This window comes from Carassius gibelio, chromosome A21 (genome assembly GCF_023724105.1).
Source record: "Carassius gibelio isolate Cgi1373 ecotype wild population from Czech Republic chromosome A21, carGib1.2-hapl.c, whole genome shotgun sequence".
Classification (NCBI taxonomy): Eukaryota; Metazoa; Chordata; class Actinopteri; order Cypriniformes; family Cyprinidae; genus Carassius; species Carassius gibelio.
In genome coordinates this window covers 1,881,759-1,942,706 of record NC_068391.1, presented here as the reverse complement: position 1 = coordinate 1,942,706, position 60,948 = coordinate 1,881,759, and the positions used below count along the sequence as shown (strand labels likewise).

The 60,948-nt window shown below is 37.9% G+C and overlaps 6 long non-coding RNA genes across 11 annotated transcripts in view; 1 reads left to right on the top strand and 5 right to left on the bottom strand.

Annotated features, from left to right (window-relative positions):
- Nucleotides 1–6,068: 6,068 nt before the first annotated feature.
- Nucleotides 6,069–6,963, bottom strand: LOC127941947 (uncharacterized). The gene is made up of 2 exons (XR_008149227.1): nt 6,749–6,963; nt 6,069–6,601 (listed from the first exon to the last, which is right to left on the bottom strand). It is a non-coding gene; the product is annotated as an uncharacterized LOC127941947 (long non-coding RNA).
- A 12,272-nt stretch (nt 6,964–19,235) lies between these two features.
- LOC127941946 (uncharacterized) lies at nt 19,236–26,716 on the bottom strand. Of its 2 annotated transcripts, none has more exons than XR_008149226.1 (2): nt 26,311–26,716; nt 19,236–19,840 (listed from the first exon to the last, which is right to left on the bottom strand). It is a non-coding gene; the product is annotated as an uncharacterized LOC127941946 (long non-coding RNA). The 2 variants fall into 2 exon arrangements; XR_008149225.1 differs by lacking the exon at nt 26,311–26,716 and adding an exon at nt 19,988–20,393.
- Nucleotides 26,717–31,955: 5,239 nt separating this feature from the next.
- On the bottom strand, nt 31,956–33,035 carry LOC127941954 (uncharacterized). Its single transcript, XR_008149234.1, has 2 exons — nt 32,630–33,035; nt 31,956–32,482 (listed from the first exon to the last, which is right to left on the bottom strand). It is a non-coding gene; the product is annotated as an uncharacterized LOC127941954 (long non-coding RNA).
- A 5,213-nt stretch (nt 33,036–38,248) lies between these two features.
- LOC127941955 (uncharacterized) lies at nt 38,249–39,328 on the bottom strand. The gene is made up of 2 exons (XR_008149235.1): nt 38,923–39,328; nt 38,249–38,775 (listed from the first exon to the last, which is right to left on the bottom strand). It is a non-coding gene; the product is annotated as an uncharacterized LOC127941955 (long non-coding RNA).
- Nucleotides 39,329–59,075: 19,747 nt separating this feature from the next.
- Nucleotides 59,076–60,948, bottom strand: part of LOC127941941 (uncharacterized) — an 8,554-nt gene continuing 6,681 nt past the window's right edge. For 2 of the 5 annotated variants that reach the window (XR_008149215.1, XR_008149213.1), the window contains one exon: nt 59,076–60,676. This is a non-coding gene — a long non-coding RNA (uncharacterized LOC127941941). Of the gene's footprint in view, nt 60,677–60,884; nt 60,943–60,948 lie in introns of all 5 variants that reach the window. The other 3 variants (XR_008149214.1, XR_008149212.1, XR_008149216.1) reach the window with 3 other exon arrangements.
- Nucleotides 59,934–60,948, top strand: part of LOC127941953 (uncharacterized) — an 18,056-nt gene continuing 17,041 nt past the window's right edge. Inside the window, exon 1 of the long non-coding RNA XR_008149233.1 lies at nt 59,934–60,080. This is a non-coding gene — a long non-coding RNA (uncharacterized LOC127941953). The remainder of the gene's footprint in view (nt 60,081–60,948) is intronic.

Here is a 60,948-nt window from a genome sequence, read left to right as displayed (position 1 = left end):
ATATAGAAGCACGCTGCTGTTTTGTTCCTGCTGGATTTGCTTTCGTTTCTTTTCTGTATATTTTTGCTGTGTGTTTTCATCATTTTGTCCTGGGTGATTTAGCGCGGCCCGATTTTGGAGTTGTTGGTTAAAACCTGCTCCTACTGTGACTGTATTTTAAAGATCTTTTCCTCGTACGTTGGGAAATAACGAGTTCAAGGGCCGCGCTCATTCAGATATTTATTTCTTCATTTTCCCTTTGTGGTGTTTCTCATTTTGGACTGGTTCAGAATGCTGAGATTTTCTCTTGGACATTGTTGTCTTTAAATTTATTTTCCTTTTCCTTTTGTGTTATTATCTAGCTGTTTAAGCTAGAATTTATTTCTTTTCTTTATGTTGGAAGGTTTCTTTTGCTCCCCTGCATTTAATAAGTTTTTATTGATTAATTTCTATTGATTTGATTTATTTTGTTTTGTATTACAATTACAGGAGCTGTGTGTCCGACGGCAGTGAGGCTTTCCTTCACCGTGTGCTGTGTTATGCTGTGTGAGCACCACTGATAAAATCACGGGTATTGGAGTGAGTGTGTGTGTGTGTGTGCACTTAGTGTGATTCTCCTCTTTTGCTCCCTCTCTTAGCCCATTTGATGCCAATAGGCTACAGCTCCGAAGTAAATGTGAATCCTTATTGTGGATTGTGATTTCCAGCTTAGTAATTGGCTGGGTGACTATTATTCCTGCATTTTAAACTTTTGTACTAATAAACAAACTCGATTTTGCTACCCACGTCTCTTGCTCATTTTATTCAGTGGAATGAACCTGGGTTCCTTATAACATTTTAAGTGAACTGTGATTCCCTGGTATAGTCCCAGGGTGGCGTAGTCTATTGTATATCTCTTGAGTGTTGAATATTGCTGCAAAAAGACCACTTTGCCACATGAGGAACAACGACGTCGCTACCAGACTTCGACCGACAATGCTACAGCTCCGATACCGAAGAAACCCCGAGCCAACGACACTCTGCGGACTCGAGTCACTTCGGACATGCTGATGGCGCATATTTCACCCGCCTATCGACTATTCTCCAAACACCGAGATGCCTTTCCCAGTTCTCCAGATGGACTTTCTCTGAGGATCACACATTTTTCAGAACAAAGCAATTATTTTATGGCAATGCTGTAATGTAATTGTTATTTTAACCTCTGGACATCTTCAATTTCTTTGTACATTTTTAACATCTATTTCTATTTACTCTGTTTGCTGTTTTCCGCTCTTTGTCATTTTCTGTTTCTTTATGTGGATTTGGGAAGAAATATTGTATGTCTTAATTGTAAAGTCTTAACAACTTTGTTGAATAAAACAAATGAAACCTTATTTAAATAGAGAGTCTGTGAGTATGATTTTTGCTTTAATTGGGTCGGTGGCATAAACCTGCAAATTTTAACAAACGTACAAAATGTGTACGTTTCTAATATAGTTCAGGTTTTTGTTTTTCTGTCTTTCCATAAAAACTTTTTTTGAAGGCAGAGGGAGACAGCCACCACTCCAACCTTTCATGAGGAAAGGAAAGCACCGACCCGGCTGCACATCTTTGGCGTCTTCTCCTCGGGATGAGTCTTTGTCCCAGTTCAGGCCTATAACACCAAACCCCCGACTGGAAGAAGAAAGCCCTCCTATTTACAACTCTGACAATTTTCAAAAGTATGTGAAGTTGACAACATAGACTCTGAGCAATTATTCCAGTAAACTTGCACAATGTTCTTGAATGAATGATGTCAGTCTGTTATTGTAGCGATGCATTGATTTTACATTTTCACTGCCATAAACACGACGCTGATCAAAACGAACTATGGTTGATTCATTTCATTCAGACAGCCTCTTTGGCGGTCCTTGGCCAATGAAGACTGCGAAACATCTAGACTCTCTTCCATCAGTCTGAAGAAGAGACAACATCCAATCAGTTTGTTACAGGTGTCCGGAAATAATGGTATGAAAAAGAAAAGCCAATCGGAGTTCTTGAAGGCAATGCAACACTTGTTGCCGGACAGAAAGTAAATATATATGTTTGAGGACTGAAGACTAACATCCTGGGTTTGCTGGTGACAATCCTCTTCTCTTGACATTCATGAAAAAGTATTTTCATAACATAATTAATTAAATTATATGAAATTGTTTGACTTTCAGGGCCGTAGCTGGGGTTATATGGAATTACATTTGCTTCAATAAAAATGAACGAAACTTTTTCAGGAACTATCAAACATATGCCATTACAAAAGAAGAAAAACACAATGAAAATAATAAAAAAATGAACTTAGTCGCGCAAATTTAAAAGGCTCTTCAAATGTGCTTTAATCTTTGTTAAAGGAACACTCCGACTTTTTGGGACTTTAGCTTATTCACAGTATCCCCCAGAGTTAGATAAGTCCTTACATTCCTTTTTTATTGGTTTATTCTGACTCAGAGGAAGTGTCAGTCAAGTTAAAAAAGTAAACAGCTTAAGTAATTTGTGGATTAATGCTTATTGGAGACGCGAACCGTTTGAAACGATTCAGTTCGATTTGGAGAACTGGTTCAACCGGTTCACTAAGAAGAAGCGGTTAAATTGAACGATTTGTTCACGAATCGGACATCACTACCGGGAAGTACAGACGTCACTCAGTGGCGCGCATATTGAAAAGTGCTCGCAGTGATTCGTATTACTAAATATGTAAATAATATTTGACCTTCCATCGTCTCAGTCTGTAAAGATGAGCTTTTGTCCTTGAAGTAAGCTTGAAGTAAGCTAGTAAGCAAATATGATTTACATATTTAGTAATACAAAGCAGGACGTGTTGCATACAAACAGTGGCGGACTGGGACAGTAAATCAGGCCGGAATTTGACTACACCCCAAGCCACCTCTGTTGTTGTAGTCACCACCACCCGATTCATGTGTCCACCAGACGGCTAAATTTTTGGCTCTTTCAGTTGTTTGAATTGGGTTATAATTAAAAAATAAATCAAAACCCTTAGACTGGGGACGGGCAAAATAATCAAATGAAGTATCAAGAAGTATCAAGGCATTCACTGTCTCTATTATCTTTCCCTTAATCCCCCTCTCTCTCACTCTGCACATTGAGTTTATCTGCAATATGAAATAAGCACTTTCAATAATTTATATTAAGCAGCCATCAATTGTATGTCCCAATGAACACAGTCCTACTACTGATGACCTTATAAATCATAAAAGCACATATTTTTCAGCCAGCATGTTTAGTTTTGCTTATAGCTTAAACTTTACCTGAAGGCTCCAGCTCTGACTCAAAAGCTGAACTGTCCACCCCCTGTTGTTCAACAGCAGGAGCACTTGCAGCACTAGTGCCAGTGTTGCTTCCTTCGTCACCTTCAAAATTAATAATCATTGTACACTAGGCTAAGCATCAATCATGCCGATTTGAACGCAGCCATCGTTTCGTTTGTATATATATATATATATTTATCAGGGGTGAAATGGTTCACAAAATTCACGGTTCGGTTCGATACGATACACTGATGTCACGGTTCGGTACGTTTTAGATGCAGCTAAAAGAAAAAATTGGCAGATAAATTTCCTTGATTTTTTACAAATATTTTTTTTTTTAAAACTACAGTAACAAAGTATGTTTTTTTTTTACATTGAACAATGATGGCGCTATTCTTTATCCATCTTCTATGGTGTTTTCTTAGCAGCATACTGTATAAAACAAAAACAGCTCCTTATAAGAAAAAATGAAAATGTTATATTGTTGTATTAGTTATGAACAAATACAAAGATGGAACTCTTTTTATATGGAACTCTATAAATCTTTATATATAGTGTGTTTTTACTCAATTGGTTCTCTATGTGGGCTTTTGTTTTTTGGTACAAAACAGGAATTACGGTCTGGCTGTAGTTACTCACTACAGAGTATGGTCCCATATCCACGCCTATAAATGTACCAATCGCCGCGGTGATGTCTTTTGCCCTGTTTGAATCGGTTGGAAATGTCTGTCTAAATGCTGCGGGGATAGTTTGTGGCGTGTATGTTTCTCCTTTTATTCGTCTTGTTCCAGATACTGACACACTGGGGTGATGTAAATGAGTTGACATGTTTGAAGTAGCCTATTCCCGCTGGTGTACCCTATTGTCATGTAACCGATGTGACATACCATTGTTTTTTTATCCACCACTCTCTTGCCATCACCATCATAGCTTACAGGGAATCCAAGGTGCACCCAAACACCAGACCTGTTGGTTATTGAAGGATCTTCTATTTCTGGTCTGTTAAACGCATTAACCATTTTGCAACGAGCCTTCACTGCGTACTGAATGAGCGAGCGCCTGACTGAGTAGCCTAACATAAACATATAAGTTGGTGTTTATTTTTCTTCGGGGGTGTCAGTGGCGTTGCCTGTAACGTCGTATGGGATATTGGGCTACCTTGCTGAACGCATAACATTATATTTCACTCACTTCTTTATTTTCCAAATGTAATTAATTAGTCCAACGAACCATTCGGTACATAATGCGTACTGTGTACCGAACCGAAAGCCTCGTACCGAACGGTTCGATACGAATACGTGTATCGTTACACCCCTATTATATCTATATCTATATTCTAGATATTTATATATATATAGCGGTGTCATGAGGTATTGACTCCCAGCAGCCAGCTATCACCAAAGCCATGCACTCTCTTCAGCAACCTGGCAAACTGCAGAGGTGGCCCACACAAAAGAGTCTGGAGAGGGCCTGATGTTAGAGACCCAGGGAGGAAAAGGTCTGATGTTGAAAAGCCAGGCAGGAGAGGGCCTGATGTTGGAGGCCTGAACTTTGAAGGCAAAGGCCTGGTTGATGCACATGTATCTATACCTCCAAGGATCATTCCATTGTAACAGGCACCAGGATGGCCAAAACTTTCTCTTCCTCTAGGACAGGAGGAACTGAATTGATACCACATCAGTCTTGTTTGCTTCCCTCTTACGTGCTGGATCCCTCCGTTTTGTCACACTTGCAAAGTCCCTCCACTTATTACTGACTTCTGCTGGGCTTTGTTCATATCCATAGACAGCATCATTTATTTTTTGAGTGATTTCTGCACAGATTTGATTTTTGTCAGCATTTGTAATGCTGTTTTGCAGCTTTGAAAATAGCTGGACTTTATTATTTTCCGCCTCCTCCAAAAAATCAGCAATTTCATGCTTTGAAAATTGGGGTTTTTGTGTCATTTTCATTAACACATGGCAGAATGGCAAGGTGACTTAAATAGGAAAAATTTAGCAAAATAATCATCAGGTGTTTTAAGACCCATCTTTTTTCAGTTGTGGTTGAGTAGCCTATCAATATCAAATAAGAAATAGTATTTATATGAAATTGTGAAATTATTGACATTGGGATCAGAAAAGAGCACATTTTAACTCCATGTGTGTATATAATTGCAGAACAAATGAATGATTCGTTATTACTTGACTCCTGTGATGTCATTTCAAAAGCATAATTGGAGTCGAAGAAAAGAGAAAATAAAACCAAATTACTGTATGTGCTCATAGCTCCAGTCAACCATTAGATCGAAGAAGAACGACGGCTAAAACCAACATAGTTTGAACTATGGATCTGCGACACAGGTAACGTAGGTTTTGGGAAACAGCTGTGACTAGCTAGTTCGTTTCCATAACGATGCATCGTACGATGGTGGTTAATCAGCGAGTTACGTCGTAGTACGGGAAATGCACCCCTGAGCGTCATTTACGCCGGCCTCAGCAGTCGGTTGATATCGCCGGGGGCCCCCCCTCAGCCGTGGGCCCCTATAATCGTTGCCCTGTTGACTTGACATAGATTTTCACAATTTAATGATTTGAAAATATGCCTGAATAAACATCTTCATCTAGCATGCCACTTCTGTGACATTTATATATATATATATATATATATATATATATATATATATATATATATATATATATATATATTCATTTAAAAATGTCACTGGTGTTACATTGTTTCATCTTCATATAAATAATTAGAAACCATATAGAAAAGCATTTAGATTGCCCAAATTTAATCCACAATCATAATGACAGACTCACTACTTAATCAGTTTTCATTTGTTTTATTCAAGATGTTACACTTATACAATGAGGTCAATGAGGTCTGCCTAAATCCACAGAAACAGAAAAATACATAATGAGCGGGAAAATACCACACAATAGTGAATGTTGAACTAATTATGTTGAAAATGTATGAAGAAATCGAAGATTAGATGCCTCAGAGAAAGTCCATCTGGAGAACTGGGAAAGGCATCTCGGTGTTTGGAGAATAGTCGATAGGCGGGTGAAATATGCGCCATCAGCATGTCCGAAGTGACTCGAGTCCGCAGAGTGTCGTTGGCTCGGGGTTTCTTCGGTATCGGAGCTGTAGCATTGTCGGTCGAAGTCTGGTAGCGACGTCGTTGTTCCTCAGATGAATCTGGGTATGATGCGCTCCCACAGGAACTGCCAAACACGCTGCAACATCGGCTGCCAGAAGTTTGCATTCTGCGCTGTCGTAGTCGGCGAGTCTGAGCTCCTCCTGCAGCTGTACATAACGATGGTCACGGATGTAGTTTCTTCAGGCATCGGAGCAAACGGCTGAAACACCACAGAAGATGAGATGAATGATCGTCCAAGGCAAAATGTGTGAGCTCCACAAGCTTTAAATTCAATTTATAGGCTATGACAGGTTACACATTCCCATGAAATTGTCTTTCATTTGCGCTCATGGCTAGCCAAACACACCTAATGTAGGATAAACAGTGCGGTATTAAAGTGTTCGCGCAGCGCTGACCGGTCACAGGCGCGGCTCAATGGACCGAGCTCCGCGACCGACTCGACAGCGCAGAGAGGACGTGTTCACCAGCGCCACCGAGCTGATCTCCCCAGCGCAGCGCTGATCAGTAACAGCGCAGCGCGAACACTACTCTTCATAGCATATAAATTGAATGGAGAGCTTGTGGAGCTCACACATTTTGCCTTGGACGATCATTCATCTCATCTTCTGTGGTGTTTCAGCCGTTTGCTCCGATGCCTGAAGAAACTACATCCGTGAACATCGTTATGTGCAACTGCATATCGCTGTCGAAGCCTGATTTGGGGAGGAGCTCAGACTCGCCGACTACGACAGCGCAGAATGCAAACTTCTGGCAGCCGATGTTGCAACGTGTTTGGCAGTTCCTGTGGGAGCGCATCATACCCAGATTCATCTGAGGAACAACGACGTCGCTACCAGACTTCGACCGACAATGCTACAGCTCCGATACCGAAGAAACCCCGAGCCAACGACACTCTGCGGACTCGAGTCACTTCGGACATGGCGCATATTTCACCCGCCTATCGACTATTCTCCAAACACCGAGATGCCTTTCCCAGTTCTCCAGATGGACTTTCTCTGAGGATCACACATTTTTCAGAACAAAGCAATTATTTTATGGCAATGCTGTAATGTAATTGTTATTTTAACCTCTGGACATCTTCAATTTCTTTGTACATTTTTAACATCTATTTCTATTTACTCTGTTTGCTGTTTTCCGCTCTTTGTCATTTTCTGTTTCTTTGTGTGGATTTGGGAAGAAATATTGTATGTCTTAATTGTAAAGTCTTAACAACTTTGTTGAATAAAACAAATGAAACCTTATTTAAATAGAGAGTCTGTGAGTATGATTTTTGCTTTAATTGGGTCGGTGGCATAAACCTGCAAATTTTAACAAACGTACAAAATGTGTACGTTTCTAATATAGTTCAGGTTTTTGTTTTTCTGTCTTTCCATAAAAACTTTTTTCGAAGGCAGAGGGAGACAGCCACCACTCCAACCTTTCATGAGGAAAGGAAAGCACCGACCCGGCTGCACATCTTTGGCGTCTTCTCCTCGGGATGAGTCTTTGTCCCAGTTCAGGCCTATAACACCAAACCCCCGACTGGAAGAAGAAAGCCCTCCTATTTACAACTCTGACAATTTTCAAAAGTATGTGAAGTTGACAACATAGACTCTGAGCAATTATTCCAGTAAACTTGCACAATGTTCTTGAATGAATGATGTCAGTCTGTTATTGTAGCGATGCATTGATTTTACATTTTCACTGCCATAAACACGACGCTGATCAAAACGAACTATGGTTGATTCATTTCATTCAGACAGCCTCTTTGGCGGTCCTTGGCCAATGAAGACTGCGAAACATCTAGACTCTCTTCCATCAGTCTGAAGAAGAGACAACATCCAATCAGTTTGTTACAGGTGTCCGGAAATAATGGTATGAAAAAGAAAAGCCAATCGGAGTTCTTGAAGGCAATGCAACACTTGTTGCCGGACAGAAAGTAAATATATATGTTTGAGGACTGAAGACTAACATCCTGGGTTTGCTGGTGACAATCCTCTTCTCTTGACATTCATGAAAAAGTATTTTCATAACATAATTAATTAAATTATATGAAATTTGACTTTCAGGGCCGTAGCTGGGGTTATATGGAATTACATTTGCTTCAATAAAAATGAACGAAACTTTTTCAGAAACTATCAAACATATGCCATTACAAAAGAAGAAAAACACAATGAAAATAATAAAAAAATGAACTCAGTCGCGCAAATTTAAAAGGCTCTTCAAATGTGCTTTATTCTTTGTTAAAGGAACACTCCGACTTTTTGGGACTTTAGCTTATTCACAGTATCCCCCAGAGTTAGATAAGTCCTTACATTCCTTTTTTATTGGTTTATTCTGACTCAGAGGAAGTGTCAGTCAAGTTAAAAAAGTAAACAGCTTAAGTAATTTGTGGATTAATGCTTATTGGAGACGCGAACCGTTTGAAACGATTCAGTTCGATTTGGAGAACTGGTTCAACCGGTTCACTAAGAAGAAGCGGTTAAATTGAACGATTTGTTCACGAATCGGACATCACTACCGGGAAGTACAGACGTCACTCAGTGGCGCGCATATTGAAAAGTGCTCGCAGTGATTCGTATTACTAAATATGTAAATAATATTTGACCTTCCATCGTCTCAGTCTGTAAAGATGAGCTCTTGTCCTTGAAGTAAGCTTGAAGTAAGCTAGTAAGCAAATATGATTTACATATTTATGCCGCGTTTCCACCGAAATTACCCGGAACATTTTTACCAGGAACTTTTTTTCCCAGGAACTTTTTTCCCCCCAGACCTGTTGCTTTCTGCGTTTCCACCGTGGTGTAAAGTACCGGGTAGATTAGGCAAATAGACTGGTGACGTAGGTCTGCGCGCGTTTCTCAATACAAAGTACTGCTGATTTGTTTGTTTTTTTAAAGTACGCTGATTTTGGACGTGCATCCTCGGTAGTTAGTTCAGACTTTGTGCATTCGACTCGGGAGTGTGATGTCCGCGACGACGCAAGTCCGGTAAATCTATAAACAGCAGCGTACTTGATAACTTCAGTCAGCTCGTCTTGGCTGTAAATAAAACGAAATGGGATATAAAATACCACTGCCTCCTTTGGTTTTCATTTAAGCATAATAACAGCTGCAGAAATGTACTTAGTTCAGGGATATGTGTATATGCAGCCATTACAATGAAACGAAATATTATATAAATTTGCCTTTTTTATTTTCATTTTAACATATAGATAAATTGAATACAGACCAAAGAAAACCTGTTAGATTTACCCCGCAGCTGAATTATATGTTATGTTTAACCACTAAAGACACATCAGAGCCAGCGGCACATATCAGAAGGTCTAGCCGATTTGAGGCTGCATCTCGGCGGATACATGAGGACTGAGCTCTCGCTGATCGAGTGGAGCTCACCGTCGCAGAGATCGGCGAAACACATTTTTTAAATAGGCACGGTCTTTATAAATAAACCATAGATTTGCGTTTTAAACAACTACATTCTCGCCTGAAATACTTTTAAAATTACATTTCATGACACAATAACAGTAATATTTGAAAATGATCCAAATAAATGGTGGTTGAACTCAACCAATGCTGCGTGAACTCAGATGGCTTTGGCTACTGTTATTTTCCCCTCAGTATATTTACAATAAAACGTAATAGGATATAAAATACCACTGCCTCCTTTCGTTTTCATTTAAACATAATAACAGCTGCAGAAATGTACTTAGTTCAGGGATATGTGTAACGTTATATACATCCATTACAATGAAACGAAATATTATATAGACTTGCCTTTTTTATTTTCATTTTAACATATAGATAAATTGAATACAGACCAAAGAAAACCTGTTAGATTTACCCCGCAGCTGAATTATATGTTATGTTGAACCACTAAAGACACATCAGAGCCAGCGGCACATATCAGAAGGTCTATCCCAGGTGAGGCTGCCTCTGGGCGGATAGATGATCACTGAGCTCTCCCTGATCGTGTGGAGCTCACCGTCTCAGAGATCGGCGAAACACATTTTTAAATAGGCGCTGTCTTTATAAATAAACAACAGATTTGAGTTTTAAACAACTACATTCTCGCCTGAAATACTTTTAAAATTAAATTTCATGACACAATAACAGTAATATTTTGAAAATGTTGATCCGAATAAATGGTGGTTGAACTCAACCAATGCTGCGTCAACTCAACCAATCAGGATGTTTAGCGCCAAAGTCCCGCCCCCGAAAGTTCCTGAACTTTAAAAAAGTACCACCTCGCCAGCAGGGACTTTCTGAGGGGCATTTTTTTACCCGGAACTTTTATTTAGTTCCTGGTTCCTGCGGTGGAAACACACCAAGTACCGGACCAAGTCCCTAGTTCCTGGGTAAAGTTCCTGCGGTGGAAACGCGGCTTTAGTAATACAAAGCAGGACGTGTTGCATACAAACAGTGGCGGACTGGGACAGTAAATCAGGCCGGAATTTGACTACACCCCAAGCCACCTCTGTTGTTGTAGTCACCACCACCCGATTCATGTGTCCACCAGACGGATAAATTTTTGGCTCTTTCAGTTGTTTGAATTGGGTTATAATTAAAAAATAAATCAAAACCCTTAGACTGTGGACGGGCAAAATAATCAAATGAAGTATCAAGAAGTATCAAGGCATTCACTGTCTCTATCATCTTTCCCTTAATCCCCCTCTCTCTCACTCTGCACATTGAGTTTCTCTGCAATATGAAATAAGCACTTTCAATAATTTATATTAAGCAGCCATCAATTGTATGTCCCAATGAACACAGTCCTACTACTGATGACCTTATAAATCATAAAAGCACATATTTTTCAGCCAGCACATATTTTTCAGCCAGCATGTTTAGTTTTGCTTATAGCTTAAACTTTACCTGAAGGCTCCAGCTCTGACTCAAAAGCTGAACTGTCCACCCCCTGTTGTTCAACAGCAGGAGCACTTGCAGTACTAGTGCTACTGTTGCTTCCTTCGTCACCTTCAAAATTAATAATCATTGTACACTAGGCTAAGCATCAATCATGCCGATTTGAACGCAGCCATCGTTTCGTTTGTATATATATATATTTATCAGGGGTGAAATGGTTCACAAAATTCACGGTTCGGTTCGATACGATACACTGATGTCACGGTTCGGTACGTTTTAGATACAGCTAAAAGAAAAAATTGGCAGATAAATTTCCTTGATTTTTTACAAATATTTTATTTTTTAAAACTACAGTAACAAAGTATGTTTTTTTTACATTGAACAATGATGGCGCTATTCTTTACCCATCTTCTATGGTGTTTTCTTAGCAGCATACTGTATAAAACAAAAACAGCTCCTTATAAGAAAAAATGAAAATGTTATATTGTTGTATTAGTTATGAACAAATACAAAGATGGAACTCTTTTTAGATGGAACTCTATAAATGTTTATATAGAGTGTGTTTTTACTCAATTGGTTCTCTATGTGGGCTTTTGTTTTTTGGTACAAAACAGGAATTACGGTCTGGCTGTAGTTACTCACTACAGAGTATGGTCCCATATCCACGCCTATAAATGTACCAATCGCCGCGGTGATGTCTTTTGCCCTGTTTGAATCGGTTGGAAATGTCTGTCTAAATGCTGCGGGGATAGTTTGTGGCGTATGTTTCTCCTTTTATTCGTCTTGTTCCAGATACTGAAACACTGGGGTGATGTAAATGAGTTGACATGTTTGAAGTAGCCTATTCCCGCTGGTGTACTCTATTGTCATGTAACAGAGGCGACATACCGTTGTTTTTTTATCCACCACTCTCTTGCCATCACCATCATAGCTTACAGGGAATCCAAGGTGCACCCAAACACCAGACCTGTTGGTTATTGAAGGATCTTCTATTTCTGGTCTGTTAAACGCATTAACCATTTTGCAACGAGCCTTCAGCGCGTACTGAATGAGCGAGCGCCTGACTGAGTAGCCTAACATAAACATATAAGTTGGTGTTTATTTTTCTTCGGGGGTGTCAGTGGCGTTGCCTGTAACGTCGTATGGGATATTGGGCTACCTTGCTGAACGCATAACATTATATTTCACTCACTTCTTTATTTTCCAAATGTAATTAATTAGTCCAACGAACCATTCGGTACATAATGCGTACTGTGTACCGAACCGAAAGCCTCGTACCGAACGGTTCGATACGAATACGCGTATCGTTACACCCCTATTATATCTATATCTATATTCTAGATATTTATATATATATATAGCGGTGTCATGAGGTATTGACTCCCAGCAGCCAGCTATCACCAAAGCCATGCACTCTCTTCAGCAACCTGGCAAACTGCAGAGGTGGCCCACACAAAAGAGTCTGGAGAGGGCCTGATGTTAGAGACCCAGGGAGGAAAAGGTCTGATGTTGAAAAGCCAGGCAGGAGAGGGCCTGATGTTGGAGGCCTGAACTTTGAAGGCAAAGGCCTGGTTGATGCACATGTATCTATACCTCCAAGGATCATTCCATTGTAACAGGCACCAGGATGGCCAAAACTTTCTCTTCCTCTAGGACAGGAGGAACTGAATTGATACCACATCAGTCTTGTTTGCTTCCCTCTTACGTGCTGGATCCCTCCGTTTCGTCACACTTGCAAAGTCCCTCCACTTATTACTGACTTCTGCTGGGCTTTGTTCATATCCATAGACAGCATCATTTATTTTTTGAGTGATTTCTGCACAGATTTGATTTTTTGTCAGCATTTGTAATGCTGTTTTGCAGCTTTGAAAATAGCTGGACTTTATTATTTTCCGCCTCCTCCAAAAAATCAGCAATTTCATGCTTTGAAAATTGGGGTTTTTGTGTCATTTTCATTAACACATGGCAGAATGGCAAGGTGACTTAAATAGGAAAAATTTAGCAAAATAAGCATCAGGTGTTTTAAGACCCATCTTTTTTCAGTTGTGGTTAAGTAGCCTATCAATATCAAATAAGAAATAGTATTTATGTGAAATTGTGAAATTATTGACATTGGGATCAGAAAAGAGCACATTTTAACTCCGTGTGTATATAATTGCAGAACAAATGAATGATTCGTTATTACTTGACTCCTATGATGTCATTTCAAAAGCATAATTGGAGTCGAAGAAAAGAGAAAATAAAACCAAATTACTGTATGTGCTCATAGCTCCAGTCAACCATTAGATCGAAGTTCTTAATAATAATAATTAGTTACCATTACAGCCCTAATATATACATATATATACAAACGAATCGATGGCTGCGTTCACATCGGCATGATTGATGCTTAGCCTAGTGTACAATGCTTATTTATTTTGAAGGTGACGAAGGAAGCAACAGTAGCACTAGTGCTGCAAGTGCTCCTGCTGTTGAACAACAGGGGGTGGACAGTTCAGCTTTTGAGTCAGAGCTGGAGCCTTCAGGTAAAGTTTAAGCTATAAGCAAAACTAAACATGCTGGCTGAAAAATATGTGCTGGCTGAAAAATATGTGCTTTTATGATTTATAAGGTCATCAGTAGTAGGACTGTGTTCATTGGGACATACAATTGATGGCTGCTTTATTAATATAAATTATTGAAAGTGCTTATTTCATATTGCAGAGAAACTCAATGTGCAGAGTGAGAGAGAGGGGGATTAAGGGAAAGATGATAGAGACAGTGAATGCCTTGATACTTCTTGATACTTCATTTGATTATTTTGCCCGTCCACAGTCTAAGGGTTTTGATTTATTTTTTAATTATAACCCAATTCAAACAACTGAAAGAGCCAAAAATTTAGCAGTCTGGTGGACACATGGATCGGGTGGTGGTGACTACAACAACAGAGGTGGCTTGGGGTGGAGTCAAATTCCGGCCTGATTTACTGTCCCAGTCCGCCACTGTTTGTATGCAACACGTCCTGCTTTGTATTACTAAATATGTAAATCATATTTGCTTACTAGCTTACTTCAAGCTTACTTCAAGGACAAGAGCTCATCTTTGCAGACTGAGACGATGGAAGGTCAAATATTATTTACATATTTAGTAATACGAATCACTGCGAGCACTTTTCAATATGCGCGCCACTGAGTGACGTCTGTACTTCCCGGTAGTGATGTCCGATTCGTGAACAAATCGTTCAATTTAACCACTTCTTCTTAGTGAACCGGTTGAACCAGTTCTCCAAATCGAACTGAATCGTTTCAAACGGTTTGCGTCTCCAATAAGCATTAATCCACAAATTACTTAAGCTGCACTGTAAAAAAAATTCCTGTAGAAATTACAGTAACTTACTGGCAGCAGTTTGCCAGTAACTTACTGTAAATTAAACTTACAGTAATAATACTATTCATATTTACAGTACCATTTAACTTGCTGTAAATGTATTTGCAGTAATATATTTTTTACTGTAAAACACAATTGTGTTTTTTTCTCTTTTTATATATTTTAATACAATAAAATATTACTTTACACTGTGAAATTTACTGTTATTTGTTCACTTTAATTATGTATTGTAAAACCATACAAATTATTGTATTTCAACAGGTCTCATGTCTCAGTAGTAAAAACTATAAAAAGAAACAAAAGACTGTTTAACTTCTTTTATTGGTTTAATAGTTAAATTGTAATACTCGAAATAACATTTTAATATACTTGCAGATTGTACTTCCAGTTTTCCAAAAACTTGAATACATTTCATTTATACATAAAAGTTTCATATTAAGAGCATTTTAAAACAACAGACATGAACAGATTCAGTCATAAGAACAATCTTAAAAATTTACAAATTCAGAAAACTCCTGTGTAGAATGTATTTGCTCTTAGTAGCTTAATAGTTTTGCCAGCTGAAATCCAGAAACTCCTTAAAGGGATAGTTCACCCAAAAATCAGAATTAGGTCATTAATAACTCGCCCTCATGTCGTTCCAAACCCGTGAGACCTCAGTTTTTCTTCTGAACACAGTTTAAGATATTTTAGATTTAGTCCGAGGGCTCTCAGTCCCTCCATTGAAGCTGTGTGTACGGTATACTGTCCATGTCCAGAAAGGTAAGAAAAACATCATCAAAGTAGTCCATGTGACATCAGAGGGTCAGTTAGAATTTGTTGAAGCGTTGAAAATACATTTTGGTCCAAAAATAGCAAAAACTATGACTTTATTCAGCATTGTCTTCTCTTCCCGGTCTGCTTTGAGACAGTTCAAAACAAAGCAGTCTGTATATCTGATTCACTTTTTAAACCAGTTCACCAAATCAAACTGAATCGTTCTAAACGGTTCGCGTCTCCAATACACATTAATTCACAAATTACTTAAGCTGTTAACTTTTTTAATGTGGCTGACTCGAGAACGAGTCAGTCTTTTGTTTGTTATCTGGCTCGGCTCGGTGTTCATCTTCAGTTCTCTCTTCGCAGCAGTTCAGTCAGTGTACTGTTTGAGTAAATGAATTACTCCGGGATATTGGTTTGTTTGAACTCAGAAGAAGTGTCAGCCACATTAAAAAAGTGAACAGCTTAAGTCATTTGTGGATTAATGCGTATTGGAGACACGAACCGTTTTAAAAGATTCAGTTCGATTTGGTGAACTGCTTCAAAAAGATCTGGTTACATCGAGTGATTCTTTCGCGAACCGGATATCACAAACTGCTTTGTTTTGAACTCTCTCTCACAACAGACACAGAAGAGAAGACAATGCTGAATAAAGTCGTAGTTTTTGGACCAAAATGTGATTTCGATGCTTCAACAAACTCTAACTGACCCTCTGATGTCACATGGACTACTTTGATGATGTTTTTCTTACCTTTCTGGACATGGACAGTATACCGTACACACAGCTTCAATGGAGGGACTGAGGAGATAAATGGAGGTCTCACGGGTTTGGAACGACATGAGGGTGAGTTATTAATGGGTGAACTAATTTTTTGGGTGAACTATCCCTTTAATGAAGGAGGATACATGAGGGTTCAGACCAGAGTTCTTCCTTTGCACCATCTTCCCACTTCTTTTGATGACCTGGAACTTTGAGGAGCACTTGCTGTTGTCAGGGTTAACATTCAACCTTTACATAACAGAAAAAAAAAGTTAGATCATTTGATGTGAAAAATGTCTAACAAAACAACCAAATACTCACAACACAACCAAATACAGAAATGCACTGCAAATGGCACAGAACACAACGGAAATATTTCCAGGGGACCCAATATGTGACGAACCTGGATGGAGCATGTTTAGTACTCAACGTCTTCTTTTGTTTTCTTGCAAAAAATACAGAGATTACATGTTTATGACATACAACTTTATATACAATATACAAAATGTAAAAATAACATGAGGGTAAGATATTAATCTATACATTAGTAACATTGTAAAAAAATGTTTAAATAAGTTTCATAGTTAAGAAATGTAAGGTAATGTAGGGTCCAAAGATGAAACAGCTAATTTTAAAGTTGAGACACACACAGATAAATAAAGCATATTACAAAAACTTTTTTGTATAAAATGTACTTATTTGCAACAGTTATGTTAACAGCAATAATAAGACATTTATGTCCTAAGAACAGCTATTAAGCTGATAGACACCATGCTGCTTTGTCACGAGAACATCCCAGGTTAAAATAATGAGGAAATTACGTTGGTTAAATCCGAAATCGCCCCCTTAACACTCATGCACTCATTTCTACATTAGTCCACTAATACAGTTCACTTGAAGCTGTGAATGAAAACGAGTGAGTGAATTCGGACAGCCGTTGATCGCGCATTGGATGTATACAGGCGGGTTAGTCACTTATTCGGGTCCCCTGTGCCATTTGCGGCGCATTTTCGAGATTATAATGTTATTCTCCCGATGCTGATGTACAGAACACATGTTACATTTGAAGTAGACATATTTTTCTCTTGGTTGTTAAGTTTACTTAACTTTAGATTTCTGTGTTTGCGGTAACGTTAAATGTGAGACTGAGGGGCGGAGAGGCTTTGGAAAGTGTATGGGCATTCAGGAACTGCACGCGAAAACCTTAAGTTCGCCGTGTTTTTATGCCCTTTGTCATGATTAATAAAGGCGTATAATGTCTCCACAGAGATGCCAGTGTTTGCACACGACACGAACATTGCGGGTTTTACTCTAGCACTACAAGCATGACGTGCATGTATATGGGGTAATCAGTTAACAGCAAGCGATAATAGCGGGAAAAAATCCGACTGACTTTAAGCTAAATCCACGAAAGCTTTGTTGTTCGGCTAACAGTTCACATGAACACTCACCAGCTCCTGGAGTGGTCAAACCCAAGGCAGAGACCCGTTAATGTCCATATTTTGACGGTGAAACGTTCAGAAAAGGGAAAGAAAGGAAAGAAATATGAATGTTTGCACAGTGTCACCACAACTCTCTCTAGCTCTCTTCGCAGCATAAATGTGAGGTGAATGCGCGCCATTCAGTGGCAGCGTTTTTTTTTTTTTTTTTTTTAGTTAAACCAAAGATATAATATATTTAAAGTAAAAGAAGTAATATTTGTACACACCTTTGCATCTGACTGGTTCTTTTCGCATCTGTGTGTCTTGTATTCTTCTTTCTCCAAGCAGGAAATAAAACTTGATCTGTGATTGGTCAGGTTTCGCGCTCATTTTTTCTTTACTGTATTTATATTTACAGTAAATTAAAAATACTGTAATTTAGTGTCGCCAAGAGGGTATTCCCCAAAATGTAACTTTAAAATACAGTAATATGCTGTATAACTGTCCTACAGTAAAATACAGTTCATTTTACAGTTAAGTACTGTTAAATTTACAGACATTTCTAACAGTGTGTTTACTTTTTTAACTTGACTGACACTTCCTCCGAGTCAGAATAAAACCAATAAAAAAGGAATGTATGGACTTATCTAACTCTGGGGGATACTGTGAATAAGCTAAAGTCCCAAAAAGTCAGAGTGTTCCTTTAACAAAGAATAAAGCACATTTTAAGAGCCTTTTAAATTTGCGCGACTGAGTTCATTTTTTTTTTCATTTTCATTGTGTTTTTCTTCTTCTGTAATGGCATATGTTTGATAGTTTCTGAAAAAGTTTCATTCATTTTTATTGAAGCAAATGTAATTCCATATAACCCCAGCTACGGCCCTGAAAGTCAAACAATTTCATATAATTTAATTAATTATGTTATGAAAATACTTTTTCATGAATGTCAAGAGAAGAGGATTGTCACCAGCAAACCCAGGATGTTAGTCTTCAGTCCTCAAACATATATATTTACTTTCTGTCCGGCAACAAGTGTTGCATTGCCTTCAAGAACTCCGATTGGCTTTTCTTTTTCATACCATTATTTCCGGACACCTGTAACAAACTGATTGGATGTTGTCTCTTCTTCAGACTGATGGAAGAGAGTCTAGATGTTTCGCAGTCTTCATTGGCCAAGGACCGCCAAAGAGGCTGTCTGACTGAAATGAATCAACCATAGTTCGTTTTGATCAGCGTCGTGTTTAGGGCAGTGAAAATGTTAAATCAATGCATCGCTACAATAACAGACTGACATCTTTCATTCAAGAACATTGTGCAAGTTTACTGGAATAATTGCTCAGAGTCTATGTTGTCAACTTAACATACTTTTGAAAATTGTCAGAGTTGTAAATAGGAGGGCTTTCTTCTTCCAGTCGGGGGTTTGGTGTTAAAGGCCTGAACTGGGACAAAGACTCATCCCGAGGAGAAGACGCCAAAGATGTGCAGCCGGGTCGGTGCTTTCCTTTCCTCATGAAAGGTTGGAGTGGTGGCTGTCTCCCTCTGCCTTCAAAAAAAGTTTTTATGGAAAGACAGAAAAACAAAAACCTGAACTATATTAGAAACGTACACATTTTGTACGTTTGTTAAAATTTGCAGGTTTATGCAACCGACCCAATTAAAGCAAAAATCATACTCACAGACTCTCTATTTAAATAAGGTTTCATTTGTTTTATTCAACAAAGTTTTAAAGCCTTTACAATGAGGACATACAGTATTTCTTCCCAAATCCACATAAAGAAACAGAAAATGACAAAGAGCGGAAAACAGCAAACAGAGTAAATAGAAATAGATGTTAAAAATGTACAAAGAAATTCAAGATGTCCAGAGATTTAAAATAACAATTACATTACAGCATTGCCATAAAATAATTGCTTTGTTCTGAAAAATGTGTGATCGTCAGAGAAAGTCCATCTGGAGAACTGGGAAAGGCATCTCGGTGTTTGGAGAATAGTCGATAGGCGGGTGAAATATGCGCCATGTCCGAAGTGACTCGAGTCCGCAGAGTGTCGTTGGCTCGGGGTTTCTTCGGTATCGGAGCTGTAGCATTGTCGGTCGAAGTCTGGTAGCGACGTCGTTGTTCCTCAGATGAATCTGGGTATGATGCGCTCCCACAGGAACTGCCAAACACATTGCAACATCGGCTGCCAGAAGTTTGCATTCTGCGCTGTCGTAGTCGGCGAGTCTGAGCTCCTCCTGCAGCTGTACATAACGATGGTCACGGATGTAGTTTCTTCAGGCATCGGAGCAAACGGCTGAAACACCACAGAAGATGAGATGAATGATCGTCCAAGGCAAAATGTGTGAGCTCCACAAGCTTTAAATTCAATTTATAGGCTATGACAGGTTACACATTCCCATGAAATTGTCTTTCATTTGCGCTCATGGCTAGCCAAACACACCTAATGTAGGATAAACAGTGCGGTATTAAAGTGTTCGCGCAGCGCTGACCGGTCACAGGCGCGGCTCAATGGACCGAGCTCCGCGACCGACTCGACAGCGCAGAGAGGACGTGTTCACCAGCGCCACCGAGCTGATCTCCCCAGCGCAGCGCTGATCAGTAACAGCGCAGCGCCAACACTACTCTTCATAGCATATAAATTGAATGGAGAGCTTGTGGAGCTCACACATTTTGCCTTGGACGATCATTCATCTCATCTTCTGTGGGGTTTCAGCCGTTTGCTCCGATGCCTGAAGAAACTACATCCGTGAACATCGTTATGTGCAACTGCATATCGCTGTCGAAGCCTGATTTGGGGAGGAGCTCAGACTCGCCGACTACGACAGCGCAGAATGCAAACTTCTGGCAGCCGATGTTGCAATGTGTTTGGCAGTTCCTGTGGGAGCGCATCATACCCAGATTCATCTGAGGAACAACGACGTCGCTACCAGACTTCGACCGACAATGCTACAGCTCCGATACCGAAGAAACCCCGAGCCAACGACACTCTGCGGACTCGAGTCACTTCGGACATGGCGCATATTTCACCCGCCTATCGACTATTCTCCAAACACCGAGATGCCTTTCCCAGTTCTCCAGATGGACTTTCTCTGAGGATCATACATTTTTCAGAACAAAGCAATTATTTTATGGCAATGCTGTAATGTAATTGTTATTTTAACCTCTGGACATCTTCAATTTCTTTGTACATTTTTAACATCTATTTCTATTTACTCTGTTTGCTGTTTTCCGCTCTTTGTCATTTTCTGTTTCTTTATGTGGATTTGGGAAGAAATATTGTATGTCTTAATTGTAAAGTCTTAACAACTTTGTTGAATAAAACAAATGAAATCTTATTTAAATAGAGAGTCTGTGAGTATGATTTTAGCTTTAATTGGGTCGGTGGCATAAACCTGCAAATTTTAACAAACGTACAAAATGTGTACGTTTCTAATATAGTTCAGGTTTTTGTTTTTCTGTCTTTCCATAAAAACTTTTTTTGAAGGCAGAGGGAGACAGCCACCACTCCAACCTTTCATGAGGAAAGGAAAGCACCGACCCGGCTGCACATCTTTGGCGTCTTCTCCTCGGGATGAGTCTTTGTCCCAGTTCAGGCCTATAACACCAAACCCCCGACTGGAAGAAGAAAGCCCTCCTATTTACAACTCTGACAATTTTCAAAAGTATGTTAAGTTGACAGCATAGACTCTGAGCAATTATTCCAGTAAACTTGCACAATGTTCTTGAATGAATGATGTCAGTCTGTTATTGTAGCGATGCATTGATTTTACATTTTCACTGCCATAAACACGACGCTGATCAAAACGAACTATGGTTGATTCATTTCATTCAGACAGCCTCTTTGGCGGTCCTTGGCCAATGAAGACTGCGAAACATCTAGACTCTCTTCCATCAGTCTGAAGAAGAGACAACATCCAATCAGTTTGTTACAGGTGTCCGGAAATAATGGTATGAAAAAGAAAAGCCAATCGGAGTTCTTGAAGGCAATGCAACACTTGTTGCCGGACAGAAAGTAAATATATATGTTTGAGGACTGAAGACTAACATCCTGGGTTTGCTGGTGACAATCCTCTTCTCTTGACATTCATGAAAAAGTATTTTCATAACATAATTAATTAAATTATATGAAATTGTTTGACTTTCAGGGCCATAGCTGGGGTTATATGGAATTACATTTGCTTCAATAAAAATGAACGAAACTTTTTCAGAAACTATCAAACATATGCAATTACAAAAGAAGAAAAACACAATGAAAATGAAAAAAAAAAATGAACTCAGTCGCGCAAATTTAAAAGGCTCTTCAAATGTGCTTTATTCTTTGTTAAAGGAACACTCCGACTTTTTGGGACTTTAGCTTATTCACAGTATCCCCCAGAGTTAGATAAGTCCTTACATTCCTTTTTTATTGGTTTATTCTGACTCAGAGGAAGTGTCAGTCAAGTTAAAAAAGTAAACAGCTTAAGTAATTTGTGGATTAATGCTTATTGGAGACGCGAACTGTTTGAAACGATTCAGTTCGATTTGGAGAACTGGTTCAACCGGTTCACTAAGAAGAAGCGGTTAAATTGAACGATTTGTTCACGAATCGGACATCACTACCGGGAAGTACAGACGTCACTCAGTGGCGCGCATATTGAAAAGTGCTCGCAGTGATTCGTATTACTAAATATGTAAATAATATTTGACCTTCCATCGTCTCAGTCTGTAAAGATGAGCTTTTGTCCTTGAAGTAAGCTTGAAGTAAGCTAGTAAGCAAATATGATTTACATATTTAGTAATACAAAGCAGGACGTGTTGCATACAAACAGTGGCGGACTGGGACAGTAAATCAGGCCGGAATTTGACTACACCCCAAGCCACCTCTGTTGTTGTAGTCACCACCACCCGATTCATGTGTCCACCAGACGGCTAAATTTTTGGCTCTTTCAGTTGTTTGAATTGGGTTATAATTAAAAAATAAATCAAAACCCTTAGACTGTGGACGGGCAAAATAATCAAATGAAGTATCAAAAAGTATCAAGGCATTCACTGTCTCTATTATCTTTCCCTTAATCCCCCTCTCTCTCACTCTGCACATTGAGTTTCTCTGCAATATGAAATAAGCACTTTCAATAATTTATATTAAGCAGCCATCAATTGTATGTCCCAATGAACACAGTCCTACTACTGATGACCTTATAAATCATAAAAGCACATATTTTTCAGCCAGCACATATTTTTCAGCCAGCATGTTTAGTTTTGCTTATAGCTTAAACTTTACCTGAAGGCTCCAGCTCTGACTCAAAAGCTGAACTGTCCACCCCCTGTTGTTCAACAGCAGGAGCACTTGCAGTACTAGTGCTACTGTTGCTTCCTTCGTCACCTTCAAAATTAATAATCATTGTACACTAGGCTAAGCATCAATCATGCCGATGTGAACGCAGCCATCGTTTCGTTTGTATATATATATATATATATATTTATCAGGGGTGAAATGGTTCACGAAATTCACGGTTCGGTTCGATACGATACACTGATGTCACGGTTCGGTACGTTTTAGATACAGCTAAAAGAAAAAATTGGCAGATAAATTTCCTTGATTTTTTACAAATATTTTATTTTTTAAAACTACAGTAACAAAGTATGTTTTTTTTTTTACATTGAACAATGATGGCGCTATTCTTTATCCATCTTCTATGGTGTTTTCTTAGCAGCATACTGTATAAAACAAAAACAGCTCCTTATAAGAAAAAATGAAAATGTTATATTGTTGTATTAGTTATGAACAAATACAAAGATGGAACTCTTTTTATATGGAACTCTATAAATCTTTATATATAGTGTGTTTTTACTCAATTGGTTCTCTATGTGGGCTTTTGTTTTTTGGTACAAAACAGGAATTACGGTCTGGCTGTAGTTACTCACTACAGAGTATGGTCCCATATCCACGCCTATAAATGTACCAATCGCCGCGGTGATGTCTTTTGCCCTGTTTGAATCGGTTGGAAATGTCTGTCTAAATGCTGCGGGGATAGTTTGTGGCGTATGTTTCTCCTTTTATTCGTCTTGTTCCAGATACTGACACACTGGGGTGATGTAAATGAGTTGACATGTTTGAAGTAGCCTATTCCCGCTGGTGTACTCTATTGTCATGTAACCGATGGGACATACCGTTGTTTTTTTATCCACCACTCTCTTGCCATCACCATCATAGCTTACAGGGAATCCAAGGTGCACCCAAACACCAGACCTGTTGGTTATTGAAGGATCTTCTATTTCTGGTCTGTTAAACGCATTAACCATTTTGCAACGAGCCTTCAGCGCGTACTGAATGAGCGAGCGCCTGACTGAGTAGCCTAACATAAACATATAAGTTGGTGTTTATTTTTCTTCGGGGGTGTCAGTGGCGTTGCCTGTAACGTCGTATGGGATATTGGGCTACCTTGCTGAACGCATAACATTATATTTCACTCACTTCTTTATTTTCCAAATGTAATTAATTAGTCCAACGAACCATTCGGTACATAATGCGTACTGTGTACCGAACCGAAAGCCTTGTACCGAACGGTTCGATACGAATACGTGTATCGTTACACCCCTATTATATCTATATCTATATTCTAGATATTTATATATATATAGCGGTGTCATGAGGTATTGACTCCCAGCAGCCAGCTATCACCAAAGCCATGCACTCTCTTCAGCAACCTGGCAAACTGCAGAGGTGGCCCACACAAAAGAGTCTGGAGAGGGCCTGATGTTAGAGACCCAGGGAGGAAAAGGTCTGATGTTGAAAAGCCAGGCAGGAGAGGGCCTGATGTTGGAGGCCTGAACTTTGAAGGCAAAGGCCTGGTTGATGCACATGTATCTATACCTCCAAGGATCATTCCATTGTAACAGGCACCAGGATGGCCAAAACTCTCTCTTCCTCTAGGACAGAAGGAACTGAATTGATACCACATCAGTCTTGTTTGCTTCCCTCTTACGTGCTGGATCCCTCCGTTTTGTCACACTTGCAAAGTCCCTCCACTTATTACTGACTTCTGCTGGGCTTTGTTCATATCCATAGACAGCATCATTTATTTTTTGAGTGATTTCTGCACAGATTTGATTTTTGTCAGCATTTGTAATGCTGTTTTGCAGCTTTGAAAATAGCTGGACTTTATTATTTTCCGCCTCCTCCAAAAAATCAGCAATTTCATGCTTTGAAAATTGGGGTTTTTGTGTCATTTTCATTAACACATGGCAGAATGGCAAGGTGACTTAAATAGGAAAAATTTAGCAAAATAATCATCAGGTGTTTTAAGACCCATCTTTTTTCAGTTGTGGTTGAGTAGCCTATCAATATCAAATAAGAAATAGTATTTATATGAAATTGTGAAATTATTGACATTGGGATCAGAAAAGAGCACATTTTAACTCCATGTGTGTATATAATTGCAGAACAAATGAATGATTCCTTATTACTTGACTCCTATGATGTCATTTCAAAAGCATAATTGGAGTCGAAGAAAAGAGAAAATAAAACCAAATTACTGTATGTGCTCATAGCTCCAGTCAACCATTAGATCGAAGAAGAACGACGGCTCAAACCAACATAGTTTGAACTATGGATCTGCGACACAGGTAACGTAGGTTTTGGGAAACAGCTGTGACTAGCTAGTTCGTTTCCATAACGATGCATCGTACGATGGTGGTTAATCAGCGAGTTACGTCGTAGTACGGGAAATGCACCCCTGAGCGTCATTTACGCCGGCCTCAGCAGTCGGTTGATATCGCCGGGGGCCCCCCCTCAGCCGTGGGCCCCTATAATCGTTGCCCTGTTGACTTGACATAGATTTTCACAATTTAATGATTTGAAAATATGCCTGAATAAACATCTTCATCTAGCATGCCACTTCTGTGACATTTATATATATATATATATATATATATATATATATATATATATATATATATATATATATATATATATATATATATTCATTTAAAAATATGTCACTGGTGTTACATTGTTTCATCTTCATATAAATAATTAGAAACCATATAGAAAAGCATTTAGATTGCCCAAATTTAATCCACAATCATAATGACAGACTCACTACTTAAATCAGTTTTCATTTGTTTTATTCAAGATGTTACACTTATACAATGAGGTCAATGAGGTCTGCCTAAATCCACATAAACAGAAAAATACATAATGAGCGGGAAAATACCACACAATAGTGAATGTGGAACTAATTATGTTGAAAATGTATGAAGAAATCGAAGATTAGATGCCTCAGAGAAAGTCCATCTGGAGAACTGGGAAAGGCATCTCGGTGTTTGGAGAATAGTCGATAGGCGGGTGAAATATGCGCCATGTCCGAAGTGACTCGAGTCCGCAGAGTGTCGTTGGCTCGGGGTTTCTTCGGTATCGGAGCTGTAGCATTGTCGGTCGAAGTCTGGTAGCGACGTCGTTGTTCCTCAGATGAATCTGGGTATGATGCGCTCCCACAGGAACTGCCAAACACGCTGCAACATCGGCTGCCAGAAGTTTGCACTCTGCGCTGTCGTAGTCGGCGAGTCTGAGCTCCTCCTGCAGCTGTACATAACGATGGTTACGGATGTAGTTTCTTCAGGCATCGGAGCAAACGGCTGAAACACCACAGAAGATGAGATGAATGATCGTCCAAGGCAAAATGTGTGAGCTCCACAAGCTTTAAATTCAATTTATAGGCTATGACAGGTTACACTTTCCCATGAAATTGTCTTTCATTTGCGCTCATGGCTAGCCAAACACACCTAATGTAGGATAAACAGTGCGGTATTAAAGTGTTCGCGCAGCGCTGACCGGTCACAGGCGCGGCTCAATGGACCGAGCTCCGCGACCGACTCGACAGCGCAGAGAGGACGTGTTCACCAGCGCCACCGAGCTGATCTCCCCAGCGCAGCGCTGATCAGTAACAGCGCAGCGCCAACACTACTCTTCATAGCATATAAATTGAATGGAGAGCTTGTGGAGCTCACACATTTTGCCTTGGACGATCATTCATCTCATCTTCTGTGGTGTTTCAGCCGTTTGCTCCGATGCCTGAAGAAACTACATCCGTGAACATCGTTATGTGCAACTGCATATCGCTGTCGAAGCCTGATTTGGGGAGGAGCTCAGACTCGCCGACTACGACAGCGCAGAATGCAAACTTCTGGCAGCCGATGTTGCAATGTGTTTGGCAGTTCCTGTGGGAGCGCATCATACCCAGATTCATCTGAGGAACAACGACGTCGCTACCAGACTTCGACCGACAATGCTACAGCTCCGATACCGAAGAAACCCCGAGCCAACGACACTCTGCGGACTCGAGTCACTTCGGACATGGCGCATATTTCACCCGCCTATCGACTATTCTCCAAACACCGAGATGCCTTTCCCAGTTCTCCAGATGGACTTTCTCTGAGGATCACACATTTTTCAGAACAAAGCAATTATTTTATGGCAATGCTGTAATGTAATTGTTATTTTAACCTCTGGACATCTTCAATTTCTTTGTACATTTTTAACATCTATTTCTATTTACTCTGTTTGCTGTTTTCCGCTCTTTGTCATTTTCTGTTTCTTTATGTGGATTTGGGAAGAAATATTGTATGTCTTAATTGTAAAGTCTTAACAACTTTGTTGAATAAAACAAATGAAATCTTATTTAAATAGAGAGTCTGTGAGTATGATTTTAGCTTTAATTGGGTCGGTGGCATAAACCTGCAAATTTTAACAAACGTACAAAATGTGTACGTTTCTAATATAGTTCAGGTTTTTGTTTTTCTGTCTTTCCATAAAAACTTTTTTTGAAGGCAGAGGGAGACAGCCACCACTCCAACCTTTCATGAGGAAAGGAAAGCACCGACCCGGCTGCACATCTTTGGCGTCTTCTCCTCGGGATGAGTCTTTGTCCCAGTTCAGGCCTATAACACCAAACCCCCGACTGGAAGAAGAAAGCCCTCCTATTTACAACTCTGACAATTTTCAAAAGTATGTTAAGTTGACAGCATAGACTCTGAGCAATTATTCCAGTAAACTTGCACAATGTTCTTGAATGAATGATGTCAGTCTGTTATTGTAGCGATGCATTGATTTTACATTTTCACTGCCATAAACACGACGCTGATCAAAACGAACTATGGTTGATTCATTTCATTCAGACAGCCTCTTTGGCGGTCCTTGGCCAATGAAGACTGCGAAACATCTAGACTCTCTTCCATCAGTCTGAAGAAGAGACAACATCCAATCAGTTTGTTACAGGTGTCCGGAAATAATGGTATGAAAAAGAAAAGCCAATCGGAGTTCTTGAAGGCAATGCAACACTTGTTGCCGGACAGAAAGTAAATATATATGTTTGAGGACTGAAGACTAACATCCTGGGTTTGCTGGTGACAATCCTCTTCTCTTGACATTCATGAAAAAGTATTTTCATAACATAATTAATTAAATTATATGAAATTGTTTGACTTTCAGGGCCATAGCTGGGGTTATATGGAATTACATTTGCTTCAATAAAAATGAACAAAACTTTTTCAGAAACTATCAAACATATGCAATTACAGAAGAAGAAAAACACAATGAAAATGAAAAAAAAAAATGAACTCAGTCGCGCAAATTTAAAAGGCTCTTCAAATGTGCTTTATTCTTTGTTAAAGGAACACTCCGACTTTTTGGGACTTTAGCTTATTCACAGTATCCCCCAGAGTTAGATAAGTCCTTACATTCCTTTTTTATTGGTTTATTCTGACTCAGAGGAAGTGTCAGTCAAGTTAAAAAAGTAAACAGCTTAAGTAATTTGTGGATTAATGCTTATTGGAGACGCGAACTGTTTGAAACGATTCAGTTCGATTTGGAGAACTGGTTCAACCGGTTCACTAAGAAGAAGCGGTTAAATTGAACGATTTGTTCACGAATCGGACATCACTACCGGGAAGTACAGACGTCACTCAGTGGCGCGCATATTGAAAAGTGCTCGCAGTGATTCGTATTACTAAATATGTAAATAATATTTGACCTTCCATCGTCTCAGTCTGTAAAGATGAGCTTTTGTCCTTGAAGTAAGCTTGAAGTAAGCTAGTAAGCAAATATGATTTACATATTTAGTAATACAAAGCAGGACGTGTTGCATACAAACAGTGGCGGACTGGGACAGTAAATCAGGCCGGAATTTGACTACACCCCAAGCCACCTCTGTTGTTGTAGTCACCACCACCCGATTCATGTGTCCACCAGACGGCTAAATTTTTGGCTCTTTCAGTTGTTTGAATTGGGTTATAATTAAAAAATAAATCAAAACCCTTAGACTGTGGACGGGCAAAATAATCAAATGAAGTATCAAAAAGTATCAAGGCATTCACTGTCTCTATTATCTTTCCCTTAATCCCCCTCTCTCTCACTCTGCACATTGAGTTTCTCTGCAATATGAAATAAGCACTTTCAATAATTTATATTAAGCAGCCATCAATTGTATGTCCCAATGAACACAGTCCTACTACTGATGACCTTATAAATCATAAAAGCACATATTTTTCAGCCAGCACATATTTTTCAGCCAGCATGTTTAGTTTTGCTTATAGCTTAAACTTTACCTGAAGGCTCCAGCTCTGACTCAAAAGCTGAACTGTCCACCCCCTCTTGTTCAACAGCAGGAGCACTTGCAGCACTAGTGCTACTGTTGCTTCCTTCGTCACCTTCAAAATTAATAATCATTGTACACTAGGCTAAGCATCAATCATGCCGATGTGAACGCAGCCATCGTTTCGTTTGTATATATATATATATATATATTTATCAGGGGTGAAATGGTTCACGAAATTCACGGTTCGGTTCGATACGATACACTGATGTCACGGTTCGGTACGTTTTAGATACAGCTAAAAGAAAAAATTGGCAGATAAATTTCCTTGATTTTTTACAAATATTTTATTTTTTAAAACTACAGTAACAAAGTATGTTTTTTTTTTTACATTGAACAATGATGGCGCTATTCTTTATCCATCTTCTATGGTGTTTTCTTAGCAGCATACTGTATAAAACAAAAACAGCTCCTTATAAGAAAAAATGAAAATGTTATATTGTTGTATTAGTTATGAACAAATACAAAGATGGAACTCTTTTTATATGGAACTCTATAAATCTTTATATATAGTGTGTTTTTACTCAATTGGTTCTCTATGTGGGCTTTTGTTTTTTGGTACAAAACAGGAATTACGGTCTGGCTGTAGTTACTCACTACAGAGTATGGTCCCATATCCACGCCTATAAATGTACCAATCGCCGCGGTGATGTCTTTTGCCCTGTTTGAATCGGTTGGAAATGTCTGTCTAAATGCTGCGGGGATAGTTTGTGGCGTATGTTTCTCCTTTTATTCGTCTTGTTCCAGATACTGACACACTGGGGTGATGTAAATGAGTTGACATGTTTGAAGTAGCCTATTCCCGCTGGTGTACTCTATTGTCATGTAACCGATGGGACATACCGTTGTTTTTTTATCCACCACTCTCTTGCCATCACCATCATAGCTTACAGGGAATCCAAGGTGCACCCAAACACCAGACCTGTTGGTTATTGAAGGATCTTCTATTTCTGGTCTGTTAAACGCATTAACCATTTTGCAACGAGCCTTCAGCGCGTACTGAATGAGCGAGCGCCTGACTGAGTAGCCTAACATAAACATATAAGTTGGTGTTTATTTTTCTTCGGGGGTGTCAGTGGCGTTGCCTGTAACGTCGTATGGGATATTGGGCTACCTTGCTGAACGCATAACATTATATTTCACTCACTTCTTTATTTTCCAAATGTAATTAATTAGTCCAACGAACCATTCGGTACATAATGCGTACTGTGTACCGAACCGAAAGCCTTGTACCGAACGGTTCGATACGAATACGTGTATCGTTACACCCCTATTATATCTATATCTATATTCTAGATATTTATATATATATAGCGGTGTCATGAGGTATTGACTCCCAGCAGCCAGCTATCACCAAAGCCATGCACTCTCTTCAGCAACCTGGCAAACTGCAGAGGTGGCCCACACAAAAGAGTCTGGAGAGGGCCTGATGTTAGAGACCCAGGGAGGAAAAGGTCTGATGTTGAAAAGCCAGGCAGGAGAGGGCCTGATGTTGGAGGCCTGAACTTTGAAGGCAAAGGCCTGGTTGATGCACATGTATCTATACCTCCAAGGATCATTCCATTGTAACAGGCACCAGGATGGCCAAAACTCTCTCTTCCTCTAGGACAGAAGGAACTGAATTGATACCACATCAGTCTTGTTTGCTTCCCTCTTACGTGCTGGATCCCTCCGTTTTGTCACACTTGCAAAGTCCCTCCACTTATTACTGACTTCTGCTGGGCTTTGTTCATATCCATAGACAGCATCATTTATTTTTTGAGTGATTTCTGCACAGATTTGATTTTTGTCAGCATTTGTAATGCTGTTTTGCAGCTTTGAAAATAGCTGGACTTTATTATTGTCCGCCTCCTCCAAAAAATCAGCAATTTCATGCTTTGAAAATTGGGGTTTTTGTGTCATTTTCATTAACACATGGCAGAATGGCAAGGTGACTTAAATAGGAAAAATTTAGCAAAATAATCATCAGGTGTTTTAAGACCCATCTTTTTTCAGTTGTGGTTGAGTAGCCTATCAATATCAAATAAGAAATAGTATTTATATGAAATTGTGAAATTATTGACATTGGGATCAGAAAAGAGCACATTTTAACTCCATGTGTGTATATAATTGCAGAACAAATGAATGATTCCTTATTACTTGACTCCTATGATGTCATTTCAAAAGCATAATTGGAGTCGAAGAAAAGAGAAAATAAAACCAAATTACTGTATGTGCTCATAGCTCCAGTCAACCATTAGATCGAAGAAGAACGACGGCTCAAACCAACATAGTTTGAACTATGGATCTGCGACACAGGTAACGTAGGTTTTGGGAAACAGCTGTGACTAGCTAGTTCGTTTCCATAACGATGCATCGTACGATGGTGGTTAATCAGCGAGTTACGTCGTAGTACGGGAAATGCACCCCTGAGCGTCATTTACGCCGGCCTCAGCAGTCGGTTGATATCGCCGGGGGCCCCCCCTCAGCCGTGGGCCCCTATAATCGTTGCCCTGTTGACTTGACATAGATTTTCACAATTTAATGATTTGAAAATATGCCTGAATAAACATCTTCATCTAGCATGCCACTTCTGTGACATTTATATATATATATATATATATATATATATATATATATATATATATATATATATATATATATATATATATTCATTTAAAAATATGTCACTGGTGTTACATTGTTTCATCTTCATATAAATAATTAGAAACCATATAGAAAAGCATTTAGATTGCCCAAATTTAATCCACAATCATAATGACAGACTCACTACTTAAATCAGTTTTCATTTGTTTTATTCAAGATGTTACACTTATACAATGAGGTCAATGAGGTCTGCCTAAATCCACATAAACAGAAAAATACATAATGAGCGGGAAAATACCACACAATAGTGAATGTGGAACTAATTATGTTGAAAATGTATGAAGAAATCGAAGATTAGATGCCTCAGAGAAAGTCCATCTGGAGAACTGGGAAAGGCATCTCGGTGTTTGGAGAATAGTCGATAGGCGGGTGAAATATGCGCCATGTCCGAAGTGACTCGAGTCCGCAGAGTGTCGTTGGCTCGGGGTTTCTTCGGTATCGGAGCTGTAGCATTGTCGGTCGAAGTCTGGTAGCGACGTCGTTGTTCCTCAGATGAATCTGGGTATGATGCGCTCCCACAGGAACTGCCAAACACGCTGCAACATCGGCTGCCAGAAGTTTGCACTCTGCGCTGTCGTAGTCGGCGAGTCTGAGCTCCTCCTGCAGCTGTACATAACGATGGTTACGGATGTAGTTTCTTCAGGCATCGGAGCAAACGGCTGAAACACCACAGAAGATGAGATGAATGATCGTCCAAGGCAAAATGTGTGAGCTCCACAAGCTTTAAATTCAATTTATAGGCTATGACAGGTTACACATTCCCATGAAATTGTCTTTCATTTGCGCTCATGGCTAGCCAAACACACCTAATGTAGGATAAACAGTGCGGTATTAAAGTGTTCGCGCAGCGCTGACCGGTCACAGGCGCGGCTCAATGGACCGAGCTCCGCGACCGACTCGACAGCGCAGAGAGGACGTGTTCACCAGCGCCACCGAGCTGATCTCCCCAGCGCAGCGCTGATCAGTAACAGCGCAGCGCCAACACTACTCTTCATAGCATATAAATTGAATGGAGAGCTTGTGGAGCTCACACATTTTGCCTTGGACGATCATTCATCTCATCTTCTGTGGTGTTTCAGCCGTTTGCTCCGATGCCTGAAGAAACTACATCCGTGAACATCGTTATGTGCAACTGCATATCGCTGTCGAAGCCTGATTTGGGGAGGAGCTCAGACTCGCCGACTACGACAGCGCAGAATGCAAACTTCTGGCAGCCGATGTTGCAACGTGTTTGGCAGTTCCTGTGGGAGCGCATCATACCCAGATTCATCTGAGGAACAACGACGTCGCTACCAGACTTCGACCGACAATGCTACAGCTCCGATACCGAAGAAACCCCGAGCCAACGACACTCTGCGGACTCGAGTCACTTCGGACATGGCGCATATTTCACCCGCCTATCGACTATTCTCCAAACACCGAGATGCCTTTCCCAGTTCTCCAGATGGACTTTCTCTGAGGATCACACATTTTTCAGAACAAAGCAATTATTTTATGGCAATGCTGTAATGTAATTGTTATTTTAACCTCTGGACATCTTCAATTTCTTTGTACATTTTTAACATCTATTTCTATTTACTCTGTTTGCTGTTTTCCGCTCTTTGTCATTTTCTGTTTCTTTATGTGGATTTGGGAAGAAATATTGTATGTCTTAATTGTAAAGTCTTAACAACTTTGTTGAATAAAACAAATGAAATCTTATTTAAATAGAGAGTCTGTGAGTATGATTTTAGCTTTAATTGGGTCGGTGGCATAAACCTGCAAATTTTAACAAACGTACAAAATGTGTACGTTTCTAATATAGTTCAGGTTTTTGTTTTTCTGTCTTTCCATAAAAACTTTTTTTGAAGGCAGAGGGAGACAGCCACCACTCCAACCTTTCATGAGGAAAGGAAAGCACCGACCCGGCTGCACATCTTTGGCGTCTTCTCCTCGGGATGAGTCTTTGTCCCAGTTCAGGCCTATAACACCAAACCCCCGACTGGAAGAAGAAAGCCCTCCTATTTACAACTCTGACAATTTTCAAAAGTATGTTAAGTTGACAGCATAGACTCTGAGCAATTATTCCAGTAAACTTGCACAATGTTCTTGAATGAATGATGTCAGTCTGTTATTGTAGCGATGCATTGATTTTACATTTTCACTGCCATAAACACGACGCTGATCAAAACGAACTATGGTTGATTCATTTCATTCAGACAGCCTCTTTGGCGGTCCTTGGCCAATGAAGACTGCGAAACATCTAGACTCTCTTCCATCAGTCTGAAGAAGAGACAACATCCAATCAGTTTGTTACAGGTGTCCGGAAATAATGGTATGAAAAAGAAAAGCCAATCGGAGTTCTTGAAGGCAATGCAACACTTGTTGCCGGACAGAAAGTAAATATATATGTTTGAGGACTGAAGACTAACATCCTGGGTTTGCTGGTGACAATCCTCTTCTCTTGACATTCATGAAAAAGTATTTTCATAACATAATTAATTAAATTATATGAAATTGTTTGACTTTCAGGGCCATAGCTGGGGTTATATGGAATTACATTTGCTTCAATAAAAATGAACAAAACTTTTTCAGAAACTATCAAACATATGCAATTACAGAAGAAGAAAAACACAATGAAAATGAAAAAAAAAAATGAACTCAGTCGCGCAAATTTAAAAGGCTCTTCAAATGTGCTTTATTCTTTGTTAAAGGAACACTCCGACTTTTTGGGACTTTAGCTTATTCACAGTATCCCCCAGAGTTAGATAAGTCCTTACATTCCTTTTTTATTGGTTTATTCTGACTCAGAGGAAGTGTCAGTCAAGTTAAAAAAGTAAACAGCTTAAGTAATTTGTGGATTAATGCTTATTGGAGACGCGAACTGTTTGAAACGATTCAGTTCGATTTGGAGAACTGGTTCAACCGGTTCACTAAGAAGAAGCGGTTAAATTGAACGATTTGTTCACGAATCGGACATCACTACCGGGAAGTACAGACGTCACTCAGTGGCGCGCATATTGAAAAGTGCTCGCAGTGATTCGTATTACTAAATATGTAAATAATATTTGACCTTCCATCGTCTCAGTCTGTAAAGATGAGCTTTTGTCCTTGAAGTAAGCTTGAAGTAAGCTAGTAAGCAAATATGATTTACATATTTAGTAATACAAAGCAGGACGTGTTGCATACAAACAGTGGCGGACTGGGACAGTAAATCAGGCCGGAATTTGACTACACCCCAAGCCACCTCTGTTGTTGTAGTCACCACCACCCGATTCATGTGTCCACCAGACGGCTAAATTTTTGGCTCTTTCAGTTGTTTGAATTGGGTTATAATTAAAAAATAAATCAAAACCCTTAGACTGTGGACGGGCAAAATAATCAAATGAAGTATCAAAAAGTATCAAGGCATTCACTGTCTCTATTATCTTTCCCTTAATCCCCCTCTCTCTCACTCTGCACATTGAGTTTCTCTGCAATATGAAATAAGCACTTTCAATAATTTATATTAAGCAGCCATCAATTGTATGTCCCAATGAACACAGTCCTACTACTGATGACCTTATAAATCATAAAAGCACATATTTTTCAGCCAGCACATATTTTTCAGCCAGCATGTTTAGTTTTGCTTATAGCTTAAACTTTACCTGAAGGCTCCAGCTCTGACTCAAAAGCTGAACTGTCCACCCCCTGTTGTTCAACAGCAGGAGCACTTGCAGTACTAGTGCTACTGTTGCTTCCTTCGTCACCTTCAAAATTAATAATCATTGTACACTAGGCTAAGCATCAATCATGCCGATGTGAACGCAGCCATCGTTTCGTTTGTATATATATATATATATATATTTATCAGGGGTGAAATGGTTCACGAAATTCACGGTTCGGTTCGATACGATACACTGATGTCACGGTTCGGTACGTTTTAGATACAGCTAAAAGAAAAAATTGGCAGATAAATTTCCTTGATTTTTTACAAATATTTTATTTTTTAAAACTACAGTAACAAAGTATGTTTTTTTTTTTACATTGAACAATGATGGCGCTATTCTTTATCCATCTTCTATGGTGTTTTCTTAGCAGCATACTGTATAAAACAAAAACAGCTCCTTATAAGAAAAAATGAAAATGTTATATTGTTGTATTAGTTATGAACAAATACAAAGATGGAACTCTTTTTATATGGAACTCTATAAATCTTTATATATAGTGTGTTTTTACTCAATTGGTTCTCTATGTGGGCTTTTGTTTTTTGGTACAAAACAGGAATTACGGTCTGGCTGTAGTTACTCACTACAGAGTATGGTCCCATATCCACGCCTATAAATGTACCAATCGCCGCGGTGATGTCTTTTGCCCTGTTTGAATCGGTTGGAAATGTCTGTCTAAATGCTGCGGGGATAGTTTGTGGCGTATGTTTCTCCTTTTATTCGTCTTGTTCCAGATACTGACACACTGGGGTGATGTAAATGAGTTGACATGTTTGAAGTAGCCTATTCCCGCTGGTGTACTCTATTGTCATGTAACCGATGGGACATACCGTTGTTTTTTTATCCACCACTCTCTTGCCATCACCATCATAGCTTACAGGGAATCCAAGGTGCACCCAAACACCAGACCTGTTGGTTATTGAAGGATCTTCTATTTCTGGTCTGTTAAACGCATTAACCATTTTGCAACGAGCCTTCAGCGCGTACTGAATGAGCGAGCGCCTGACTGAGTAGCCTAACATAAACATATAAGTTGGTGTTTATTTTTCTTCGGGGGTGTCAGTGGCGTTGCCTGTAACGTCGTATGGGATATTGGGCTACCTTGCTGAACGCATAACATTATATTTCACTCACTTCTTTATTTTCCAAATGTAATTAATTAGTCCAACGAACCATTCGGTACATAATGCGTACTGTGTACCGAACCGAAAGCCTTGTACCGAACGGTTCGATACGAATACGTGTATCGTTACACCCCTATTATATCTATATCTATATTCTAGATATTTATATATATATAGCGGTGTCATGAGGTATTGACTCCCAGCAGCCAGCTATCACCAAAGCCATGCACTCTCTTCAGCAACCTGGCAAACTGCAGAGGTGGCCCACACAAAAGAGTCTGGAGAGGGCCTGATGTTAGAGACCCAGGGAGGAAAAGGTCTGATGTTGAAAAGCCAGGCAGGAGAGGGCCTGATGTTGGAGGCCTGAACTTTGAAGGCAAAGGCCTGGTTGATGCACATGTATCTATACCTCCAAGGATCATTCCATTGTAACAGGCACCAGGATGGCCAAAACTCTCTCTTCCTCTAGGACAGAAGGAACTGAATTGATACCACATCAGTCTTGTTTGCTTCCCTCTTACGTGCTGGATCCCTCCGTTTTGTCACACTTGCAAAGTCCCTCCACTTATTACTGACTTCTGCTGGGCTTTGTTCATATCCATAGACAGCATCATTTATTTTTTGAGTGATTTCTGCACAGATTTGATTTTTGTCAGCATTTGTAATGCTGTTTTGCAGCTTTGAAAATAGCTGGACTTTATTATTGTCCGCCTCCTCCAAAAAATCAGCAATTTCATGCTTTGAAAATTGGGGTTTTTGTGTCATTTTCATTAACACATGGCAGAATGGCAAGGTGACTTAAATAGGAAAAATTTAGCAAAATAATCATCAGGTGTTTTAAGACCCATCTTTTTTCAGTTGTGGTTGAGTAGCCTATCAATATCAAATAAGAAATAGTATTTATATGAAATTGTGAAATTATTGACATTGGGATCAGAAAAGAGCACATTTTAACTCCATGTGTGTATATAATTGCAGAACAAATGAATGATTCCTTATTACTTGACTCCTATGATGTCATTTCAAAAGCATAATTGGAGTCGAAGAAAAGAGAAAATAAAACCAAATTACTGTATGTGCTCATAGCTCCAGTCAACCATTAGATCGAAGAAGAACGACGGCTCAAACCAACATAGTTTGAACTATGGATCTGCGACACAGGTAACGTAGGTTTTGGGAAACAGCTGTGACTAGCTAGTTCGTTTCCATAACGATGCATCGTACGATGGTGGTTAATCAGCGAGTTACGTCGTAGTACGGGAAATGCACCCCTGAGCGTCATTTACGCCGGCCTCAGCAGTCGGTTGATATCGCCGGGGGCCCCCCCTCAGCCGTGGGCCCCTATAATCGTTGCCCTGTTGACTTGACATAGATTTTCACAATTTAATGATTTGAAAATATGCCTGAATAAACATCTTCATCTAGCATGCCACTTCTGTGACATTTATATATATATATATATATATATATATATATATATATATATATTCATTTAAAAATATGTCACTGGTGTTACATTGTTTCATCTTCATATAAATAATTAGAAACCATATAGAAAAGCATTTAGATTGCCCAAATTTAATCCACAATCATAATGACAGACTCACTACTTAAATCAGTTTTCATTTGTTTTATTCAAGATGTTACACTTATACAATGAGGTCAATGAGGTCTGCCTAAATCCACATAAACAGAAAAATACATAATGAGCGGGAAAATACCACACAATAGTGAATGTGGAACTAATTATGTTGAAAATGTATGAAGAAATCGAAGATTAGATGCCTCAGAGAAAGTCCATCTGGAGAACTGGGAAAGGCATCTCGGTGTTTGGAGAATAGTCGATAGGCGGGTGAAATATGCGCCATGTCCGAAGTGACTCGAGTCCGCAGAGTGTCGTTGGCTCGGGGTTTCTTCGGTATCGGAGCTGTAGCATTGTCGGTCGAAGTCTGGTAGCGACGTCGTTGTTCCTCAGATGAATCTGGGTATGATGCGCTCCCACAGGAACTGCCAAACACATTGCAACATCGGCTGCCAGAAGTTTGCACTCTGCGCTGTCGTAGTCGGCGAGTCTGAGCTCCTCCTGCAGCTGTACATAACGATGGTTACGGATGTAGTTTCTTCAGGCATCGGAGCAAACGGCTGAAACACCACAGAAGATGAGATGAATGATCGTCCAAGGCAAAATGTGTGAGCTCCACAAGCTTTAAATTCAATTTATAGGCTATGACAGGTTACACATTCCCATGAAATTGTCTTTCATTTGCGCTCATGGCTAGCCAAACACACCTAATGTAGGATAAACAGTGCGGTATTAAAGTGTTCGCGCAGCGCTGACCGGTCACAGGCGCGGCTCAATGGACCGAGCTCCGCGACCGACTCGACAGCGCAGAGAGGACGTGTTCACCAGCGCCACCGAGCTGATCTCCCCAGCGCAGCGCTGATCAGTAACAGCGCAGCGCCAACACTACTCTTCATAGCATATAAATTGAATGGAGAGCTTGTGGAGCTCACACATTTTGCCTTGGACGATCATTCATCTCATCTTCTGTGGTGTTTCAGCCGTTTGCTCCGATGCCTGAAGAAACTACATCCGTGAACATCGTTATGTGCAACTGCATATCGCTGTCGAAGCCTGATTTGGGGAGGAGCTCAGACTCGCCGACTACGACAGCGCAGAATGCAAACTTCTGGCAGCCGATGTTGCAATGTGTTTGGCAGTTCCTGTGGGAGCGCATCATACCCAGATTCATCTGAGGAACAACGACGTCGCTACCAGACTTCGACCGACAATGCTACAGCTCCGATACCGAAGAAACCCCGAGCCAACGACACTCTGCGGACTCGAGTCACTTCGGACATGCTGATGGCGCATATTTCACCCGCCTATCGACTATTCTCCAAACACCGAGATGCCTTTCCCAGTTCTCCAGATGGACTTTCTCTGAGGATCACACATTTTTCAGAACAAAGCAATTATTTTATGGCAATGCTGTAATGTAATTGTTATTTTAACCTCTGGACATCTTCGATTTCTTTGTACATTTTTAACATCTATTTTCTATTTACTCTGTTTGCTGTTTTCCGCTCTTTGTCATTTTCTGTTTCTTTATGTGGATTTGGGAAGAAATACTGTATGTCCTCATTGTAAAGGCTTTAAAACTTTGTTGAATAAAACAAATGAAATCTTATTTAAATAGAGAGTCTGTGAGTATGATTTTTGCTTTAATTGGGTCGGTGGCAAAATGTGTACGTTTCTAAAACATATTTTTCAGCCAGCATGTTTAGTTTTGCTTACAGCTTAAACTTTACCTGAAGGCTCCAGCTCTGACTCAAAAGCTGAACTGTCCACCCCCTCTTGTTCAACAGCAGGAGCACTTGCAGCACTAGTGCCAGTGTTGAGTAGCTACTCGAGACTCGGACTCGGTCTTGGACTTGGTCTCGAGACCGTATTTTAATGGTCTCGGTCTTGTCATGGACTCGTGTGCATATTGACTCGGACTCGAACATATTAGGCTTATGCCCGAGTCCACTCGAGTCCCAATCAAAATATTTCATGATTATTACTGTATGTTAATGTTTATTTAAATTGATGTATGTTTGAGACATCCAATGACTGGTGATTTTCTTTTGACGTGAGACGTTAGGCCAGCGACACACCGGATGTGTGGCGCAAGCGTCTCAGCTGCGTGGCGTGTCTGTTTTTAATTCGGCTCCCATGTTAACAGGTTAGATCTTGCAGACTGCCTGCGTGAGACGCGCGGAAAACCCGTGCATGCTAGAAATAGAACCGACGCCTAATTTTCATGCTACACGCGTGCATGTTGGAAGCGTTTCCAGGCAAAATATACTAGGAAAATATGTTTATATGTCATTTTGTACACAAATACATATTAATTCGTGACATTTTGATATTTGAAAGTCTATAGGCTGGCATAAATTCAGATATAAATGTTATTTAAAAAATAAATTAATAATGAACGATTTTCAAATATTGCACCTGTCAAACATACTCTATTGTGCCGTCAATACTGTTGACGGTGTCCTATCAGTAGGTGTGTAAAAAAAAAAAAAAAAAGTTGATATTGTTGTCGTGAAGACAAGAGCCTGGTCTGTCAGCGGTCTCCCTCTATGTCACCTACAGCAGCAGCAGCGCGCCAAGCGCCGCGTGGAGGCACGCTTCTGGTGTGTAAACACAGAAAACGCGAAGCAGCCACCACGCTTCTGGCACGCAGCAGCAAGAGACGCCACGCAGCCAGTGTGTCACCGGCCTTAAGTTACCCTCCTGCCATCCGCCTGTAGTGATCCCGCTTTCCAGGAAGCCACATTGCTACATTATTTCTCTCAACTGTGTTATTTTTACAAAGTAGGACAAAATGGTCACAGAAAAAAACAAATATCGTTTAATTAAATTATATAATGAATACAGACACAGACTGACTGTCTCAACACTAAACATCTCCCCCCAAAAACATGTCTGACAGAATGCATTGAACTTATATGGCATTTCATCCAGCTTTCTTCCCCTGGCACATACACACTTTTGCATGAAATTTTCCTGGACAGTCAGTCGGCTCTTGTGTGTATGCCCTCCGTAACTAAAAAAAAACTTGGACTAGTGTGTATTTTACCCTGCATTAAAACGCACCATCCAGGGAAATTAGCATTAGATTAGAAAGTGATAAAATGGTAACTGTTGTCAGTCCCCGCTTCCTCTGCACCAGTAGAGTGTTTTTAGTCGGGGTGGATTGATCATGAGACCACATCGTGCTTGGTTGGGTAGCAGGATGGTCTCCTCACTTATTTTTTTGAAAAGCAATTATGCCCATCTGTAATCTTCACAACATCTAAAGTGCACATAATCCAAGACATTGTAAGGATATTAGCAGTCATTAGTTAAGCTTCAAGGTTAAAAGTTATGTAAAAGCTGTTACAGTTGAACATTTACAGGTATAGTGGTACAGTAATGTTACTTGTGCTAGAAAGGTTATATGGATGTGTATAGTGGTACAACGATGTTATGTCAAAATGAGCGCTTAATATTGACAAGTTACAATTCATAATACTAATAAAATTACCTTTACACCACATACTATGTGGCCCTTTTACCCTTTATTGTTTCCACCAAACATTTTACATACTCTTGAAGATTTCTTTAGGTCTTGTCAAAGATCCAATCTCTCTGAACTCGGTCTTGACTCGGACTCGAATGAGCTGGACTCGACTACAACACTGTAGTGAACCGGTTGAAGCAGTTCTCCAAATCGAACTGAATCGGTTCGCGTCTCCAATACGCATTAATCCACAAATTACTTAAGCTGTTTACTTTTTTAATTTGACTGACACTTCCTCTGAGTCAGAATAAACCAATATCCTGGAGCAATTCATTTACTCAAACCGTACAATGACTGAACTGCTGTGAAGAGAGAACTGAAGATGAACACTGAGCCGAGACAGACGACGAACGAACACGCCCACTGCTGGAGCAGTTCTCGTTCTCGAGTCAAGAACCGGTTGCATCAGTTTTCGGATCACCAGTACACTGAACTGAGTATCGTTTCTTTTGGACGCATCTGATTTGAGAACCGATGAAGTGATGATACAGCGCATGTGTGTCATTTTTTAAGTATTTTGTTAAACATCGGTAAGTGTGATAAAATAACTATTTTATTTTGCTTTTAATTTTTTTTTTAAATGAATGTTTCTAATCTGTATATTGTATATAATGTATAGGCAAAAGGGGTTTTCAGGAAAGTTGGACAATAATTAAGACTCTAAAGACTCTCTGTTTAATAGGAATAAGGGTTGATTTATGAAATATCTGTTCTGTATTTGTAGTTAATGATGACACATTCACAAATTGAGTTTGTAGTAAACAGAACATGAACACGAGTAGAGCAGCTGATGACACTGAACTGCAGCATGTGCCGGAGCGCGTAGAGCGATTCTCGTTCTTGAGTCAAGAACCGGTTGCATCGGTTTTCGGATGATCAGTACACCGAACTGAAAACCGTTTCGTTCGGATGCGTCCGATTCGAGAACCGAGGAGCTGATGATACTGCGCATGCGTGATTCAGCGTAAAGCCGACTGACTCACTGTCAGTGCCGGCCCGAGCCTCTTGGGGGCCCTAAGATTTGATTTGGGGGCGCCCCCTCCCACCATGCGGAGTCACCTGTGCTTCAAGATTATTGACACAATGTTACATTATAAATGAATACAGTGAGGTTATGAATTAATACAAAATAAATAAATAAAAATCAATACTTAACATACTTCACTCTTAAACTTCTGAATACAAACGGTCACAAAACATGAAATAAATAATGTCCAAATGCAAATGTGCATTAAATGTGCAATCTTTTAAATGAAACCAAAATAGCCAAACATTAATATAATAAAAAATATAATGCTACAAATAGTTAAAAACTTAAATAATGAAAGCAAACATAAGAACAGCTAGGATTCAACAATGAAAATTGTACAACAATGACTTCAAAATTGTTCCTTCCTAGCTTTTCAGGAGGCAAAAGTGACTGATGACATCGGGACAGCAGGATTGTATTGTTGTGCCCCTCTTCCTCAAATATGATGATGGAAAATAAACATCTACTGTAGGGGTGAAAATAGATTATTAATCAAATAAAAAAGTTCCACATTCCACATTTTCCTATGGCTATAACTTTATGACTAATTTATTTAATAGTCTTAAGAATTCAGAAATCATGCAATGGGAAATTAAGCAGTTTTACTATGATAAAACCATGGTTTATTCTTGTAAGGGGTTGTGATATGCACGTTTTTTGTTGAAGAAATTATATAAGCTGTGTCATCTATAGCAAAAATGTAACAGCAGCAATTACATGGCATATGGCTCCCTGTGCAGGCATTTGTAATAACATGTACATAAATTGTTTATTTTGTATGTGCCTACAATATGTATTTTAACAGTGTTATTATTAACCAATCATTATTGACTAATATTTTTTTTATATAATGCAATAATTTATATGAAGTCAATTTAAAGGCTATTGATGGCTTAGGTCTGTTATTATAGCAACAACAACAACAAATATTACAGTATATTAATACATCTTTGTAAATTATTATTTGAAGTAACAAAACCATGGTTAATTTGCAGTTGCCAGGGCTACAAGAACGATGATTTGTGTGGTGCTATTGATAAAACCATGGGCCATTTTCGTAAGGGAACCTGAAAAAAAAAAAAAACTTTAACAGGAATGTGCCTGAAAGTGATAAACGGGCCTTGTTTTTACCTAAATTATTTATAATGTATTTTAATATATATTAAAAATGTATAAGGTGACTCCAAGTCTTTCTCCTCAAATGCTGCTGAGCTTCAAATTTGCCTTTGAGCCCATGTGAAAAAGTGGCATAATTTACATATACTTTAAAGTTTATTTTAATAAATATTCAACATTATATTCAATTGTGCATTATAGCTGACACCTAAATGAACAATTACAGTCGTTTTTATGACTGTAAGTCATTCTCCTCAAATGCTACTGACGTTAGAAAAGTGTATACCAATATCGCATGTAACTTTAGAGACGGTCCCTAAATTTTTTGATTTTTCGAACGTCCAACGACAAGCCAACGTTATGTCATTTTCTTCTTTCTCTTTTCGGCACCAGAGGGATACATTCTTTTTGTGACATGGCCTTTCATTTATTACAGTGACGCGCACTTGCGCGCCGGCGCGAATTGTCAATGCACGCGAGGTGTCTATGCGCAATAGCGCATGACTCCAACGCTAGCAGACACAGCAGCAGTCATTGGTAAATACGTTTTTTTTTTCTTGAATTATTCATTTATTCGTTCATTATTCATTCATTCATTCATTCATTCATTTATATCACTTGTTTAAGTTATTTAATTGTAAAAAAAATAATAATAAAAAAAAAAATAATTATTATTCGGGGGCCCCAAGCAGCCGCTTAGTTCGCTTATGCCTCGGGCCGGCCCTGCTCACTGTGCATCTGAACCGAACTGGTTCTTTTGGTGATTTGACTCTGAACTGATTCTGTGCTAATGTTATATGCGCGGGTAAACCGAGGGCTTGAATGAAGGGAAATCTGGCGAAACTTAAGTTCATTTAATAACAAATACATCACAATGGATTATGTATAGTAAGTGGATCATGGTTTCTGCACTGATGACACCTAATTTATTTACTTTATATCTTCAAGACTTAAATCCTCGTATGCATATTATTGCTGTTACTGTATTTGGGTGCATTGTTGCAAAACTTAATTGTAAACATTTCATGATTATGAGGTTTTTAACTGACTAAAGTTGATTACTGACTTTATATATTTGAATGTTTGATAGACGTGACGCAATTATGTCATTGCCAATGACGTCATTACGTCGAGCGTAAAAGAACCGCTGAACTGTTTATTTCAACCGGTTTATTGAATCGAACCGTCCGAAAGAACCGGTTTGCGGAAAAGAATCGAACTTCCCATCTCTACTTCCCAGTCAGAGAGCACCTGTCAATCAAAAGCTCACTATCCAATCAGAGTAGATCACTGTTAAGCCCGCCCCCATGAGAGGTTTGTGTCAAAACACCAAACGAAAAAACTGTGAAGCAAAAGCGAAATCTGTGGCAATGCATTCAGAATCCACGATTAGCCAAAACGAATCTTTGAAAAACATCAACAAAGAATGAAGCATATTTGAAGAGCCTGTTAAATTTGCGCGACTGAGGTCATTTTTTTTTTTTTCATTTTCATTGTGTTTTTCTTCTTTTGTAATCGCATATGTTTGATAGTTTCTGAAAAAGTTACGTTCAGTTTTATAAAGTTTTGTTCATTTTTATTGAAGCAAATGTAATTCCATATAACCCCAGCTACGGCCCTGAAAGTCAAACAATTTCATATAATTTAATTAATTATGTTATGAAAATACTTTTTCATGAATGTCAAGAGAAGAGGATTGTCACCAGCAAACCCAGGATGTTAGTCTTCAGTCCTCAAACATATATATTTACTTTCTGTCCGGCAACAAGTGTTGCATTGCCTTCAAGAACTCCGATTGGCTTTTCTTTTTCATACCATTATTTCCGGACACCTGTAACAAACTGATTGGATGTTGTCTCTTCTTCAGACTGATGGAAGAGAGTCTAGATGTTTCGCAGTCTTCATTGGCCAAGGACCGCCAAAGAGGCTGTCTGACTGAAATGAATCAACCATAGTTCGTTTTGATCAGCGTCGTGTTTATGGCAGTGAAAATGTTAAATCAATGCATCGCTACAATAACAGACTGACATCATTCATTCAAGAACATTGTGCAAGTTTACTGGAATAATTGCTCAGAGTCTATGCTGTCAACTTAACATACTTTTGAAAATTGTCAGAGTTGTAAATAGGAGGGCTTTCTTCTTCCAGTCGGGGGTTTGGTGTTATAGGCCTGAACTGGGACAAAGACTCATCCCGAGGAGAAGACGCCAAAGATGTGCAGCCGGGTCGGTGCTTTCCTTTCCTCATGAAAGGTTGGAGTGGTGGCTGTCTCCCTCTGCCTTCAAAAAAAGTTTTTTTTAAAGTTTTGACACAAATTGAAACTGGACCACTTTAGTATTAAGTATTAGTATTTTTATTTTATTTAGTATTAACATAGAACTTTAAGTTTATGAAGTAGACAAATCAGGTTTAATAGTAGCCTAGTCTTTAGGGGAGAGCAGGGGCGAAAGTACCATTTTTCAGAAAAACATAATTTGAAAAGATAATGTTGTAGACAGAGATATATTTCTGCTGTGGTCAGTAACTCATAAGTGTGGTCCAACAATACCAGGTGGTATTTTGTAGAAATGTAGAAAGACTTCAGTATAATTTCAATTTGAACATAAGTTGCACATTGTTACTTTCGACCCCATCGGTTGGGACGAAAGTAACACACAAGTGGGTTAAAAGTAACACAACAATATAAGCTAGATTTTTTTTCTGTTACTCTTATTTTTTATTAAGAATACCTGACTATGACCTTGTTAATATGTAACTGCAAACATATTCTGTCTTTTATCTTTGCAAAAAAAAATATATTAAATTACATATTTATATTTATATTTTTATTTTAAATTTAAGTTTCATCAAATGTCTCAAAACCCGACTGTACAAACTTTATTTTTTTACTTTTTTTAATTCAGTGTATTTTTATGAAACATTTTTTCAACAGAATGAACAATATAATAATTAAATTACATTGGCATAATATAAATTCTAAACATAATGTAACAGTAGGCCTATTCATGTTTCCATCCAGTTGTTTTTATGCATAAATTCAAAATGTGCATTAAAACATTTGGAAACACTGCAAATTCATAGGTGGAGGTGCAAAAGCTAAGGTATGGCTAAAACCTAAATATAACTAAGGTAAATGCGAGGTAGGAGCTGCCCAGATGTTCCTCTATGTCCAGAAACGCTCTCTCATAAACATCTGGATAAAACCAGACCACTGTTTGTCTTTCTGACCCTCACTCAGACATGTTCTTTTGGTATAATATGACATAAACATTTTAATAAATGATGCAAGACACAGAAATTCACAGAATAGCATGTACCGGAACAAAATAAATACTTCTTGTCACTGTAGCGGGACAAAAGTAACAACGACAGAAACTCCTGACGTTTAACCTGACTTACTTTTATACTAAAAAACTTTGATAATGCAAACTTTAGGATGTGTTAAAGCACTAAATAACCTGTAGATTGATCATTACTGTGACACATGAAACAAAAAAAACAACACAACTAATTAAAAAAAATTACCGCTTCAATAATTTACTTTTTGTACTCGAAAACAGTTTTACGGACCTAACTGCAGGAAATGATGAGGAAATCATGTGATATTTCTCAGCTCCGTCAAGGATTGAATGCTGAATATACCGTCATAGCTGGGAATGCAAATGTAGTAATAGGCTCTGAGAAAATCGCTTTGTTAATTCGTCCCACGTTACTTTCGACCCCGCTCTCCCAAAATCTTAAGTTAACATCAATTATTATTTGAGTATTCTGTAGGTTAAATATATATATATATATATATATATATATATATATATATATATATATATATATATATATATTAGCAAATAACATTAACAAATGGTTTTAAGTAATTATATATGTTATATTTATGTAGTCAATGAAATTACACATAGACTTTTTTCTATAAAACAATAAATTGAAAAAAAAAAGGAAAACAGATTTCAATGCACTTTTTTTTATTGTTTACCAAAGAAATGGTAACATGACATTGCATGAAACTTAACCACAGGACAAGTAAAAATAAGTTTTGAAAGCCCTTACTAACAATTGTAACTAGTTTGTGGAAGAAACATGAGCACACAGTATTCAACAATATATGCTATATCCCATGAAAAATTGTGTGACATTAACTGAGCACTTACAGCACTAATATGCAGTGACAGAACACACTTTAATGTCTTATACAACAAAACACAAGTGGCTTCTCATGGCAGCTTCATGCATTTCCTTACATTGTAAGCTGTTTTTTCATGAAAAGTACCTCTTGGATACAGGCAAAGTTTAGTAAAATGAAAATGAACATTTCTAATTTACATTTGCCTTTTCCAACTGTAGTATTAATATGTAAATTGCATACACATTTTAATGCTTTATAAGTTGCTAAATGAAAATATGTTACACAAACTGATCTGATATGTGTAGCATGTAGCATGCAGAAATGGTATCAATATGATCATTTTAATTCTATTTGTCCTAAATGGAGCACAAAACCAGTCCATGTTTTTAAATTGAGATGTATTTAAAAACTGAAGTAATAAGCTATCCATTGATGTCTGGTTTGTTAGGAGGACAATGTTTGAAAATCTGGAATCTGAGGCAAAATAAAAATACTGCTTTAAAAAATATCGCTTTTAGAGTTGTACAAATTAAGTTTTTGATAATGCATATTAGTAATCAAAAATAGTTCATATTAAATAAGTTTTAAAATATTTACAGTAGAAAATGTACAAAATATCTTCATGGAACATAATTTTTATTTAATATCCTGATGACTTTTGGCATAAAAGAAAAATGAATAATTTTGACCCATACAATGTATTTTGCTACAAACATACCCCACAGACTTTTTTGCCGCAGGGTCACACATAGAATTAAATTGATCATTTTCTACCATTTCTGCTTTGACATGTTACACATATCAAATCACTTTGTGTTATACATTTTCATTTTCATTTTGCAACTTATAAAGCGTTCAAATTTGTATGCAATTTACATATTAAGACTACAGCTGGAAATTTCATTTTCCTTTTGCACCAAAATTTGCAGGTATGAGTATTGGAAAATTTACATTTAAATACAGAAATACATTGCTATTTTGAATATTGCATTTTAAATTACATTTCACTTAAACATAGGCATAGGCATTTGGTCGGAAGTGCGCCCTCTTGTGACCATCGTGCGCTCCTACCTCCATATGTTGATCAAAATAATTTCTGTCATTTCATCGTTTTAGTAATGATCGTTTATCGAACTGATAATAATGTTAGAATAAAATAAAATTGACATCAACAAACAATTAGATCCGATAACATGCCATGTTGGACTAATTTAAACACTTTCTGCACCATGTAAATACATCATCATAATGCATTAATTATGCATGAGGCACGCTTTTTCTTCTTCTACTTCTTCTTATTTGGCAGATTACATGATGACCAACTTCCTTAGAGCTAGACTTAAAGTTGCTGGTACCCATTGACTTGCATAGTGTTTTCTTCTTATTCTTCTTTTCCCATGGATGTCAATGGGGACCATCAAATGAAAGTGAACTATCCCTTTAAGGAATGCAATAGGTGAGCTTTTTAAACAAGCACCATTTAGAAATATCTGAAGTTATTTAAGATATTTTTTTGTCATTCTTTATTTTTATTCAATTTACTTATATTTATAATATTTATTATTATATTTCTTATCTTGTTTTTATGTTATTTTGTCATTAAATAATTTGATATTTGTATCATTTTGTACTATATTAAGTTGTCCAAATTGTTTAAAAAAATTGCATAGATCCCCCCCCCCCCAAAAAAAAAACAATGCAAAGAACATTCCTTGGCCAATGACGTAACGCTACTTTATTCTAAACTGAGAAATATAATCCGCTGCCGCCCTCTCGTGGTTAAAAGAGGAATCTACATCAGATAAAAAAACGATCCTCTTTGAACAGGACTCACGGGACATGTTTTATGTCAATTAAAATTACATTACATATTTATAAAAAAAATAGATTGGTACATGTCTTATGTATAATTAAAAATTCATTGTTCATTCTTGTTTATCCATATGTATTTTTCATGTTCACCACACAGTGGCGCATCCACACAGGTGTAATGTACTCAATCGAAAGCTGTGAAATATATTTGTATAAATAGTGTGAATGATGAGTGATGAAAAACATTCAGGTCACAACCCTTCAGCAGATCTGAAACATTAGAAGAGCTGTAAAATAACCAATAATAAAAGACAAGAGCTAAAATATAAAAAAAATAAACTGACAAACTGCATCTAAACAACAATAATGCTTGATTCTTAAAACATAAAAAGTTGACAAAAACTAGAAAATGTCAATGAATTTTTAAGGTTTTCGATTAACAATGAAAAGATGGTGCAAAAAGTTGTTAGATGCACCAGATGTTATTTATCTCCTCAAAATATGGACTTTCACAACTGTATATATATATATATATATATATATATAAAACGCCATGTGCAAACAAACCCCTTTCATAATTTTTTGTTCATGTTAGTCAGGCATCATAATTAATCACAGGCTCCCAAATCATATATTAAAATGTACTAACTGGTTCACTAACACTTTGCAAAAACATTATGAATTTTCCATTGGCTTTATTGCAAATAGTAGGAGCGTATAGAATCTACAACAGTACCTGCAATACCAACTTCATTTTAGACTCTGACTTCTTACATGACTTCATCATGTAACTTTACATTAGCCTAGATGCATGCACTTTTTAGGCACGATTTGTTTCGTTTTTGAATATACTTGATACTGTTAAAAGGCACATCATTAAACCAAAAAATACGAGTTCACATATCACACCTAAACACGCTTGGAAAACGTAATTAGAACTAGCTACTAAATTAGTTAAAAATGCCTATCCATATACAGCTATGATTCGCGAACCCCAAAGTGACTCAAATGATTCGCGATCCCGCTACGAACTCGCGAACTGACTCAAATGATTCGCGATCCCGCTACGAACTCGCGAACTGACTCAAATGATTCGCGATCCCCGAACTGACTCAAATGATTCGCGATCCCGCTACGAACTCGCGAACTGACTCAAATGATTCGCGAAACCGCTTTGAACTCCCGAACTGACTCAAATGATTCGCGATCCCCGAACTGACTCAAATTATTCGCGATCCCGCTACGAACTCGCGAACTAACTCAAATGATTCGCGATCCCGCTACGAACTCGCGAACTGACTCAAATGATTCGCGATCCCCGAACTGACTCAAATGATTCGCGATCCCGCTACGAACTCGCGAACTGACTCAAATGATTCGCGAAACCGCTTTGAACTCCCGAACTGACTCAAATGATTCGCGATCCCCGAACTGAAATGATTCGCGATCCCGCTACGAACTCGCGAACTGATTCAAATGATTCGCGAACCCACTTTGACCTCCCGAACTGAATCAAATGAATCACGCTCTGAACTCCCGAACTGACTCAAATGAATCACAATCTTCCCATCCCAAATCAAATGACACCGCCAGAGCTTCTATTGGCTTAGTTCTCTAATTTCATAACATTTACTGATTTTAAGGTACGAAAAGTATGTTCTTAACAAATAAAATATCAATATTTCCATTCTGAACTGCTGTCCACGTCGAAACATCCACAAACATTACCAGGTGAGCAGATCACTCACTATTTGATTGCTCTAGTCTTTATATACTCGTCATCATCATCCACCAATCAGAACACACGAGAACTCTTTGACCACAGCTGCTGTGCTTCAAAAGCTCTTGCAGCTGCTCAACACTGGTTTTCTCTGAGGTGGTCCGATCACATCAGATTGTGGTTAATCTTGCAGATCATGACTTATATCTACTCTTCCTCTCCCTGCAGTTTGGTAATATAAAGATTCCTCCTTTGAACTCCCACCTCTTATGTGGGTTTTATTGTTCTGGGTCTGAATTTGGGCTCCTGGGGTCTCAAAAAAGAAACATTTTCAATCTCCAAGGTGAACGTTATGACAACGTGTATTAGCAGCGTTTTCTCAAGTTAAAGAAGTTATTAACATAAACATCTGCTGTTTATTTCTCTCGATGTGCACACTTTTATAGCATTTAAATGTGTATTGTTTCATTTGGTTAACTGCAAGTGTTTAAAATCTCTTAACTCGTTCTTTGTTTACATTAGTTCGGAGGAAAACGCAGCCCTGAACAGTTTTGTAAATTATAACTTATACTGTAACTTATAAGCTTTGATTATGCTATGTGACAGGAATTTTTACTGGAAGTGCACTTTAGATGTTGAATTTAACAATAACTATATAAATATCCTAACCCAATAATAATAAATAGTAGAATTATAAATTAATAATTCGCTAGTTTCATTTATAAATGAAAACATTTATCACAGAACGTTAATTAGGTAAGCAATACACGAATTGAAAGGGGAAAATGAGCATAACAATAAATATAAAAATATCGCCCTAATTAATATTAATATAAATTATATACGGCTAGCCTATATGAATGAATGAATAAATGAATGATGCATTTATATAGTGCTTTATTGTGTATTGTTGTCCACCCAAAGCGCTGTACAATCATGTGGAGGGTCTCTCCTCAACCACCAGCAATATGCAGATATATATACAGTATTTTCCGGACTATAAGTCGCACTTTTTTTCATAGTTCGGCTGGTCCTGCGACTTATAGTCAGGTGTGATTTATTTAATCTAAATTAATTTGACATGAACCAAAAGAAAACATTACCGTCTCCAGCCGCCAGAGGGTAATGTTTTCTCTTGGTCCTAAATAAATGTGATTTATAGTCCAGTGCTATTTATGTTTTTTTCCTCATCATGATGTATGAAAATACAAAAATTCGGTAATGATAAAAATAATAATAGCCTTATATGAACATATATTACATAAAAATACATGATCAACGGACTGTAGGATGGATAAAAAATATTTTATCAATCTCTGATAATGAGTTTTTTGCAAGCTAATAAAGCTTGAGAAAATAAGTCTAATTATGTTTTCCTTTATTATTATTCAGTGGCGGAAACAAGCTTTCATAGAAGCGTTTTGTTTTGAAAAAGTAATAGTTATTGCATTGTAGTTTTATTTATTAATCAGGATATTTGCTTATTCTTTTGCATCACTCTTTTAGATCTGATGTGCATGTAAGCATTACACTTTAGTGCATGAATCTTTTTTGTTTTACAAAAGTCTTGTGTTTAAGGTACAGTAACTAACATTAAAATGATTTAAGCTTATGGTCTACATTTCTTAAAGCCAGCTTCCTCAAAACACAAGAGAGAAGGAACTTATGATGTCATCTTTTAACTTTTTCTATTGATTAAATGGAGAAATCGTTATTGATTTTATTGCCTTGAGTATGTTTCTTATTTTGAAGCTGATTCAGTCATAGTTCAGTAAAATCAACACAATCATCTGAGCTTTTCTATCTTTACATTATCAAATATATATATATTTTTTTAATATTGATTTTTATCATATCTGGATGGTGTGTTTGACTACAGAAAACTGAACAATGCTAAATGTGTGATATTAATGTATTAATGATCAAATGAAAGTAAAGCAGCACACAGTTTTACAAAAGTTAAGTTTTAATACTGTACATTAATTTAGCTATCATGTAACTGACTGCTTTCTTTGATTTTACAAAGATAACCATTATTGAACATTTGTACTGTTATTATCCAATAATAACAGTTATTATTATTATTATTATTATTTAAAGCAGTTTTGAATGCAGTCGAATTTCAGATTCATGAAGGCATTTTGGTTTTGCTGATAGAGATGCTGTCAGGAGGACGGGTCCAGGAGCTTTTTAATGTGCTCTAATCGATAAAGAGAGAGAGAAAAAATAGATTAAAACTGTTCAGCGACGCTCTTTTATCATTATTTCAAAATACTTCTAGTAGAAAGGATTATATTATCATAATTGTTTTTCTCTTCTGTTCTCTTTGGTGAAGATCTCACCTCATATTTGATCTTCTCTGATAAATCATGACACTTCACAGGTCTGTCTGCATCATCATGAGCCACTGGAAATAAAACAAACTAAATCTGTTCATGTGCAGCTTGTTTAATGCATTAATATAAAACTCTCTGTCTGATCTGTGTTTATAAAAGAAAGGAACACAGCTTGAAGATGATAATACTCACGACAGGGTCTCGGTCCATTCATACTGTTTCTCCTGGTGAGCGCCGTACACTTTTCTCTGCTATTCCAATTAGTTTCATCACTTTCTGTCTCTACTCTATTTCTCACAGTCTTTACTCCGCTCATCTTTCTGAGTTACGCTTCACGTTTCCTTCAGAACTTCAGTTCAGAAGAACTACACATAATAAACATACAAGATGTATGAATGCACACTTATACATTACAAAACACATAAAACCCTGCCTTTCTGGCATCAGTCTGAGTGTCCCTGGCTTACCTTTCTATGTTTACTCCAGATCTGACGTCATGCAGCGAGTTTGAACTTGACTTGATGTTTTCTGAATTCTTTGAATAACTGCAATTGTCATCGGAAATACTATGTTCAGTCTGCTTATGTTATGCATGCATTTACGTTGCATTGTAAGCTTTATATTTTTATAGTTCATGCATTGCATGGAAATCAAACCTTTTTCTGCACAGTTGTAAACAGTGAAGCAAAATTTTATCATTATATATATAGTAATTTTTGAAAAAGAAATTGTAAATTATGTTCCTGGTTGCATTTATTCAAATGTGTTATATGTTAACCAGTGACCTTGAAATTTAGGAAATTGAAGGTTGTTCTTTAATTCTGTTCTCCGCTGTACATAAATACATCAATATATTAATATAAAATAAAACTAGTGTGACATGCAACACATACACACACACACACACACACACGTTTCGTATGTCTTCATGGACACTGGGTGTGATTCACCTTTCTAAATGTTTTCTCATATAACACAGGAACATTTAGTCTCTTTCTGCTTCTTCTCCCAGGAAGGAACATGTTGGAGCAGGTGATGTGGACTTCATTCAGTGTTGGACACGCAGGTATATTCCAGAGCAGTAAACAGATTTGTTTGCTTCAGAGGAATGTTTCAAATTTTTACCTGGAGCTTGGTTTTTCTTTCTCTCTTTCTTTGCATGTCTCTTTGCAAAATGTTCTTGATTTACACATATATATATATATATACGAGGTTACCCTTGCGTACATTAACTGCAAGTGTCAAAACTCAAAACTAACTCCCCGGTTTAAACCATGCATTATTGTTTTAAACCCTTCTCAGGGCCGCAAGTTTGATTAATTATTGTCAATGCTTGATTATTCACACACCCGGTATTGATTTTATTTGTTGTAGCTGTGTTGTTTGCATCATACTAATGTCTGCCTGTTATGTTTTTACCCTTCTCTGATTTTAAATTGTAACAGTAGCAAACCCACAAGAGTGGTCAATTGTTAATTTGCACTTTAATGTTCAAAGTCTTAAAGGAACACTCCACTAGAGTTTTACCGTTTTTGAATCCATTCAGCCGGTAACACTTTAATCTTAGAAGGCGCAGTGAGCGAGATGCTAACGGTCTAATCAGATTCAATGATCTATGCTAAGCTAAGCTAAGTGCTACCGCCAGATCAGCTGAACGGATTCAAAAACGGTAAAACTCAACTGTTTAACACTGAGCTCACAATAACATGCTATCATTTCATAATATTCACTAGAATTTGATGTAATCAGTATAATATAAAAAAAAACTTCCCCTTGTTTCAGGGATCTAACCCTAGCTGAAATATTGCGAGAACACTGATAGTTCACATGACATGGGGGAAGGAGGAATCCTAAATCTCACGAGAACTTTGATATTTCTCGTGCCATGAGGGAGGAGAAAGCATAATTCTTGCGAGAACTTTAATATTTCTCGTGCATGAGGGAGGAGAAAGCATAATTCTTGCGGGAACTTTAATATTTCTCGTGCATGGGGGAGGAGAAAGCATAATTCTTGCGAGAACTTTGATATTTCTCGTGCATGGGGGAGGAGAAAACCTAATTCTTGTGGTTTGCAGGGGAGGAGCAAACATATAAAAGCTTGCACAGAGGCCTTCTGAACCATTTCTCTTTCTACTCTGTGAGCTCTCTCTTTATGCTTTCTCTGCCACCAGGGGGCCCCCAAGAGTACATGAAAAAAGCTATATTAAATATTAAAATCATTTATACCTGAAAATAATTTATTATTTCTATAGCTACGCATCATGCATGCACAATAGCGCTGTATGACAGATGTATGACTTTTATTTAGATTTTACTTTTTTATTCAAAATATTCACAAACTTGTTAAGTAACTATATGATACAGCCTTTTCTGATATGATATGATGAATATGTGTAAATTAATTTGTTAAAATTAATTGCATTTTGGAGATGGAGGGGGGACACATTGAACCTGGGGTGGGAGGGGCCTGGCTGACTCGTTAATTAGCATAGCCTAGGTTATAGGGAAGTTCATGTTTGATTAAACATCAATAAAAGCCTTGACAATTACATCATAATATTTCTGGCTGCAGCATGCTGTGTTTTCTGCAAACTAGCAAAATATACCGCAAGTCAAGGTTTTTTGGGTTTTTCTTAGGTTGTGCTTCATAATATAGAACATTTAACCCTTTAACACATTGCTCTGAAATTAATTTCTGCCATCTAGTGGTTGAACGTGAAAATCAAGTCTTATTTCCATGTTCTTATCTTTGCTTATTTTATGACAGTGCTTGAAAATTTTTCATTGGTTGATTATATTCTATAGACCAGCAAGAACATCCAATACAATGCAAAGCTTATGAAAGTATAGCAAAAGTTTAATTATACTTTTATAAAATACATATTAGCTGGAACACACTGCTGGAGATGTTACAAAACCACCGTATGCTCATTTTAAAATATAAACAATTAAGTATCATGCATCTTAGTTTTACACATTTCTGTGTGACAGACTAAAAGACACATGTATTGCACACTGCTGCAGTGTAAAACCAACATCAGCAATAAACAGAAGTATTGCAATAAAGTCTACCATGGGCAGAAAGAGTAAAACACAGACACTTGTTCAGGTTTAGACACTGACACTTACATGAGCTTTACACACAATCTTTCAGTAAGATTCATTCAATCTTTAGTTTCATCATTCTGCATTTGAACAAGACACTTAACCTAGTTTATGACCGTGTATAATCAGATGTGTTTCAGGTAAAAAATAAAATAAAATCTGAATCATTGACTGAACGTGATCTGAAGAGCGTTCTCTCGGTTGGATCAACTGCAGCTTTCTAAAAAGAAAACACACGTCAGGATTTATTTGGTGATTTACACAGATTTATTCCTGTTTGTACAGTATGAGTTGGGATTTTCTCACCTCTTCTTTGAGTTTCTCCGTCGTTTCTGAATGACACGCAGGTCTTAATCGTTCTTGATCAAGAGAGACTGGAAGAAACAATGAAAACAATCTTAGAGCCTGTATCTCGACTCTTATTATCATTAAACACGTGTGTGTGTGTGTGTGTGTGTGTGTGTGTGTGTGTGTGTTTTCTCACAGTTTGGTGGAAATTCTTTATTGCTGTCTGTCTTGTGCACTGTTAGATGTTCTCTGAATCCACAGGCATTTTCTTTTCCTCCCGTTGTTGGTTTTTCCTGTTGTGCAGATTTGACTTCATTTCTCAGCGCAGCTTTCTTGCTCTGCATTTCTTTCTTTTCAGTCTCATTTTCTGCTGCTGTTTCTGATGGTTTTCTTGTCATTTCTCAACTTTCAGAGGAGACTGAATCCACAAGAGCTGCAGAAGATATAAAATATTATTAATTTGATGTAATTCTGACTGAACAAACAGAGTAATCAGATGTATACAGAAATATAGTCGAGTCCAAAAGTTTAAGACCACATTTTTGACACTTTTGTGTTTGTTATTAGTTTTATTTGTTAGTTATTAAACAATAACAACCGATAATGAAAAGCAACCCAAAAAAAACATTAAAAATATAAACATATAAAATAAGTAAAATTTTGAAAAACATATTTACAGGTCACCATTTATTGCTTTAGATATAATTAAAGTGTATGCAAATGAGTCATTATTGATTATTTGAACTCCCATAAAGATTTAGATTTTCTTGTTTAATAAAGAAAAAAGAGGATCTTTATAACATTCTCAAATCAAACCGAAAGAGTGACACGGACTTTAACTTTTCACTCAAATTCTGTAATATAATTTGTGATTTATATATATTTTGTAACTTAAATCAGAACTATGCAAAATGGTTATCTGTATCAGGAAACACAGTTCAGTTTCATATATTCGACAGCATTCACACTCACCTGTAAATCCACGTCTCATAACTTGTATGAGCTGACAGAGCTCTGTAGATATTTATTAGTTTTTTAGTATCCCTTTACTTCTATTTGTTCCTTTAAATCCACGGAGAAACGTCGAACCTGGTTTCCAGAAATCACCACAAAGTTCATCTGATTTAACCAGGAAATGTCAGGAAATATTTAGCACAGCTTCAGTGACGCACAAACAGACTGCAGATCATTCATGAACTGGTCCAACTGCTTTTCTTTCTGTTATATCAACCAGGTTTGCTTTGCTCAAAAGCATCGAAGCCTACATTGATTATATCTTCTTTGATTTCAGTGGTTCTTCTGTCAACTTAAACTGCTTTTAGGAAACACAGCTTTTGTAATTCAAAGATGCATTGTGTTGAAATGTAAACATCAGACTGAAGGAATTCACCTTGTGTGAGGTTAAGAGTAAAACCAGAACTGAACTGAAGATGAGGAGACAGTGGCACTTCAGGAGTTAAAGGACACAACCATGTTATATATTAAAGATAAATGTGTGTCCTTAATAAAATCAGAAATGTGTGAATTTATGATGCATTTATTTGAAGAAATAATCCACCATGGATATTAAACTAGAGCACTTTTTAAATGCCATGCTTCAGATTCTTGCGCTGTGTTTAGCAAAATCATCTACTGAAGTCTATTGCAGATACAGATATTCATGCACGTCTATAACCAAAGTGCCTAAATCTTTGGTATAATTAGGATTGCAAAGACTAAAATACCATAAAGAAATAACAGTTATGTACAGTAAATGAACACAACACACTGATGTTCCTCATTATTTATTGTTTGGATGCAAGAAAGTGTTTGCACATAAAACTTTACATTGTATCATTCTTTCATGCATCCAATTTGTAACCATTTCAAGTGCACACTTAATTAAAACATTTAAACTTAAAATAGATGTCATACATTGTCTAAATATTTTTTATTACACATCAACAATGGTATTTTACCTACTGCAATACAACATAGTCACAATCTCTATTTTCTGATTGAAGATCTCTATTCAGGATTATTGCTACTGTAATGTTTTGCCTAAAGTTAGCACAAGTTAAATGAAGAGATTTTAATACATATGTTACACTCTTAAAATAAAGTTGTTGCTGTTTTGCATCGATTCCACATTTTGGAAACCTTTCAGGGAACAGTTCCTAAAATAATCATTCATTTATTAGTGTGATCAAATGAACATTACTCTACTATAAAGAAACTTTTGTGGTTCTACAGACGTCAAAGACTCTGGCACTGATGATAAATAATGATAACACATTTTCATAATAAGCCATTTATTTATAGCTGTCATCAGAATGTTTTATAGTAAAGACTCTTTCTGTGACACATATTAAAAAATCAGGTTTACAATAAAGTGTGGAAATATAGTCTTACACTAGATGAGTGTGTTTGTTATCAACAACAGCAGGAAATGTTCTGCCTTTAGTCACATGACCTACAATTATTAATGAAGAGCATTTATCAGCCGTTTGATTCTTCATTATCAAGTTACACATCAATTCACAGCAGATATAAAGTTATAAAGCTGAATCTACATACATTCACAGTATTATATCTGAAGATAGTCAGCTCCAGCTTTGAGATGGGATCAGTGAACATTCCTGGTGGACAAATAAAATAAAATAAAAAACTCACAATAATAATATTTTAAAAAGAATTTCAAAATACAAGTAAACAGTCAATAATAAAATAAGAACACATTATCAAATTACAAGCAATGGCACAAAAATACAACTGGACAAATAGACAAATGAAAGAGAAACTGTTTAATGTCTAGCAATATTATTTAGATATGAAATACTATCAATAAAATATAGCTTAATTCTTATTAAAGTTAAAGAAGTGAAGTCAAGAGCAGATTTAAGCAAAGCGATTTCATTTTCTTTCGTTTTTAATTAAATGCAGGTTTATAAAGCAGTTTTTTTCTCTCATGATAAAACCCAAAAGTGAATTCAGGTCAGTGATGTCTGAAATGGGCTCTGTGTGCAAACAGAAAACAGCAATACTGTAAAAATGCCAGGACATTATTCATAAAATCTAAAGACAATCCTAAAACACAATGCAATGAAGTGCAAAAATTAAAATACATCTGTAAAAAAATTCTCTCTACTTTCTGAAGAACACGTGGGATTTTCACACCAAGCTGCCAAAGAGATAAATCTCCCTCAAAACCTGGAGCTGAACTGAACATTGAACAACAGCTGGATGTTATTTGGAGTGAGACAGGGGTGTGGACCAAGCTCCTGATTGGATGGAGCCGGGCCTGTAAACAATTAACTCTTGCAGCTCCATTTGAAGAAACGTGAGAGATTCGTAGAGGTTTGTCTTGTTGGCGTTCAGATGATCTGCTGGAGATTGTTCAGGACCCTTTAAAAGAGAAAATAAAACCAGAGAGAGACAGAAAGAGAGAGAGAGAGAGAGAGAGAGAGAGACATTGACATTTCACTGATCGCATCTGAGAAACATTTGAGCGACTGAAGATCAGCTGAACTCTTAGAAACATTAAAGAAACGCATCTTAAAATATTTCAAACTTCAGCTGAGTCTCGAGTCTGTCTCTGTAGTGAATCACTCACCTCGGCTTTGATTGAGACACATCCGAATGACTCTCAGGCTTTTCTGCATCATGAGAGACTGAAG